This window comes from Patiria miniata, unplaced genomic scaffold, assembly GCF_015706575.1.
Source record: "Patiria miniata isolate m_02_andy unplaced genomic scaffold, ASM1570657v1 HiC_scaffold_27, whole genome shotgun sequence".
Classification (NCBI taxonomy): Eukaryota; Metazoa; Echinodermata; class Asteroidea; order Valvatida; family Asterinidae; genus Patiria; species Patiria miniata.
The window spans coordinates 369,529-441,617 of NW_024037066.1; the positions used below are offsets into that span (position 1 = coordinate 369,529).

The window sequence follows — 72,089 nt, forward strand, 5'->3', positions numbered from 1 at the left end:
ATGGGAAAAACCTCAGCGTAACCCCTTTTTGCAGCAGAAACCACAAAAATCCCTGCCACGTAAACTAAATTCGTGCTTGTCATTTTAAACAGAAATTAAGTTGAAAAACAAATATCACCTTGTGACACGTGACCAGCGGTTTCATTGGATGATTCATTAAAACCAACAATTGTGTTGTCAGTCAGCCAGGAGCACAATAACGTTTTCCAATAACGAATTTATACCAAGGGGTAAATAAGCATTATTACTTAAAGTAGATGAACAGGGTTTATCATCCCCACCCCAAACTAGAATGAGTAAGTTCTTGAAAGTTATGAACTTAGGCATTGTCAGTAAGGTTGGATCACTGCAATTGCGCCCACGCCGTCATTTATTACTAAGAATCATTAATTTCCAAACAAAGACTAAAATTATATATTTTCGTTGTTCCGATTCATTGGTAAAATGAGTCGTCAAGTGTCGTCGTGTTGACGTCATCATATGTTAGGCGACACCATCCTAAAGATCAATTTCTCAAAGTCGTATATCTACAAAACCACAAGCAACCAACTTTGTTGGTGAATAGTCGGGCACGAGTTCAAAATGAACAGTGGAGTGACGTCATGATGACGTCTTCAAGTGGTTTTAAACGGATTTCCAATCTTTTTATAATTTTTATGAGTTTAAACAACTAAAGGAAAATACTTTAGAGGCCCGAATCAGACAAAGGAAACATATTTTGTGACCGAAAAGAGGATCCGACTAAAAAATAGCAAAAAAAAAATGAATCGTAATTGCCAAACCGGGATTCGAACTCCGGACCGTTCGTACGCCAAGCGAGAGCCTTAGCAAACGCAGCTTGCATGACCGCGCGCAATGAAAAATGACGTACGTAATAATACACGTACACCGCATGTTTGCATGAACATGCCCATCTATGAGTAACACGCATGCGCGAGGGTCTGGATACGCCTATTCATGATAATTGCCCCTAACCCTCCTAGGAAAAAAAATTACGCTGCCCATCTTATCATTAGTCAAGCCACCCAAACATACTTTACATCAGATGTCAGATACCTGCATACATACATTAATTGACCTATCGCGGTAGAATCGCGTCAACGCAGCTTGTGAAATATTGTCCAATTACATGATATACAAATTGACGCAGAACGCACAAAATCCTAGACAAACAAAACTCAACTTACAAAAGTTCCATAGGGCTGTCTAAGGGGCGTGGCTAACTCGCAAACGACGATAGGTCTGTGTCCACTTAAAAAAATATATATCAGGGCAAATACTCCCGACTCTTTAAGTGCGTCCAAAATCCCATCGCCTTTTAAAAAATACCGTATTCATACGCCCCAAGTAGCTCAGTCCGATTCTTTCCAAATTTGACAACGGTAGGCCTACCACATCACACAACGCACGGCAGCCAACCTTACGTTTCTTAAACCCTCCATTTGTTGGCCTCCAAAATGCTCAAATAACAGAAAATTTCATTTTTGTGAGTAAAAATAAAATCAATAAATCATCCAGAGCCACGAATCAAACGAAGACAAAAGATTTTTGTGACCGGAACGAAGATCCGGCGACAGAAAAAAATAATAGATAAAAGGAACACAAAATCGTAACTGCAAACCCGACATTCGAACTTGGGACCTTTCGCATCACCTTCCTGTTCAATGCACCTTGAATTGAAGTATATAGACTCCAAGAACGATATTTTAAGGCATGGTCATAAATTTTGGCTTTTGATTTATATTTTGAGTTATTACACAGACAATTTATATGCAGGTGTAAAATCTTGGCGGTTGCGTCCCGGATGAAAAAAAATAGAAAAACATTTGAGTGGCCATATCATCTCATCCCCTCCTTAGGGATCGCTGCCCACGTAGATTAAACAAATTGAATGGAAGTAAATTGAGTGAGGCTTTTTCATCAATTTTTTTCAAACAAAATTTAATGATAATAAATGCAGCGGTATTAGGTAACAACGATTTTGCAGATGACGCCATAGATAATGTTACACAGCGCGCACTGTCCAAGAGTGATGATTGAGAACGCACCTGCAGTGCTGCAGCAGTCCACGCCGTTGGTATAGGTTCACGTTTTGGACCCTGTTTGTTTTTGGATTCAGCTCGTATAAACTCGAGGTCATTCAAGGGCGGATCCGGAACTTTTTTTTGGGGGGGGGAGGGCAAACAAAGCTTTATTCCCCCAAAAATGGGTCCAAACCTCACGAAGAGGCACTAGGAATCTTCATGGCATTGGTGCATGGTCGCGCAATTTTAATGCTACCCTCCGAGAATCTCATTTTCTCATTACTCAGTCTTTGCGGGTGTCAGTTGTTTCTGCGACTTACCCCCAAAAAATAAACTAAAGAACAACAACAACAAACAAACAAACTAAACAGAACAAAACAAAACAAGCGAAAAATCACGCTGCGCTATATCGGCCAGTGGCAAAAAGTGGCAACATTCTCGATCTCGATATATATGAATATCTCTCTTTCTTATTAAAAAAAAAAAAAACAATAAACAAAACAAAATATTTCATTTTTCAAAACACATACAAGCCAAAGTCGGATCGACACGAAACTCGGCAGACACTCAGAGGTTATTGTAATGCAAAATCTGAAGTTACGTCATGATGGCTGATTTTTAACGATTTTTTTAATTTTACATTTTTTTTCTGCTTCGGAAATTTCGCACTACTTTTTATCGGATCAAGTCTAAACTTGAACACAAACCAAGAAAGCATTATACGTGTGATCCTGTTTAAGTGTCGTCGTGATGACGTAATTATATGTCGAGCGACGCCATGCTAAAGGTCAATTTCTCAAAGTCGTATATCTACAGTACGTACTTGGAGAGTCGGGAGTATTGTAGTAATGTATTTTGTTTAAGGTGGACACAATTATCACAGGGATCTATGACAGTTAATGTATATCGCGCAGGCATCTGGGGTAAAGAATGTTTGGGCGGCTTGACTAATGATAAGATGGACATGTTTATGTTAACATGCAGGTGTACGTGTATCATTACGTACGTCATTTTTCAGTGCGCGCGGCCGCGCAAGCTGCGTTGGCTTGTGGTTAAGGCTCTCGCTTGGCATACGAACGGTCCGGAGTTCGAATTCCGGGTTTGCAATTACAATGAAATGAAGTATATAGACTCCAAGAACGATATTAAGCAAATTAGGTTTTGCCCTTCACCGACGTTTTTTAAACACTGTATACTCAGTGTGTTACCTCCCGAGTGAAAGTTGGAAAAAATCACTCGGGTGGGACTCGAACCCACGACCTCCTGTGTTCTTATTATAAGAACGATATTCAAAGGCATGTTCATATATTTGGCGTGTGATTTGTATTTTGGGTTATTACACAGAACATTTATGTGCAGGTGTAAAATCTTGCCGGTTGCCTCCCCGAATGAATAAATGAACATTGGAGTGGCCATATCATCTCATCCCTCCTAAGGGATCGCTGCCCACGTAGATTAAACAAATTGAATGGAAGTAAATTGATTGAGGCTTGTCCATAAATTAAACTTTTCAAACAAATGATAATAAATGCAGCTGTATTAGGTAACAACGATTTTGCAGATCACGCCATAGATAATGTTACACAGCGCAAACTGTCCCAGAGTGATGATTGAGAACGCACCTGTAGTGCTGCAGCAGTCCACGCCGTTACGTAGTAAGGTTCACGTTTTGGACCCCGTTGTTTTTGGATTCAGCTCATTCGGACTTGAGCTCCTTTGTACTTTAGCATGCAGGGACTTTAGCCAGCTAGTACAAACTGGAGGTCATTCAAGGGCTGATCCAGAACACTTTTTGGGGGGCAAACAAAAGTTTGTTCCCCTTAAAAGTGGGTCCAAATAATAATTCTCCCCCTATTTATTATAAAAAGCAAGGGGGGGGGAGGCACTAGGACTCTTCGTGGCATTGGTGCATGTTGGTGCAATTTTAATGTTGCCCCTCCCAGAATCTTATGTACTCAATCATCGCGGTTGTCAGTGTTTCTGCGACTTAGGCCTATAAAAGAAATAAACCAACAAAACAACAACAAACAAACTAAACAGAACAAAACAAAAATAGTTCGTAGGAAAAGCGTTCGCGGAAAAATTGACATTGAATTTTAAAGGGTGTCAATCGCGTTTTCAAAAAATAGTGGGGGACATACCTTGATCAAAAGTAGTGCGAGCGCGAAGCCCTTACGGCGTGGGGTCTGGGGCCTGCTTATGATCATCATTTAAACATCATTTTCGAGTTTGGAGTAATTAATCAGCTACTGAGCTAATAATTATAGGGGGACATGTCTTCCCCCCCCCCCCCCCGTCCCCACCGATTGACGCCCACCGATTGACGCCCATGTCGTTTTACATTTTGGACATTACAGTAATCCTCACTCGAGAACCAACAATAATGATGTGGCAGTTGCGGCAGGTGATGCAAAATATTCTTGAATTATATCCAGTTAACTCGGACTTGGGCTCGTTAGTACTTGAGCACGCCTGGATTAAGATAAAGTCGAGGTCATTCGGACTTCAACTCGGACTTGGGTTCGTTAGTACTTGAGCACGCTTGGATTAAGATAAAGTCGAGGTCATTCGGACTATAACTCGGACTTGGGCTCGTTAGTTCTTGAGCGCGCCTGGAATAAGATAAAGTCGAGGTCATTCGGACTATAACTCGGACTTGGGCTCGTTAGTTCTTGAGCACGCCTGGATTAAGATAAAGTCGAAGTCATTCGGACTTCAACTCGGACTTGGGCTCGTTAGTACTTGAGCACGCTTGGATTAAGATAAAGTCGAGGTCATTCGGACTATAACTCGGACTTTGGCTCGTTAGAACTTGAGCGCGCCTGGATTCAGATAAAGTCGAGGTCATTCGGACTTCAACTCGGACTTTGGCTCGTTAGTACATGAGCGCGCCTGGAATAAGATAAAGTCGAGGTCATTCGGACTATAACTCGGACTTGGGCTCGTTAGTTCTTGAGCACGCCTGGATTAAGATAAAGTCGAAGTCATTCGGACTTCAACTCGGACTTGGGCTCGTTAGTACTTGAGCGCGCCTGGAATAAGATAAAGTCGAGGTCATTCGGACTTCAACTCGGACTTGGGCTCGTTAGTTCTTGAGCACGCCTGGATTAAGATAAAGTCGAGGTCATTCGGACTTCAACTCGGACTTGGGCTCGTTAGTACTTGAGCGCGCCTGGAATAAGATAAAGTCGAGGTCATTCGGACTTCAACTCGGACTTGGGGTCGTTAGTACTTGAGCACGCTTAGATTCAGATAAAGTTGAGGTCATTCGGATTTCAACTCGTCCTGAGCTGAGGTATTTTGGAGTTCGCTTTAGGGGACAACTCAATTGACAATAACGAATATTCAACTTTTATACAGCATTACCACGAACAACTGCAACCCTCATGATAACATGATTTTGTTTTAATTTTTGAGTAAGATTTGAGGCTTTGCATGGTGGAGATACTAATAAATGAAAAGTTTGCGGAAACACCATGGGCGAATAATTCTCTTAGTTAGGTAATTATTCGCACATGGTCTTTCCGCAAACCTTTCATGTATTTTGATTTTTGTTTTCAAACACGTTCTCCCTGCGAATACACTGGCATTATCGAGTCCGATGGGAGCGGGAACCATTCTACCCTGCGAGAACTGAATGATTCTCGGGCCCCAAGTAATTTAAACTGTGTAAAGGGATTGTTTATAAAGATTGAAGAAATATTTAAGCGATGCCACATACTAAGGTCCAAGAATTCGGTATATGCTTCAAAACATGACCAAACAAAATTCAACCTTCAAATGTTTGCATAAAAAGTATAACAACGCCACCAAATAGACATTTTCAGTGATTAATTATTATTTATGCAAACATTGGTTTGAGGCAAGAAGCGATTGCCGCTGACCGACATAAATATAGCAGCGTGATTGTTCATGTGGCTCCCGCCGGGCTTGTACGCTGAGTGTCCGGTCAATGTGACTGTCCATGCACGGTAACATCGTTTGTGGCCCGCAGCCCGTAATTCAGCCCGCGGTTCAGCCCGGCGCGATTCATCACCGCGTTCAGAACGAAATTTGGAGATGGAACACCGAAGTGCACAGTTACTAATTTTCACTCGTTACTAATTCTTCGCCCTCGTGTGCTCAGGACGAGGGCAATTTTTTAAGTCTTCAATTTTTGCATCAAGACAAAAGCGAGAAATCCTTGGAGAAATTGCGAAAAAAAATTACCCGAAAGTTTGTACCCCTGTACCTTTTCGATGGACCGTTTTCGCTTCTTGCCTCAAGACCATTAATGCGCATGCGCATTATCTTTGACATCCCAAATGGAGCAGACCACACATTCTTAGGCGGTTCAATACTTTGAACAAAAAAATGTTTGGGCGTGGCAGCCCCAAGAAAATAAAATTTTGTTTCTCAACTGCTAGACGTGTGTTCAGCAAAAACCACAAAAATCCCTGCCACAAACTAAATTCGTGTTTGTCATTTAAACAGTAATTTCGGAAAGAAATATATCACCTTGTGACACGTGACCAGCGGTTTCATTGGATGATTCAGTAAAACCAACAATTGTGTTGTCAGTCAGTCAGGAGCAGAATAACGTTTTCCAATACCGACTTTATACCTTGAAGGTAATTAAATATGCATACATAAAGTAGATGTTCAGGGTTTATAAAACAAAATATCATCTCCACCCCCAACTAACAATGAGTCAGTTCTTGAAATTGATGAAGGTGAGCAATTTCAGTAAGGTTGGATCACCGCAAATGCGTCCACGCCGTCATTTTATGACTAAAAATAATTTATTTCAAAACAAAGACTAAAGTCCTTTATTCACGTTGTTCCGAGTCATTGGTAAAATGAGTTGTCCACTCGGACATAAACAAATCGATTTTGACCAAGAAAATTAAATGAGTATTTTTCCTTGCCAAAATCCATATACGGCCTCAGCATACACCTTCCTTTCTTTGGCAATGTGTTAACTATCTATTAATGGTCAATAGAAAATGTCTTAAATAAAGTACTTATTCATAAAAAGCAGAACGGATACATTGTGTGCACTAGCATACTCCTATTCAACACACAGTGCACAGTTTCAAGGCATTGTAGGTATCCATCTCGCCACTGCGAACTTCATTTTTGTTTAAAATCAATTTGGTTTCGGGCATCCATAAAAGTTAAAACCATGTTTAAGTTGAAACCATGCTAACAGAGCATACCACCGAATTATTTTTGGATTCTCTTGCTGGTTCGTTTCTTTTTGGCGGGGGGGGGGGGGGGGGGGGGAGGGAGGGAGGGCCGAGGGCCGGGTTGCAGCTGAAAAGGGCTAGTATTGTTTCCTTTTTTTAGCCAGGTTCAACCCTTTTGAATTTCTGATTTGAAAAAAAAGTTGCAGAAAATTTGAAGAAAAAAAAAGCTACATGTTAAATTGACTCATTAAACGCGCATCAGATTTATTTCAAACTCATTTGCAATCCCCTTGTTCAACCAAGTTTACCGATGTAATGTAAAAGGTCGTATTTGAAGAAGGAAACTTTTTTTTCACTTGTAGTGATTGACGACACAGCTTCAGCACTTCTACGATGGGTTGGGGTTGTTCATCGTTGTCCCTGCTGGCCACCATCGCATTCATGCTGTGTGCCATCTCGTCTGCGCAGAGAGGTAGGCATCTTCCATAAAGTGATAAAATCTTACTCTCTCCGAAAATGACACCGTTTATTATAGATTTCCCAGAAGTTCACGATTCGTTTGCTCCAACTCGACACAATTTGTAGGATCTATCCTTTTGTATTTTCACAATTTGTGGATTCATTTTACATCCCCTGATAACGATAATGAAATTATCATCTGTCTGCTCCTCTCGGATGGACTATCAATTCATCAGAAACCATGGGCGAAGACGAAAATCTTGTTGATATTAGAAGTTCGCCGGTGAATGATTAAATTTGGGCAATTACATTCATTTTGAAACTTCACTCCGTTCTAAGTACACTGTAAAAACTCCCTGGTCAAAATTGACCCAGAATCTGCGTCTATATCCGCACAACCATTTTCTGGGTCAAAATTTACCCTTTTCTGGTCAAAATGTACTTTTTTCGGGTCAAAAATGAAATTTCTCTGGATCATTTTGACTTAGAAAAGCGTCATTTTATGACCCTGAAACGGACTGTTCAGATATAGACTCATATCGGGGTCAATTTGACCCCAGAGTTTTTAGATTGTATGATACTGTACACCAGTGTTGTAGTTGAGTCACTTGAGTCGAGTCCGTCTCGGGTCGTTTGGTTCAAGTCCGAGTCACGAGTCATTTGAGTACGAGTCATTTGAGTCAACTCCGAGTCCAGATAAATATATCTTGGTCCAAGGATTGGAATGGATACACTGGAGAATAACCACAGCTATATAAGAGAAGTGCCAACCTAATCAAAACACACCAAAAAGCAGTTATATACAACAAATTATATCATGAAACCAAAAGTTTGTCAGTTTGCCTCTTTTTGGATCACTCGTTGGTATATTCCTCGAATGAAACTTTCATGCATGGACACTCAGTGGCGTACTAAGGGGAGGCCTCCGTATGCCATCCTTAATTTTTTTTTTTGGGGGGGGGGGAAGCAAGCATGAGCTTTTAATCGTTCAAACTCATTGAGTATACCCCCTCCCTAAACCCCACACCTCTGGCAAATTAAATAAGCTCTCCATGATGAGTTGGAAATAATAATATAAATCATGCTTGTATTTTTTACTCTAACATATTCAATAGACATGAGACACAATGATGTCACGCTTTGTTTACAAAGTCATGTGCGCTTTCCATTGAAGCTTGGTGGATCTCTTCCCCGTAGGAAAGCGCAAAGCATGACGTCATTACGTCTTAGGTCTATTTTCTTGAAATCAGCAAGTTTTAAGACAATATTAAAGATGTACTGTCCGAGCTGTTTAACAAATTCCCTTTTTTATCTTAATGTATAGTCATCTTGAACCTTCTGTTCTAACGATTAAAATTTTCCCTTATTTTTGACAACTGCAACCCCCTTGAGAAAAGGTTTTTGGATCGTTTTTGCGCACAAACAGATCCGCCCTGCGAGCAGACTGGTTGCCTGTCCCCAGAATTATGATCGTTTCTGATATAGAGGCGGGAACCAGTCGACGAGTGTCGGGGCCGCAAATAATTCAAAAGTGTGAAGTAAATATTCCAAAACTATTTGGTGTTTTCTCGTGTTGATGCTCGAAAATGGCCCGGACAGAACATCTTTAAAAAAAAATCTTGGTTTATAGACAATTATTTTGCTTATATCTTGGGGCATAGGTCGAGCCGGGTTGCAATGGAAGTTGGTGCATGATGTCACACTGATCACTGAAGGCCGTGTAAAATATCAGTCTGACTTGGGACACAATGACACCGGTCACAAAAAGAAGAACATTCCAATCATTCAAAGATTGACCTCAGAGGAAGTTTCATTTTGTGTAACGAGATGGAAACCATTTCTCACCTTGAGATTCTACAATCCAATCAACGATGACAATAAGTTGGTTCTTTTCATTTTTGTGCCGTAACAGATTTTCCCCCTCATGGCTGTGAGCAATCGTTATATTCCGCTTTCTGTGATGGCGATTGGAATCTTGAAAGCATCCAAAGGATCGACCATAGAATCTTCGAGCTGTAAGAAACAAGCCTACAGTTTACATGTTAGATGAAACATTTCGCACATTTAAACTGTTTAAAAAATTCAAACTGCTAAAGTGAACTCTTATTTTCTTTATTCTGTCATTGGTTCTTCTCATATATAAATAACAATGAGAAGAATCGAAATTAATTGGTAAAATTAATTTCCTCTGCAACACAATAACGGAAGACAGTAATACCAGGATTTTCAATGAGAACCAAGAACCGTCGTGTGCCTGTCAGAAGGGCGTATGCGCCCTCACGTGCGAACGCGAAATCACCCAAATCTAGTAGACTGGTTGCAGAACATTGCGTCAATTTTAATAAAATTTCAACATTTTCATAAGAAATTGACTCAATTTTTTCCAAAAATTATGCTTCACACGTGTGATCAATTTAAAATGTTATAATACGCGCGGGAGAACATTGGATTTATAATTTGCGAGGAGCTTGGGAACCGTTGGAGCTTTTCAATGCAATGTTAAAAGTGGTGTTTTTTTTTTAGGTCAGAACGTTCGTATGCTTTTCTGCCGGGCACACGATGTACCCAATTTGACGGATTGAGATAAATTGTGTGCATTACAATTAAAGTATACATTAAATTCGCGTTTAAAAATCATGGTCATCAATGTTCGAAATTGAAATACTAGGTTTATCCGAAGCTGTGGCCAAGATATTATGGTCTCCTTGCGCTGTTTGCAAAGTCGGACAATGTCCAGCGGTTAGACTCTCGTGAACTTTTTCCAGCCAGTGCAGGTACATGAGTCGCTGTCGTCTCCTGCTCGTTTACCCTCGATCTTTCCATTGAGGGCCAAATCTTTGAATTTTCCTTTTTGAATGACTCGTCCCAGGAAGTGTATAAGTGTCGGTTCAAAATGGTTGCCATCAGCTACCAAGATCAGACGTTCCAGTGCGTTGCAGAACCGCCCGGTTGGACACTCTGTCGACCCATGTAGTTCGCAGCATCTCCGCAAAAGCCAGGGAAAATATGTCTGGTGATAAAACGCATAATACTTGCCTCACAGCGCTCTTTATCTTCACATACTTCACTCAAGACGCCATTCGGTCTTACTGTCTGTTAGGAGACTTCCTTTTATCATGTTCTTAATCAGCTCTATGCACCTGTCTGTCAATGCAATATCGAGTGCGTCGATAAGCATTTCGACCATGGGTTCATGGCGCACTCAGTCGAATGAAGATTGCGTTTCGCGTGTCTTTATCCGGTGTGAAGCCGTACCGCTCTTCTACGGTTCTTCGTTCTCGCAATCTGTCCAGCATGATACGAAGGACTAGTTTCAAGAAATGACTCATTAAGCTGATCGTTCGATGTCGTTTGCATCCCGTTACTCGCGGTTTTTCTTCGGAAAAATGATGTACACAGATTTGCAAATCTCATGGGGAAACCGACCTTCGTCGTAGATTCTGTTTGCAAGCCGCGTTAACCGATCGACACCGATGTCACCCAGTACGACGAGCATCATCTACGACGACTCCATCTTAACCAGCTGCCTTGCCAGTCTCCAGCGCCTTCACTACCTCGTCCGTGCACCCTTCCGAACCGTCGGTCTCTCTCCCCTGTTATCTGCGAATAGATCATCGACTTTTGCCACCTCATCAGGATCCCCTTCTGTTCCACAACGATGATGCCGTCCTTCGCCTCGAACAGCTTCGCCTTTTCTTCGCCCGTCACCTGCAGAATCGTATCGTGCATCTTCTGTGGGTCTACTCGTTCAAGCGCTTCGATGTCTGCACACCGGCTGTTGTAAAACTCTTCTTTCGCTTCTCAGCAGAGAGCACGGATTTACGATTCCGGCGCCGTTTTACTTTTCTCTGTTCGTCCATCAGCTCCAATATCCGATGGGACGTCATTCAGTTGTGATTTGCCGCCCTGATAGTTCGCAGTAGCACCTGATCATCGACTTCTGTAAACCGGTTGAGTGAGCTTCAGGAAATCTTCTTCTAGCTCGATGGTGTTGGCATCACTCTCCTTAGATTCCATCCTGTCTCGGACTTTAAAGCCCGAGTCCATCATTTGCAGCTATCAAAAAAAGTAACTGGCGTAATTACTGTTGAAAAACATACTGGTTGAAAGATAGTAAGGGGACTAAACTCCCTGCGAAATTTTTCTTTCTGGCAAGCTCTCATTTTGAAGAAATCAACGAAAGAAGGCCTGTCCAACGGTGCATCTTAAGAAGCATCGTAGGAACATTTAAATTAGTAGTTCGTTTTGTTACTCGGCGCAGCGCGCACAAGCATTGGAACGACGCACAGGCGCGCGCGGTTGCTATAATTCGTCGGATCAGTGTGCGACATCGCGTAAAGCTGCAATTCAAACAATTCGAAACATGATTTAGCAACTTTTGATTTGAAATTGAGATCCTAGAATGCTGTTTTTCTCGGAAAATAAAGTTGAAGCTGAGCTGAAACTTCATCAAGTAAGTTGTTGTAAGTTGCACTAATTACAAATGATGGACTATTATAAATAGCTTTAAGTTATAGTCCATCATTTGTAATTTGTGCATTTTGTTCGTTTGCAGCAACAAGTGTTCAAAATCTAATGAAGGATACTGAACAACTAACCTGATGAAGTTTCAGCTCAGCTTCAGCTGTGTATTCCGAGAAAACAGCATTCTAGGATCTCAATTTCAAATCAAAAGTTGCTGAATCATGTTTTGAATTGTTTTGAATTGCAGCCATACGCGATGTCGCGCACTGATCCGACGAATTATAGCAACCGCGCGCGCCTGTGCGTCGTGCCAATGCTTGCGCGCGCTGCGCCGAATAACAAAACGAACTACTAATTTAAATTTTCCTACGGTGCGTCTTAAGACGCACCGTTGGACAGGCCTTCTTTCGTTGATTACCTCAAAATGATAGCTTGCCAGAAAGATTAATTTCACAGGGAGTTTAGTCCACTTACTATCTTTCAACCAAGTATGTTTTTCAACAATAATACGCCACTTACTTTTTCGGATGGCTGCAAAATTAGTAGTTCATTTTGTTATTCGGCGAAGCGCGCGCAAGTATTGGCATGACGCACAAGCGCGCACTGTTGCTATATTTCGTCGGATCAGTGCGCGACATCGCGTAGCTGCAATCGGCTCAGTGAGAATGCGTCTCGGACGCTGAATTCAGCCGCAATTCAAAACATGATTCGGCAACTTTTGATTTGAATTTGAGATCCTAGAATGCCGTTTTTCTCGGAATATACAGCTGAAGCTGAGCTGAAACTTCATCAGGTTAGTTGTTCAGTATCCTTCATTAGATTTTGAACACTTTTGTTGCTTCAAACGAACAAAATGCCTAATTACAAATGATGGACTATATCTTTAAATCAATTATTTCAATTTGTTGTTTACTAATTACTCATTAAAATAATAGCTACCTAATGCAAAAATGTACTCAAAACTTTAGCTTGGGCGTTATAATCCAACTTGGCATGGCTTTGGCTATGCTCATTGCAAGCTATGTTTTAAAGATTTGAAATTTCATTGCTACAGTTAGTGATGAAAAATCTTTGGAATGACTAATTATTAATGGACAACCTAAGGTACCATTAATTGGCATACCTCCTTTTACCGCACTGTCCACAGCTGCGACAGCACATTCCTCGACAGCTTTACTCACCACTTATTCAGCAAACTTGGAAAAAGAGGTTTTTTGGTCTTTGTTTTGCAATCAATGGTGTTCAATTTTTGCACAGCAGCCCGTTGTTTTTGGATTACCTTTTTTTTCATACACCCTGAACATCGATACGCGGTAGTCCGATTATGTCAAGGATGTCCTGCGTGACCAGCAAATCCCTACCGGGTGAGGCACCCACACCCCCGATGAAGCGGCCTGGCTTCCCTTTACGCCGTTGTGTCTGCTGTTCGAATAGGACGTCGTGGTCATGTTCTTGGGGAGAATACAGAGGTAGAAACCCCAGCTCCTTTCCTCCGAGTGTTTTGAAGACGAGTCACTACCTCGACCCTGGACCGTACTTATAGCAATGTCCGCTAACTGGACCGTTGAGTGCTGCTGTTGGTTTTGCCACGTTGACGTATGACCCATCCGCCAGCACCCTCATCGAGGTGTGGTTGGCACATCAAGTTCTCATCCATCTGCCTCATGCTGCTGCCCGTGGTGGTTGCTTTTAACCCCTAGCTGGGGCGGGGGGGATGGTTTGGGGCTTATACTTTACTGTCGCACACCTGATCGCCATGAGCCTCTGTGCTTAATCGAAACCAGGGGCCCCCGGGCTCACACCTCAGCCACGTCCGTGTAGATTACTCTTATATTGATCTCCCCCCCCCCCCCCCCCCGCCCCCACCTCCCCCCCCCCCCCCCCCCCAGTGTTGGGATATATGGAATGCAATAATGAACGCATGAGTGTTATAAATTGCACTGTAAATGCAAGTGTAATACGTGTGTATCGGAATGGGACAATTATCTGAATCAATAATTACTAGTTCTGTCCAACCCACCAATGCATTTTGTTATCGTTCCACGCTTGTCTACAGGCGGCTATATGGTGGCAATATAGTACATCTGGAGCCAGGCATATTCAACGGATTTTCTCGTCTCCTAGGGCTGTAAGTGTTTAGTACCTATTATGGGCGTTTGAGTTTGTGGCTTAAAAGACCCGCCCTGTGAGTAGCCTGGTTCCCGATCCCTACGTTATGTATCCTGTTATGGATGTTTCTAGATTAATAGGTCTTAATGGGTTTTGCATAGATATTCTGAGCCAAGTGGCACATGAAAAAAAAGCAAATGAAAGGCCCAATGGGTCCCTACGTTATGGATCCTGAGAGGAGCAGGAACCAGTCTACACTGCAAGAAATGAAATACCGACAGGCGTATTTGTGAAACTAAACGAACTAAGGCCGACTTTTATAGAAAATAATTTTGTATTGCACGGGAAAAGGCAATGGCAAATGACATTTTATTCAGGGCTCTATTCGAAAAAAAAAAGCCACTTCAATCTGTAATGAATTATGTAAGAGTAACTTTCACCACGTTATGGCATGAATCGGAATGATAAAAGATGCGTTCCTTATGCTATTTTCGAGTTTCCCCACGACAAATATTTGTTATTTTTTCAATCAATACTTTTCTAGCAATATCAATAGTTACTCACTTTTGAAAGAGATATCGAACAACGAAATCCACCCATGATTAGTTATTCAATTATTTCTTCACATGATTCGAATTATTTTCGGATCTCGCAGGGCGGGCTCATTACTTTTTGCGCAAAATGAAAACCCAGAATTCCTTCACCCAAACCGGATTTTTTTTCCGCTCGAACTAATTATGCACATTGAAAATTCGTCTTGAGGAAAGAAAAAAACTTCTCTTGGTGCACGGGTATGATGCAACTTTAATTTTACCAAGTAATATTAAGAGTGTTTTTCCCTATTGTAATATAACTATTTGGTACAATATTTCAACTTTGCTGTTCTTCATTTGATTCGACAGTGGCTTGGTGGATCTTCCCCTTGAGTCGATTTCCGCAGGTACATGGAATGGACTCTCCAATCTCAACATCCTGTAAGTTTGGATATGGTTCGGATATATCCAACATTAAACTTTATTGTCGTTGTTGATGAATAACTGATGCAACGAATATGGTTGTAAATTGATTTAAACTCGTTAAGATATGTTAGCGGTTTAATCAGAATCACACAAGACCCTGTCCAATGGCATTTCATTCCCTGTATAGTCTTTCGTGTTATTTTTTCTTGTGCTATTCCCCTCAACACGTTTTCAGAGTCACGGCAAATATATAAACAACAAAACACACACACAAAAACCCAGTTCAATACGATTGGTTTTTAATAATCAGGTATTCATGTAATTTATCCGATTTTTGTCTTTATTGCGCATGTTCTCTTTAGTGCCAGCACTGATATGCTTGAGTTTATTTTGGGGTAATTAACTTCTTCCGCATAATCTTTGTTTATGTATTTATTACTTACTTTGCAACACTTCCTTTGATGTAGAATATTCTAATTCAAATGTTGATTTTTCACGAATTAATCGTAACGCCCTATTTTGTGGGAGAAATGAATAAATCTAAATCTGTCCAATGTTTCAAAAAAAATGAATGGGAAATCTACGTTCATACCGTACAGGCAATTTAACTGAATTGCAAGCTATTTGAATTGTATTCAATCTCACACTAAAACATATCAATCTCACAATAAAAAGCTGTTTCAGCAACAACAATATTGGATCACGGGCAATGTCTTTACGGCTCCTTTTTTAAGTATAGTTTGCAGAATTGCAGTTGTCGCTAAATTACCTTTACTGATGTTTCTACATACATGTATTGCATATGAACCAAACGTCTTAATCGGTTTTGTATAGACATTCTAAGCCAAAGGGCACATGATAAAAAAAAAGCAAATGAAAGGCTCCGATGGATCCCTACGTTATGGATCCTGAGAGGAGCAGGAACCAGTCTACACAGCAAGAAATGAAATACTGACAGGCGTGTTTGTGAAAACTAAACTAACGAAGGCCGATTTTTATAGGAAATAATTCTGTATTGCGTGGAAAAAAGGCAATGACAAATGGCTATTTTATTCAGGGTTCTATTTGAAGAAAAAAAAGCCACATCAATCTATAATGGATTATGTATAGAAACTTTCACCACGGCGTGGCGTGATTCAGAATGATAAAAGATACGTTCCCCATGCTATTTTGGAGTTTCACCACAAAAAATAATTATTTTTTCAATTGCTACTTTTCCAGCATCGTTACTCGCTTTTGAAAGAGACATCGAACAACAAAATCCACCGATGATTAGTTATTGAATTATTTGTTCACATACTTTGGCTCTCGCAGGGCGAGCTCATTACTTTTTGCACAAAATGAAAACCCGGAATTCCGTCACCCAAATCGGATGGTTTTTTTTCGAGCAAACAAATTATACACATTGAAAATTCGTTTTGAGAAATAAACCTTCTTTAAGAGAACAAGTTTGATGCAACTTTAATTTTGCCAAATAATATTAAGAGTGTTCTTCCCTATTGTAATTATAACTAATTGGCAGAATATTTCAACTTTGCTGTTCTTCATTTGATTTGACAGTTACTTAAAGAATCTTCCCCTTGAGTCGATTCCCGCAGGTACATTTTCTGAACTGTCCAATCTCCAATATCTGTAAGTTTAGATATGGTTCGGATGTATTCAAACTCTTGTTGTTGATAAATAGTTGATGTAACGAATATGCTTGTAAATTGACTTTAAGCTTGTTAAGATATCTTAGCGGTTTAATCAGAATCACACAAAGATTACCCTGTCCGATGGATGTTCAATCCTTGTAGTCATTCATATAATATATTTTGCTAAGCCCCTCAAAGCGTTTTCAGAGTCACGGCAGATACTATGCAATAAAACACACCCAAAAAACCCAGCTCATAACCATTCGTTTTTAATAATCAGGTATTCATTTTAATTATCCGATTTTTGTCTTTATTGCCCATTTTTTTTTTATTGCCGGCACTAATGTGCATTTAATTATTTTTCGGGGGCAATTAAATTCTTCCACGTAATCTTTGTTCATGTATTTTTATTTGACTTTGCAGAATATTCTAATTTAATTGCTGATTTTCCACGAATTAATCTTAACGGCCCTCTTCATGGGAGAAATAAAGTAATCTAAATCTGCCCAATGTTTCAATAAAAATGAGGAGGAAATTTACGTTCATACCGTACAGGCAATTAAACTGAATAGAAAACAAATAATTTCAATTAGAAACAGTGCGTTTAACACAAAGAAACCTTTACATATTTTGCAGTGTATTTCAGCTTTGTTTATAGGCCTATTCTCCTTTTGATTCGACAGTTATTTGGAAAATCTTCCCCTCGTGTCGATCCAGGCTGGCTTTCTTGATGGACTCTTCAATCTCACACAGCTGTAAGTTTTGATAGAATTTCTGATGTCACAAAAGATACTCAAATGTTTATTAGCATTGCAAGCTATTTTAATGGGAATCAATCTCACACTGAAAAAGCTGTTTCAGCAATTCTTTTTTTCATTTTCGATCATGGGCAATGTCTTTACGACCTCATTTTTAAGTATAGTTTGCAGCAGCATTGCAGTTGTTGCTAAAATTACTCTTCCTGCATGACTTAACTACAGCGCGTCCCAAAATATCCGCAACTTATTTTTGCAAGGTTAGCGTCTGCGCGGAAACACGTACCACCGATATACCATTGTCATTTTAAAGCTGAGAATTTTAACTTTATCCCTGACGAGTATTGGTTTGATTTTTAAAAGAGTTTTAAAATTATTTACGTTCATAATAAAGGCATTTCGAAAACAACTGATTTCAAGGAAAATCAATGATGCGGTACATCAGATGCAAACTCGAGTCAACAAGCTGTTGAAATAACAAAAAAACAATTGATTTATACTAAAAACACATTGAACTTGAAACGACGAGCAATATTGTGAATTATTTAAGGTAAAGCACAGGCGTGGATCGAAAAGAAAAGGAAACACAGAACGTAAAAGGCAACGAGATCGTCACATCATGAACATGATGAAGCATTTCCACATTTGAAAAAAATGCGCATGATTGATTTTCCTTGAAATCGGTTGAGTCTGTTTTGACGTGCCTTTATGTGAACACGAATAATTTCAAAACCCTTTGGAAAATCAAACAATACCTACCAGGGATAAAGTTAAGATTCCAAGTTTTAATATGATATAAAAAATAATGGCGGTACGTGTTTCCGCGGCGACGCTAGAGCCTCGCAAAAAAATGTTGCGGGTGTTTTGGGACGCGCTGTAGATACACGTATTGCACAAGAACCACAGGTCGTAGTGGTTTTGTATACACATTCTGAACCAAGCGGCACATGCTAAAAATTTTTTAAAAAATTACAGGCCCCAATGGATAGAATTGGAAATTTGGATTTTACGTCCGTTTTGTTATCAGTAAGCTTTACTTCAACCCTCACAATATGTGCAAGGCACTTAGTATGGCCTACAAATATTTGAACCTATTTAAAAATTATTGCTATCATATACAAAAATAACATTGATCCCAATTCCAGAAAATTGGTGAAAAAAAAGATGTCCAAAAAGATTTCGCAAAAGTTATATCTCAAAGTTAAGATAAATACCTTTTATTAAATTTTTATAACGAGGCAAAGTCTCGATGGATCCATAGTTAAACAGATGAAATATTTAAAAGAGAATTAATGCCCCAGACAACTGGTTGCTTAGAATATGGGTTTGGAGTATGCCTGTTTTAAGTGTCACATCAAGACCATGTTTCATTTCTGATCTTTTTCAGTGTACTGTTTAACATATCAGGCACTTTGACTAAGCTCGATAAGTTCGCCTCTGACGAGTTACCAGCCTTGCAAAAAGCGTAAGTCATAAAATCGATTTCAATAGTTTTATGAAACATAGATGAAGCTGCCTGGGGAAGTGATGTTCATCCCATACCAAATTCTTATCCAATTCACGACAGCGTTAGGCTAAATGCTATGTGCAGTTCTGTCCAAAAATGTCTTAATACATTGTGTGTAGTCTTCAATAAACTTTTTTTTAAATTACATTTTCAGATACGTTGATGACTACCGTCTTTGTTGTGCCTTATCCAAGTTGCAGCATTTTTCTATCGAGCAAGATTGTTTAACTACAAAGCCTAAACCAGCTTTGAATCTGTGCGACAGCCTTATGCCAAATAACATACTGCGAGCGGCGTTGTGGGTTTTGGGAATGAGCGCGCTTATTGGTAATTTCTCTGTCCTGATTTGGAGGCTTATGCAGAAAGGGGACGGAGGGGGTAAAAAGACACTCTCATTTATGGTAGGAAATCTGGCTATCGCGGACTTCATGATGGGTGTGTACATGTTAATCATAGCTGGTGCAGATCTTACATTTGGCGAGGACTACTTTCTTGTGGCTCCTGAGTGGCGCACCAGCGCATTGTGCAAACTTGCTGGAGTTCTGTCAGTTCTGTCCAGCGAGGCTTCGGTGTTTTTTGTGACACTCATCAGCGTAGACTGCTTCTTAGGCATTGTGTTTCCGTTGAAAAGATTCTCTCTGGGAGGAAAATCAACAACAATCATCATTGGTATCTTATGGTTTCTGGCACTTTGTCTGAGTATCGTGCCGACACTTTCATTTGGGTCTGATTCTGATATATATGGACTTTCGGATGTTTGTATCGGCCTGCCCCTTACCACTAAGGCATCTGATGTGATATTGAGAAGGTCGACGGAGTCTTTGTTTTGGGTTCACGGCTTTGAAAGTGCCCACGCCACAGGTGAGAAACCATCTTGGATCCTGTCAATCGTTCTCTTCCTTGGGGTCAATCTAGTTTCTTTTCTTCTTGTCCTGTGTTGCTACGTCGCCATCTTCATCAGTGTCAAGCACACAAGAAGTACTGTCGGAGTGAATGCCCACAGGGAGCGTGATTTTAAAATGGCGGCCAAGATGGCGCTGATCGTGATGACGGATTTCTGCTGCTGGATGCCTATAATCATCCTGGGGATTCTGTCTCAGACGGGAACAGTCACTCTATCCACCGAGGTGTATGCATGGGTTGTGGTTCTGGCTCTACCAATCAACTCGTCCCTGAATCCTGTCCTTTACACTTTCCTCACAGTTTGTTGCGCGACTAAACCAAAAGTAAAACACCGAAAGTGAATCAAACAAACCAAAATCGCAACAAAGTTCAACAAAGTGCAGTGGCGGATCTACGGAGGGAGGGGTGGAGTAGGCGGTCTCTCTCCTCCTCCTCCCCCCCCCCCTCCCACCGCAAAAAAGGGAAAATTATGCACAAAATGTACATGCTAGGGCCCCCCCCCCTCCGACAGCTACACACCCCTCCCCTTGAGCCAGAGCTGAATCTGTCCCAGCAAACATACACATTGCAAAGGTTTGCTCGAAGCATATAATGTGTTATTACCAAAGTGACTCATACCTGGGGAAAATAATGAAAAATAGCCGTGGCTTTGAGCTGTGAAAAGCCAAGGCGAAACCGTACCTTGGTATCAAGGCCCCAGGTACGGTTTTTTTTAATCCACATTTCATTAATGTTTATGACATTAAGACGTCCGGTTTCACGAAATCATCAATTTTGTAAAAGCTGGGTGCTGTAAAATTTCAATTTCTTTCATTGACTAAGGATATAGCAAACTGCTCATTCATACTCACTGTGAATGCTTACAGCTAAATAAAGCCGATAATTAAAAAAGGATTCTGCCGATTTACTTGACCACAAGCTTACAGATATGACGTGTGCTGTTTATGCATGATTGCGCAATCTTTCCATTTTATGCTACACGTACGTGTGATTGTTGGACGAGTTTGTTCAGTTTGGAGGTATTTTCTGTCAATTTTTGCTGAAATGGGACGATCAAAGGTGTCTTCAGAAAACATTCAATGCGGGCGACTACACGTGAAATCAACAGCCTACCTCGTTCCCATGTGTCGCGAGCAGTACGCTCCCACCACTCCTTCCTCTCTCATGTCACCTGGTATTACATCAAGATGTTCAAAAACCTTGCACATTTATGCAAATTAGGAAAAGTCTGGTGCCTTGGCTGTGCTTTAAATCAGTCTTTGTTTTTGTGTGCGGTGCATGGGGTAAAAACAGAATCAATATTCGTCGCGGCGTGAGATCCGAGAGCATAACTTTCAAGTTCAAAGTTAAAATGTTACAATCTCATCTGATAGCCATATATGCAGTCATGATTGACTCATTGTGACCCTTTTGATGATGGAGTTCCAACTCTGCCTGTCCAAAGTTGACCGGTAGGCTGAGGGCAGAGACATGCCTGTCAGCTCCTTTAATCCATCGGTACAGCGGAGTTTCTTAGCTGTCTGCCGCATGAATGACTGCTTTCAACATTTCCTTGAACAATAATCTTCTCCAGATTATCTCCTTCTCATCTTGAAACATGGCCCAAATACTACAGTTTTGTTTGTCAATCCTCTGGCCCACGGTGGTCGTATCGTCCCCAATCAACTTTCTGACGTAATCATTTCTCTTCCGCTCCTTCCGTGACAATATTCTCAACATCTTCCGCTAGCACCACATCTCGAAAGCATTCATTCTGTTTCTGCCTGCCTTTTCAACTGCCCATGTTTCAGACCCATAGGTGGCAATCGGGACAATATGAGCATTCAAGACTTGGATTGGTGTGGTTCTAGAAATTCCTCTGTCCTTCCATTATGTCGGTGAGGGCGAAGGCTGCTGACCTTGCCTTCGCGAGACGTCTTTTGATTTCTTGAGAGCTTCCGCCATCACTGACAATTAGGGAACGCAGGAAGTTGAAAGTCTTGACAACTTCAATGTCCTCGCCATCATCTTGTAATTGCTGGTCTGTCACTCCTCCACTCATCGTAACGTTTGTCTTCCTAACGTCGAGGCACAGTCCGTATTCCTCACTGGTCCGTTTGATTCGGTCAATCTGGTCTTGGAGTTCTGCTGCTGTTTTAGCAATCAAGGTGGTGTCGTCTGCATATGTGAAGTTTGTTTCTCTGACGATCCGATTGATACCTGTCCCACAAAACCATCTAGAGCTTTCCTCGTCATGTATTCTGCATCCCTATAATGCATCCCTGACGCACTCCTTGCCCAATTGAGAACCACTCGCTGTCTCCGAACTCTGTTCTTTCGGTGGCTTCCTGACCTTGGTTTAATGCTCTGATCAGTGTGATCACAATGTGCAGAGAAACCCATTTCCTTCATGATAATCCACAGCTTCGGATGTTGAACACATTCAAATGCCTAAGAATAGTCAGTAAAGCAGAGGAACAAGGGTTGTCGAAATTCCTGATGTTTTTCCATTCGATTCTTCAAATTTTCCCATCTGATTCCTTGTCCCTCTTCCTTTCCTACATCCAGCTTCTTCGGATGGTAACTCAGTATTATTATAAGCAAAATGGAAAAGGGGGAGTGATTTTTCAGTTGGAGTGCACATTAATTCAAATTGAACGTTAAAATACTGAATGTACGTTGAAATAAAACATACACGATATAAATCCATTACTTGCTATTGATGTGTCGAATCAGGATACAGGAAGCAAGTTTCCCACAGGGTTTAATATTGGATGCGTAGCTGAAAATAAAGTAATCCCTGGGGAAGAGGTTGATCAACTCCGCCATTGCATCACTCGATGATGTAAGTTCCTTTTTCCTAATTCTAACAAGCCATCAATTTTCAAACGGCAGAAGTTACCAATGAGCCATTATGCGATGAATTTTACCCCAAAGCATGCATTATTTGGCGAATTTCAATAGTTTATACTCTTAATTAATGTATGGTGATAATTTAAATTATCACAATTTCAAACGGTCATGTAGGTCTACGTCCTACAACAACTTAGCGCGCTGCTGCTGTGATATCACGTCAGGCAAACACTTTACAGTTTTAAGGATTATGAATCCAAAATGTGGCTCTATACTCATTAATTTAAAAAAAAAAGAGGTTGTGCTTAAAGATAGTTCACTGACTTGTCGGATACTGAATCAATTAACGAAGGATTGACGCAAAACTGAACCGAAATACCAGTCAGTTTCAAATGCTAAGAAAGCTGTAACACTGTATATATGTACATACATGCACTACCCATATACTTATTGCACTAACCACTACTTATTTTGCTTATGTAAATTCACATATGCCAAAAAGAAAAAGAAAAAAATCCATGTGCCTAAAAAATAGACCTTCATAATTTTTTACATTTTTGTGAGAATTATTTCTTTTTTTCATTCTTTGCATGAAGATTGACATTGCGAGAAGCTTGTGATTGTTAGATTTGAAATAAAGGGCCAATTTTTTTTATATCGTGGGCCTATGAAGTGTAATTTCAATATGACCGTCAACTAATTAATGCAATATTTTGAAACGAATGGTATAGGAAGTTTCGCATTGCTTACGCCTTTTGCTGTATAAAATGCTGTGGTTATGAAGTCGATATAAATAATTTGTTGATGTACTGTGGCTTAAAAGTACTGAAAACGGAGAATGTAATCTCATGTGTTCTTTATACATTTATTGAAAATTATAATCAGTGTTAATACATGGTGAGTAAAAAAAAAAGCGGAGCCCAAAACCCCCAAAATCTGATATTTCATATTTAAAAAACTATGTAGCCTAAAAAATTATAACGACTGGAAAGCCGATTCATAAGCTACTTTTAGATGACAAAAATTACTGAAATTGCTCAATCGGTTTAGAGAATATTATCACCGTTTAAACGCAATGACCCTAAAACCTGTTTCGTCCAAAAATAAAGCAATTTATTGTGTATTCTGATTGTTGGGAACAACAAAGAAGATGACACAGAATACTTGTCTCAACACCTGTCAACAACTGTAGTATACTGATCTTGATTAACAACTTGTTAGGCAAAGAGTGTGATACATAAAATCCACTTTTGTTTTAAAGACGGGCCTACAAAAGGACTTTGTTGAATATTGTTAACTTTTAAACTGAGACTTTATCGCTGGTGATGTTTGAAGACAATTGACGACGATTCTTGAAATCGCATCTTAGAACGAAAGAGGTTTTAGGGTCATTGTGTTTAAAGGGTGATATTCTTCGAAGGGATTGATCAATTTCAGTATTTTTTTCATCTAAAAGTAGATTGTGAAATTTGCTTTCCAGTCGCTATTATGTTTGGTGCTACATATTTTTTTAAATATGAAGTATAATTTTTGGGGTTTGGGGTTCCGGGTTTTTTTTACTCGCCCTGTATCGATTCATTTGAGCATGGAAAGAAAAAGGAAAGCACTGCAGGTGATTGATTAAAGAGAAGTTTAACACTTGCTAAGAAAAATAATTCTGTCCATGACTGTGTGAGCTTCACATGGATGAGAAATCATTGTTAGAAAAAAAAATGCTTAAGGAACAAGTTTATTCTGCTAGGTTAGTGATGTTAAAAAAATGTGGCTCTCAGAAATAAAAGCTGTATAAATGTAAAAAGATGTGTAAGATTCATGAATTGAGTGTCCCTCCGCATGTCTGTCTAAGCTCGTTTAGATTAAGAAAGTGAGGACTACATCTGTGCAATGAAACACAATGGATGCTTATACTCCCAAATGGCAGTCTAGCTGAAAGCTCCCAGAAAACACAATGAGATTATTAAAAAGGATAACCAATGGATGTAGATGAGCACTTTAACGGGAAAACTATTTTGGAAAATAATGTAACCGATAGCGTAATTTTTATTCCTAGGAGGGTTAGGGGCAATGTCATGAATAATTCATGTTTATCCATGAGAACGGACAATGACATCAACAGTATTGTTGTTAGTTACTCAACTAGTTAAAATACATTAAAGCATTTTAAAGAACGGTTGTCGTCGAGCTACCACACAGTAGCCTAGTGGATAGCGAGATGAGCTATGGATACAAAGATCCCTGCTTCGAATCCACGTCGTCGCTGCTCATTTTCATCAGCTATTTTTCTTCTCCAAATTTATCACTGAGATAATTTTAAATTAAGGGGAAAATAGAATGAGAACCTAAGTCTTGCTTAGCATATTTTTTTGTGCTTAGCAACGCCATGAAATTGGCCCCGGTCTCAAACTTCACAGATTTTATACTCCTATATGGAGACAATTGTAGTAAAGTGTCTTGCCCAAGAACACAAGCACCATGTTCCCCGACAGGATTCGAACCCACGTACCACGGCACACGAGTCGAACACCGTTACCATTGGACCACAGTGCTCCGTTTACGCAGGGCAGTTCCCAAAGAGGCAAAAAATTAATTCTTCTGTGCACAAAGTTTACAAAAAACATCCTAACGAGTGCCCAAAAAATCACTAACCACGCTTCCTGAGGCCGACAGGCTAAAGAAAACACACACAGTCACCGTTTTGTTTCTTAAAAATATAGCACATAATATTCTTTAATTTTTCATGTATACAACAGTTTGCAGAAAACAAAAACAAGTTTACGTCACACGACAAAGTGTCATGCAGTACATGTCAGTAAAAACACAGGGGAAAAAAAGCTCATAAAAGCAACGTAAAGAAATTATGTATATATCTACAAGTATAAAGACTTAATTGAATCCGACACAATATTCAGCATGGAGAGGTGAAAACTGCTTTGACACTTTGAGGGAAGTCGATGAAGGAATCTTTGTCCACTGATGCTTGATGTTTTTATTGTAAATTTTGAAAGGAAGAGCTTTGCTAAGTACAAGACCAGATCAAATTAGCCTTTAGTCAAGGCCCACGCGGCTACCCGGTCACGTGGCACTCCCCGGAGCCAGCACGTAGAAAGACTAGCCCTTTCATGTGCCAGCATCCGGGGTGCGTGTCCAGGTAGCCGCGTGGGCCTTGACTTAAGGCTAAGATCAAATACACTCGGATGTTGAAACGTGGCAGTACTGTTTTTCAACACATCAAATCTCAATCATTTACTCGGGTTTGGATTTTGTTCTGGAAATATTCAGTTTTTGGAGCTTTTCACCAATACTAAACACAGCAAAAAATACCGGGTGAGATTTTCAAAGCAGTTTGTCGAGTCAAGCCAATTTTGATCAAAAGCGGTTTCGGTCTTTCAAAATGATCAATGCCACATGGAATTGTTGACAGCATGAATATTACGCATTGTACCAGCACTCACAAAAGGCCTAAGACATAATGACGTCACGCTTTGTTTACATATGTGCGCTTTCCTATGTAGTAGACGGTCCTCACTTTGTCTGGCGTCCCGACTTCACTTCCATCGGAAAGTGCATATGTAAACAAAGCCATTACGTCATTATGTCTCAATGAATTGAATTTTGGATGTAGGAGTTTTTCAGCTCACTTCCCACAATATCAATAACACCTTTATGTGTACGCACTGTTAGCAGGTTTCCGAGTTGGATATGATGTACTTCTCAGACTTTCCACCATTTGGAATATACATGTATTATTCATATTTTTTTTATTCTTTAGGTTTTATCATCAGTAAGTCTTACTAAGTGATATTTATCAAAGAAAACCCACGGCGTAATTTCTGTCATTAATTCCCCAGAAAAATTGACATTTTGAACAATTTTGTCCAAGTTTGCGGAAATGGAAGGAATTGTCCAGTGTTCAATGAGTTTAGGCCGAAATGGCATCCAAGCTAATAAAGACATGAAACCTGCACTAGAAAGTGAATTTTTGTTATTTGAATTCCCTGTTTGGGTGTTATGTATATTTGATCAAATTTACCAATTGGACAAATTTATTCGAGCCGAATACACTGGGCTTAGATTACAGAGTTGCTCCACAAAAATACCAGACCAAATTTGTTCCATGTAGAAATTGGCCGATTTTGAAAACATCCCAGTCATTTCGCCCAAAGTTGAGCCTGTTCGTTTTTCCAGACAACACATTTTATGATTTTACAGAACAGATGAGATAAGGGTTTGGAACGAAACATAACCGGGGAAGCATGGAAGAGTACAGAGTCAACTTTCAGATCACTGCCCGGCTGGATATGCCAAGACGCGCCATTTTCAGTTGCTCGCAGTCTCAGGCATTCAACGCGCTCACCGCACATCTGAACACGCTAACTGCAAGCAGACAACCTTGCGTCTCCCGACAACCAACAAAACGTTCATCGTAACAAGCTTAATAATACTTTACAATGTTTCTTTTTAAAGTTATATCTATAAAAAAACAACAACAGACTTTTCAAAAGGAAGTCTAGTCGTTTATCTGTACAAATTGGCAGTTGAATATAAGACTTTGTATCAAATATACACGAATGGGCAAACAAGCAGCCTAAACTTCCACAGGTCCTGGCTGCCTAAAAGAAATGCCTCCTGATGTTTAAATTACTCTCATCTCAGATTTTAAATTTTTACAGAGGCTTTGTAAGTTTAACTATTAAGTACGCATAAATTACAGGGGGGACAAAGCTCGTAATAAAAACAGCTAAGGAGGGTGTGGTTAAAAGCTCAATGGGACATGATCTGGAAGTATAGACCACAAGCATGCTCCTAATGACGAAGGGGTGTTACACGTGGCCAGCGGTTTCATTGGAGGATTCATTAAAAAAAGACAGTTGTGTTGTCATTCAGTCAGGACCACAATAACGTTTTCCAATAACGACTTTATATCAAGGTAATTAAATAAGCATTATTACTTAAGGCCAAAAAAAAAAGTTTCCGGTTTCTGGTATGGAGCTTGCCCAAAAAGTGGTGCGGCCGACGCGGCTTTTTTTTTTTTTTTACCTGATTTTTTTGCTTCAAATGTCGGCTGATGACTGAAAATGGTGCCTGACTAAACTTAGTGCAAATATATGGGAGTCCAGAGAGGCCACACAAAGCTTATTCTCGACCATAACCCAATCTAAAAACACGTTAAAATTGTTCAGCAGCAGGATTCCAGTCAAACCAGTGAGTTTGGCGGTTTTGAGACATCATCTTTCATTGAAAAAAATACTTTTTCATGTTGCCGACGCACATGGCTACGGCGACCCGCGCGTATACCAGAAACCGGAGACTTTTTTTGGCCTAAAGTAGATGTACAGGGTTTATCATCCCCACCCAAAACTAGAATGAGTTAGTACTTGAAAGTTATGAACTTAGGCATTGTCAGTAAGGTTGGATCACCGCAATTGCGCCCACGCCGTCATTTATGACTAAGAATCATTTATTTCAAAACAAAGACTAAAATTCTTTATTAACGTTGTTCCGATTCATTGGTAAAATGAGTTGTCAAGTGTCGTCGTGTTGACGTCATCATCTGTTAGGCGCCACCATCCTAAAGGTCAATTTCTCAAAGTCGTATATCTACAGAACCACAAGCCGCATTAGCTTACAACTTTGTTGGTGAATAGTCGGGCACGAGTTCAAAATGAACAGTGGAGAGACGTCATGATGACGTCTTCAAGTGATTTTAAACGGATTTCCAATCTTTTTATAATTTTTATGAGTTTAAACAAATAAAGGAAAATACTTTGGAGGCCCGAATCAGACAAAGGAAACATATTTTGTGACCGAAAAGAAGATCCGACTGAAAATAGCAAAAAAGAATCGTAATTGCCAACCTGGGATTCGAACTCCGGACCGTTCGTATGCCAAGCGAGAGCCTTAACCACAAGCCAACGCAGATTTCACGACCGCGCACACTGAAAAAAATGACGTCCGTAAAATGAACATGCTCATCTTATCATTAATCAAGCCGCCCAAACATTCTTTACCCCCAGATACCTGCGCGATATACATTAACTGTCAAAAATCCCTGTGATAATTACAAATATGGCCACTTAAAAAATATATATATATCAGGCCAAATACTCCCGACTCTTTAGGTGCGTGCGTGTTTCGTGCACACATCAAAGTAAAGTTATTTTAAAAGCCTGTCATTATGTTCAATTCTTAGACGTTTATTGGTCACTTTCGAAAATGAAATATCCATCCAGAAATGATCACCTCTACAAGTAGTCCGAAATCCCATCGCCGTTAAAAAAAACTCGTATTCCTACGCCCCAAGTAGCTCAGTTTAAGGGTCCGATTCTTTCACAACGGTAGGCCTACGACATCACACAACGCACGGCAGCCAACCTTACGTTTCTTAAACCCTCCAATTGTTGGCCTGCAAAATGCTCAAATAACAGAAAATTTCATTGTTGTGAGTAAAAATAAAACCAGCAAATCATCCGGAGCCATGAATCAAACGAAGACATAAGATTTTTGTGACAGAAACGAAGATCCGACAGAAAAAAAATAGATAAAAGGAACACATAATCGTATCTGCAAACCCGATATTCGAACTTGGGACCTTTCGCATCACCTTCCTGTTCAATGCACCTTGAATTGAAGTATAAAGACTCCAAGAACGATATTGTGAGGCATGTTGATATATTTTGGCGTGTGATTTATATTTTGAGGTATTACACAAAACATTTATGTGCATGTGTAAAATCTTGCCGGTTGCGTCTCGGATGAAAAAAAATATTTAAAAAATGAATCAATAAAAATTTGCTCCTCCTAAGGGATCGCTGCCCACGTAGATAAGACAAATTGAAAGGAAATTTGGAAGTAAATTGATTGAGGCGGCTTTTTCATCAATCAAAATTTTCAAACAAATGATAACAAATGCAGGTGTATTAGGTAACAACGATTTTGCAGATCACGCCATAGATAATGTTACACAGCGCACACTGTACAAGAGTGATAATTGAGAACGCGCGAAGTGTTCAGCAGCGACGCCGTTACATAGTAAGGTTCATGTTTTTGACCCAGCTTGTCTTTGAATTCAGCTCATTCGGATTTGAGATCGTTTGTGCATGAGCATGTCTGGATATTAGCTAGTATAAACTTCAGGTCATTGGGACTTCAACTCGGACCTGAGCTCGTTTGTACCTGATCGAGCACGCCTAGACTTTAGCTAGTAAACTCGAGGTCATTCGGACTTCAACTCGGACTTGAGCTCGTTTGTACCTGATCAAGCACGCCTAGACTATAGCTAGTAAACTCGAGGTCATTCGGACTTCAACTCGGACTTGAGCTCGTCTGTACCTGAGCACGCCTTGACTTTAGCTCGTTAAACTCGAGGTCATTCGGACTCATCCGGACCTGAGGTCTTTTGGAGTTCGTTTGTCGGGACATCTGAGATTTTGAGGAAGGCTTGGTCATATCATCCCCATTTTGAAAAGTAGACCTTCGTTTTAACATTTCATATTTAGTCATAGCTAAGTGCAGGTTATCACGTTGACAATAACGAATATGAAACTTTTATCCAGCATAACAACGAAAAACTGCAACCCTCATAAAAACTGGATTTTATTTAGATTTTTGTCTTGCCCCAAACAAATCCTCCCTGTCGGTATACTGGCATTATCGAGTCCGATGGGGAACGGGGCCTTTCTACCCTGCAAGAACTGAATTATTGTCGGGCACCAAATAAATTGACCTCTGTAAAGTGATTGTTTGAAAACTAAACGTGGTCAGCGGTCTCATTCGATGTTTCATTCGATGTCACATCGGTTGGATAGGCCCAACCCGAAAGTTTGACCCTTGGTATATATTCACGCCTAAAAGATGAACTGACCAACACTCAGAATAAAGCTAATGTGAAGCATTTCTTGATGTGATACAATATTTGTTCATATTTCAACGCAAATTGTTGTTTTTGTTTCCTCAACCAAATTCCTCAACCCTCATTCACAATTGATAAAATATACATAATACTCTAGCGATCTTGGGGTAGCTTCCTGATCCCGTGACTAGTAGTGCTTGTGACGGTCCGTAGGTCCGCCAATGCGGGGCAATTTCTTAAAAGTTTAACAAATGGTTTTTAAATTTAAAAAGTCAATCTCTATTTGATGTGCCACTAAAGGGTGCCCTTTCCGGTGATATCGCCATCATTTTTTCTTGGTGTTTGGCATTTCCCACTAAACACTCAATTTCACAAATTACTTGTCTGTACTAAAATGCTTCCATTTTCGAGTTAAATTCAATTTTCATTGCACTTCCAATAGCACCGGAAGTGAAGGTCAAGTGGTTTTGTGCCCGGGAAGAAATGTTGCTGAAGGCACCGTCTACCACCTCACGAAAAACGATAACGACACTAAATGATAGAGTTAAGAGTATTTTGTCAAAGCCTGCCCTTAAATCGCTTGTGAGTTGATACCTGATGACGTCATGACGACGTCACAAAATCTATAACATCTTTGGACCGATGCCCAAGTTCGTACCAGGCTTTATTATCACCACGTCAACCGTTTGGAAGAAATCGTGGTTTGTTTTGACTGGGGCTCATTTCTGTATTTTGGATCCACCTAACTTGGACCTTCCGGTCACACCAAAAATTTGTTCAGGAGAAAACCCGCCGAATTATAGACATTTTGTGCTAAGACATTCATAATTATGCACGCATGCGCATAAATGTATCTGGCGACAAAAAGTGAAAGCAGCCCACTGAAATGTACAGGGGTCAAAATTGTTTGTCATTTGCTTTCAATTTCTCCAGGATTTGTCCCTTTTTTAATTGAGGAAAGGCTCTAAAATCGTCATAGGCATTGCTTTCTGGTCTCAGTGGGTTGGGGCGGGGGGAGGCACAAAATAAAATCTTTAAAAATTGCTTTCGTCCCGTGCGCACGATGGCGAAGGATACTAGCAGGGTTCCTTTCCGCACTCGTGCCAAAAATAAACATGCTTCGAGAATTCCCTGTTCAACTACAAAACAAACTAGCGATCATCTTTAAAAATGTCGGGTTTTGAAATACCATCGAGAGCCAAACGTAGTGATTGACGAGAATGTTGCAACTTTTTGCCGCTGACCGATATAGTGCAGCGTGATTTTCTCGTGGCAGGCACCCGGGCCTGTTCACCCGATGCCCGGTCAACGTGACCGTCAGTGCACGGTGAAATCATTTTTTGCCGGCGTATCCCGTAATTCAGCCACGGTGAAGCCTGGCGCTACTCTGCACCGAGATTCGGCCCGAAATTTGGTGGATGGTACCCCAAAGCAAACGGTTATTTTCTGGCACTCGTGCAGACAGGAGCCCGGCTGTTTTCCTCGCCCTCGTGCGCACGAGACGAAAGCAATTTTTTAAGTTTTTATTTTGTGCCCCCAAAAACCACTAAAGCCAGAAAATAATGCCTATATCTATTTTAGGGATTTTTCATGTAACAAGTACAAATTTCCTTGAAATTTGCTTTCATAAACAAAACGACTATTCGGATTTTAAATTCCAGCAAAGTATAATCAAATTGCTTTCTTTCTTTACATAAATAATGTACAAATTTCCACTGTAACTCTTCGTTTAAATTAAAGAAATAATGCAATAAACGTACAATAGCTCAAGCATTAAAATTCACTAAAGTAGCAGTCTGGCTGAGCCCTCTCCTTTGGCTTCTCTATATCGATAAATTCACACCAATTATTTCTCAAAATCATCGAGGCTGGTCTTTGCCCTCTCCTCGGAATCTCATCTCAGAATCTGCTCCATTCCAAACTCGTCTTGCTTATAAACCCCGGGAGAAATATTAAAGCGATGCCACATGGTCCAAGAATTCGATATGCATTCAAAAACAAACTAAGTATTCGACAATCAAAATGATGGAAAGTATAAACACGCTACTCAATAAACCTTTTCACTGTGAAATAATTATTTATGCCCTAAAAAATGGTTTTGAGGCAAGAAGCGAAATCGGTCCATTACAAATGTACAGCGATACAAACAAACAGAAAAGGCCCTGAAATCGTCATGGGCATTACTTTCTGGCCAAAATTGGCTTTTTGCAGTGGCGTAGCCAGGAATTTTTTAGTGGGGGGGGGGGGGGAGGGGGGCGCTGGCGGGGCTGGAACATTTCATGGGGGGGGGGGGCGTCATGTAGGGGCGTCAATCGCTTCTCAAAAGTGGGGGGGGGGACATACCTTGATCAGAACTGTTGCGAGCGCGTAGCGCGAAGCCCTTACGGCGTGGGGGTTCGGGGCCCGCTTAAGGGCCCCGAAAAAAAATGGATTCTAGATGTTCTGTGGTGTGATCTGAAGCAATTTCTTACCACTTTCCTCAATGCTTTAACTAATATTTTCTTAGCAAAAGATAGTTATTTGAACATCGTTTTCGAGGTTGGAGTCATTGAATATCGGTATTCTGAGCTATAGGCGTGGGGTTCGGGGCCCACTTAAGGGCCCCGAAAAAAATTGGATTCTCGATGCTCTGTGGTGTGATCTGAGGCAATTTCTTACCACTTTAACCAATAATTATCTTAGCAAAAGATACATTGTAGTACATAATAGGGCCCTGTAAATGAGACACGAGTTCAAAAATCGGGGGGGGGGGGACATTTGCCCCCCCCCCCACGCCCCGCCGTGGCTACGCCAATGATAATAATTTAAACATAATTTTCGAGGTTTTCTCAGCTAAAGGAATATGAAAAATTTTTGAACATTGTTTTCGAGGTTGGAGTCATTGAATCAGCTACCAGAATTCTGATCTATAGGCGTGGGGTTCGGGGCCCGCTTAAGGGCCCCGAAAAATTTTGGATTCTCAATGCTCTGTGGTGCTCTCTGAGGCAATTTCTGACCACTTTAACCAGTATTTTCTAAGCAAAAGATACATTGTAGTACATAATAGGGCCCTGTAAATGAGACACGAGTTCAAAAATCTGGGGGGGGGGGGACATTTGCCCCCCCCCCCCACGCCCCGCCGTGGCTACGCCAATGATTTCAAGGAATTTTTATTGGTCTATTATTATTATTTAGCTTATATGAATGGAGGAAAAAGTTTGTGCGTGGCCGATTCGAGTGATATCGCTGACTGAAACTGTGTGACCCACGGACCACCTGTCTATAATACGTGTTCCGTGGTGTGAGCGAGCAGTACAGTGGGTGACTCAGTGTTGTAGTCGAGACCGGATAGTCCGAAACCGAGACCAAGACCGATACCTGAAGTTGCGAGACCGAGACCGAGACCAAGACCAGCCCCTCAAGGCGTACCGAGACCGAGACCGAGACCGAGACCGCGGATAATAAATAACAATAATCTAAATAAACAAGTCTGTCCTTGAGATGTTGATGTTCATGGGGATGTGAAGGAAGTGATTGAAAGTTAGGAATCACGTGTACCTGCTTAATTGTGTCATGCGAGTGCTCTTCGTATTTGCTTCATGCCATAAATTACAACATGGCAACAGAATTTGTTATTGTCACAATCAATTAAAAACATTGGAAACAACCTAATTTAAAGAAGGGAAAAACCTTATTTGATGAACTTCTATATTTTTGCCACTTTTTAAAAAATATTTTTTTTTAAACATTGTTTAACTACTATAAAGTGTAAATCTGATGAAGAAACTCTGACTTAGGAGTACGACAATTTGTACTAGTTTTTGCAAAACTTGAACATGTTGAAACTTGACAAAAGTAAAAAGTTAAAGGTGGATGTTTCATCTGTTATAGGAACTCGGACCCTAAACTCCACAGCCACCCCTTGGTTTCAGCAATGACCACTAACGGATATTTAAATGCAACTTTGATTTTACATTGGACCTCCTTGTAAACCTGATTCGAAAAAAAATTCGGAGCAAGAAAATATTGATTTGTTTTTAAAAATTTCAGTCATGGAATATAGATTTTTACATGTAGACCAAAAAATTGAGAGATGGTAGCCAGATATGGATTGGTCTGCCCCCCCCCCCCATCCCTCTTTGTGATTCTCCTTCCAACCCTGCATGTTTGTGTGTCCCCTACATGTTTGTTTCTTGTTCCTCTGTCATTTACCTCTGAAGAAGGCCTGGGTAAGGCTGAAATGTAATGCCACTTTATTTTTGTTTAATGTCAATAACGTTACATATACTATAGAAGATTGATGAACCACATTTGCCTGATCTATCTTCTGTCAATTGCCCGCCGTCATCATCGTCATTAGCCTATTTGAGAATATGGCCGACACAATAGAATGGCGCTGTCACAAACTGAATGTGGTGGGCGAGGTGTACTTTTAGGATTCATGGCTCAGTGCCCACGCCTCTGTGTTTTGTACCGTGCCATCGTATCACCCGCATCGGCTACTTTGCCGGGCAATTTACTTGAATATTTTAGTGATTAACAAGTACGACATATTGCCAATATATTAATAGTTTATTGTGATGGCCGTAAACAGCATATAGCGATTAATGGAACACAATTCTTCTCGACTCATGCAAATGCAATTGACATTTAGGAAGAAGACGAGGTAGGCAATTAGACTCTATTTTTGTGTGACTATGGCAGTAGCTCAATTTGTGTTTATCACAGATGTAAAGATGAATACATGGCGAGTCAAAAAGAAAGTTACCGTATGATCCAAAAAAAATGGCACGCTCCATTTTGTAAAAAATATAATTGGGATAAAGACCATGTTATTGAGTAGTAACTGTGAACATTTCACGTTATTTGCATACTCTATTCCCAAGTCGTGTCTATTTTAATAAAGAGATCACAAAATTCAGCTGTCCACCACTAATACCAATTTAACGGTCTACGAAAAGATGAAAATCCATTAATAAATATAATTTTAAAAAGAACGTTTTCCCGCCTCCACGAATAAAGGAAAAATTGAAAAGGAAAATAGAAAAAAAATCACCAATATTTCTAGGGGAAAAGAGTTGAATTGTTCCCCATATTCAAAATACAAAATCTGACTGTAAAAATAATGTTTCAGTCTTGATGCATAAGATTTAAATCTCAGTTGTATTTGGAATCAATGAGGATGGCTATAAAGTGTTTGTTTCAACAGATCATCCCACAATAAAAACGAGAAAGAAGAAGAGGAACAATGGTTATTGGACTATGCCTCACTCACTAGAAAGTGAAGAGAGACATGTCCATTAGCATCACACTGCAGTCACATTTGCCCTAAACTGATTCTTTACTTAACCCTAAAAGGGCCGGGGATAGAATCCGCCCCCTCCCTTTTTGGCTGCATGGTCTCGACTCGAGACCAGCCAAAATATCGAGACCAAAGGGGACCGAGACCGAGACCAAATCCGAGACCACAGCTCCCGAGACCGAGACCGAGACCGAGACCGAGACCGAGACCGGTCTCGAGACCTACAGCACTGGTGGGTGTTAATACGCATTTTAGATTACCATTATGCGCTATGTCACGCCGGTTGTCAGCTTACTGGTCCGCGGTCGCCGGTCGAAGGGTCGTTTCTCAGTGGTCATCATGTGGATCATTCGCGACTATTTAGATTTAGATCAATGATAATTTTTTTTGAAACTCAAAATCTCAGTGGGGAGGCGAATGGGGGGCGACAAGATTTCATGGGGGGCGGACGCCCCCCAACGCCCCCACGCCCCCCGGTGGCTACGCCACTGGCTTTTTGGGGGTCAAAAAAAAATCACAACTAAAAAAAATGCTTTGTTCTCGAGCGACTTTAAGTGGGCGAAGGGAATCAGCAGGGCTCCTTTCAGCACGAGTGATAATAAGTAACTGTGCACTTAACGGTACCATCCACCAAAATAACGGGACGAATCGCGCTGCTGAATCGCGTCGGGCTGAACCGCAGGCTGAATCACGGGCTGCGCCGGCACAAATAACGATGTCGATGTCACCGTGCACGAACCGTCACGTTGACCGGGCACTGGGCGTACAGGCCACGCCAAAAATCACGCTGCGCTATATCGGTCATTATTATGAAAAAAACAATAAACAAAACGAAGCCTATACAATTAAAAAAGAATTTCAAAAATATTTTCCAAAGTTAATTGTCAAATTGTATCTTTCGATAGTGATTGGCGACACTGTTGCAACTTTTTCCGCTGACCAATATATTTATAGCGCAGCGTGTTTTTTTTTCGTGTGGCTCACGCCGGGCCTGTACGCCCAGTGCCCGGTCAATGTGGCTGTCCATGCACGGTGGTGACATCGTTTGTGGCCCGCAGCCCGTAATTTAGCCCGCGGTTCAGCCCGGCGCGATTCATCACCGCGTTCAGCCCGTAATTTGGAGATGGAACACCGAAGTGCACAGTTACTCATTGTCACTCGTGCGGAAAGGAGCCCTGCTGATTGCCTTCGCCCTCGTGTGCTCGGGACGAAGGCAATTATGTAAGTCTTCATTTTGTGCATCAAGAGAAAAACGAGGAATCCTTGGAGAAATTGAGAAAAAAAATTCCCGAATGATTGTACCCCTGTTCATTTTCGATGGACCATTTTTCGCTTCTTGCCTCAAGACCATTTATGCGCATGCGCATTATTTATATTTATCATTTATTATAAGTAACAGGTCTATGACATCCCCACTGGAGCCGACCACACATTCTTAGGCGGCTCAATACTTCGACAAAAAAATGTTTGGGCGTGGCAGCCCCAAGAAAATATAATTTTGTATCTCAACTGCTAGACGTGTGTTCAGCAGAAACCACAAAAATCCCTGCCACGTAAACTAACTTCGTGTTTGTCATTTTAAACAGTAATTTCGTTCCAAAAAAATTATCACCGTGTTACACGTGGCCAGCGGTTTCATTGGATGATTCATTAAAACCAACAATTGTGTTGTCAGTCAGTCAGGAGCACAATAACGTTTTCCAATACCGAATTGATACCAAGGGGTAAATAAGCATTATTACTTAAAGTAGATGTACAGGGTTTATTACGGCGCTCCATGAGTGAAATAAATGATTCTTAGTCATAAATGACGGCATGGACGCAATTGCCGTGATCCAACCTTACTGACAATGCCTAAGTTCATAACTTTCAAGCATGGGCGTCGCGAGGGGGGGGGCAAGGGGGGGCACTTGCCCCCCCCTGGAAAAGCAAAAAAAAAAAAAAAAAAAAAAAAGAAAAAAAAAAAAAGAAAAAAAAAAAAAGAAAAAGAGGCGCGAAGACAAAGTGGTGTAAATTTAATGAGTTGGGGGGGGGGCAAAATGTCCCTGCCCCCCTCTAAAACTGATAAATCGAGAATGTGTTGAAAAATACAAGCATTTTTTGGCAAAAAAAATTTTTGCCCCCCTCTAGAAAAAATCCTGGCGACGCCCATGCTTTCAAGTACTAACTCATTCTAGTTTTGGGTGGGGATGATAAACTACGGCGCTCCATGAGTGCCATCCACTTCTTTATTTAATCAGATAATTTATCACGTCATGTTGACATATCGCCGAGAGTAAGGCGACTTAATCACATAATTGTATCGCTAAGTCGTCTTCCATAAGTCGACATGACGACTTGTCCAGAGGCATTATCTCTCCAAGTCGTCTTCCATAAGTCGAGATGACGACTTGTCCAGATGTATTATCTCGCCAAGTTGACTTCCGTAAGTCGAGATGACGACTTGTCCACATGAAATATCTCGCTAAGTCGACTGCCTGAAGTCGAGATGACAACTTGTGGAGATAAATTATCTCGCCAAGTCGACTTACGATGTGGAGATGATGAAGCACTGTCGTGGATTCTTTCTTGTTCGTCTGTGCATTTGAGGTTTTCCCCACCCGTTCTTATATGAACAATAAACTGGCAGAGGAACAAGAGATAAACTGTAGGGTATTGATTTGATCTGGGTCGAAGTTAATTTGTGTTTTTTTTTATTTTCAACTTGTTTTCAATAACCCCCAAGCTTCGTAGGAAATCACACCTCTACCTTGTTTTCCCCTATTTATCCCGTTGAAAAGTAATTCACTTCACGTTAAACATTAACAATCATAAATTCCCAAAAAAGTCTTTATTGACAGGTTGCATGAAACTTGTATCTTAAATGACACTAACAAATTCAAGATTTGCTTTTAATCATATTGAGATCATATTTAAGATAAAACGACTCTCATGGCTAAAAATGGAATATCGGAAATTTAGCAAAACTCTTGTCTGATATATAACGAGAAATAATTTGATAAAGATATCACTATAAAAACTCTTATTGTCAGCACTAAGTCAATGTTTTAAAAAGGACATTAGCTAGCCTTAGCACACTAAAATCACACTGTGATCATCACATTATAATAAAGTTCTGTTCCTAGCAATATAGAAGTTGTTCTCTTTTGAATGAGACATCGGCCTCAATATTACTGTGACGTTATTCTGATGTCATGAAGTATGAAATTACAAGCGATTTTAGATCACAAATCGACCTAAATCGTTAAGGCTGAGAAAATCCCTCGGGAAGAATGAAATTTTGTCAAACATGTTATTCAAATTCCCAAGAACCTAAACAATTTCCCTATTAATAAGTTAATGATACTTTCCTCCTTGACGAAAGACACCAGGTGGAAGACGTTAAAAGAGAGTACTTTTTTGTTCATAGGTATTAACAGTCAGTGGCGTGAGGTTTAATTCCGATGGGTGGGTGGAGGGAAGGGGGGTGGCACATGGGTGCGCACAATTTTTAATGGGGCACTGAAGGCAAATGACAAATTTTTGTTCATTTCAAGATTTTAAACGGGGAGCGCCGGGCGGGGGGGGGGGGGGGTATGGCACGGGCATTCGTTGTGGGGGGGGGGGGCACAACCCAGTTACGCCACTGATAGTACCAGTATGTTTTACCTTTTTTTTCAAGAAATGAAAAAGAAATATAACTGTAAATATATGTCAGCATGTTTTTTAATATCCTTCCTTTATTACCATGCAAACGCCGGTCATATTTTACAGCATAACCGGCTAATTCGACAATATTATACTTTTATCACATCTGCCTGTGAGTTGCGCAAAAGGAACGTTTTCCCTTTGGAATGTTGTTGTCAGTCTCTCTTTTTGGAAAAGCCGAATATATTGGCTAATAGGACATGATGCAAACCGCCATGCGAGTGGTCGGTTTCAGAGTACAGGTTACTGATGAGGCTACTGTGTATACAACCATGCATGCGGTGCTCAGCCGATACCGATTCGCAAGGATTTCTACCGGCTTCTCCTTGCAGGGGAGTCAAAAAAAGAAAATGACTGAATTGGAAATATTTAAAAATATTCGGCTTGCTCAATTTCATTATGAAAAAAAATGATAAAGTACATCTTATTGACTTTTAACTGTGAAAATTTCACGTCATTAGCATACTTTATTCCCGCGTTATGTCTAAAACAAGATAAGTTTGCGGTAGCACCATGTGAATAAATCTCTTTTTTGAGTATTTGTGGTTCTGAAAAGAACCGAGGGACTCAACGTTTCGAACAGTATGCTCTGCCCGTCGTCAGGAGAATGTTATTCACATGGTGCTACCGCAAACTTTTCTTGTCTTAGTATCTTTCCACCATGCAAACCTTCAAATCTCACGTTATATCTATTTGAATAAAAAGATCACAAAAGCTCGGCTGTCCACCTCTGATAATTCTACGAACTGGTTAATACACATTGAGTATTATGAAACATGGACGTTTTCCCACCTCGATGAATGAACGAGAACTTGCAAAGGATTTTTATATCGCTAACAACATTTCAGAAGAGAAAGAGTTGACTTGTTCCTCATATGCAAACCATTACAACTGACAGTAAAAACAATGGTCTTGATTTCAATTATTAATATCTCATTTTAATGAATGCTTGTGTGTAATTATCACTACGCTCAATGGCACTCCAAGGACAGCTATAAAAATGGTTTCTTTAAGTAAAACATGCATAACTTCTGTTGGCATAGATCAATATCAGTAACTGCTTTTTTCAGATGAGTGGATTAACATGCTCTTATTAGACATACTTCATTGTATCAAATTTGTGTATCAAATTTGATTGCATTTTGAATATGCACAACAACAATCGGGGGCGGAACCGGGGTGTCGGAGTAGGGGCGCTGGGCAGTACTATTGTACAGGATTACCCCGTAACGTCACACGAATGGGCTATTGTGTACACAGATGTAGCAAAGGCCTCAATTGAATAACCATTCGGCACCAGTTGAATATGATTTTTTTATGATTTGGGAAAAGCTTGGCTAGGCTTTACTTGTTTTTTTTTATTGCCACAAGAACATTTAATTTTACCTCAAAATAAGTCATCAACTATTATTTACATCATTATGATGTTATTAAAATATGAAACAACAAACCAAAAAATTCGACGAAATGTATTTCTTTGTAGATTGTGTTTATCCAGCTTACAAACTCATGGGGCATCGAAACGTGGACATCTGTGGTTTAGTCGAGTAAACACACACAAAGACATGTTAAATTAGAACTAAAGGAAAATTGAGTTTCAATACGTTTGTGGTACATTTTGAAACGTGTAAATTATTTTCGCAAACGGACTTGATATTACTTAATTATTAAATAGCATTCATAGAAACTAATACCCGACGACACCGAGACTGAAAATTTGATCAAAATGCAGCGTGCAGAGGCAACTAATGGTTGTGTCTCTTTTGTTGATGTTCATAAAAAATGCAAAACGTCTGCTCGTCTTTTTCCTTTCCATACATGAAGCGGCACAAAGACGAATGATTAATGATGTCATTAGAGTTGTTTTTATTGAAAAGGTATTGTTGCTTTGATGCAAAGCGTTTGGGTATTATCATCTATGGAGAAGCTGTTAAGTTTGACGAACATGCAACGCATGATTGTATAGTTTTGGGAATTTGAAAGGTTATTGTTGGTATAATTATATACGTGCTTTTTCAAAATTTCGATTTTTCTTTTCCGAACGAAATGTAAAAGAATATGATGTCCTGCAACAAATGCCCCCCCCCCCCCGGCGCTCCCCATTTAAAATCTTGAAATTAACACAAATTGTCTTTGTCTGCAGTGCCCCAGATTTAATGTTGGCAATAAGAGCTTTTATCAAATCATTTCTCGTAATATATCAGACAAGAGTTTTGCTAATTTTCCAATATTCCAATTAAAGCCGTGAGAGTCGTTTTATCTTAAATATGATCTCAATATGATTTAAAGCAAATCTTGAATTTGTAAGTGTCATTTTTATGCAACCTGTCAATAAAGACATTTTTTGTGAAGTTACGATTGTTAATGTTTAACGTGAAGTGAATTACTTTTCAACGGGATAAATAGGGGAAAACAAGGTAGAGGTGTGATTTCCTACGAAGCTTGGGGAAGTAATTTAAAACAAGTTGAAAATAAAAAAAACACAAATTAACTTCGACCCAGATCAAATCAATACCCTACAGTTTATCTCATGTTCCTCTGCCAGTTTATTGTTCATATAAAAACGGGTGGGGAAAACCTCAAATGCACCGACGAACAAGAAAGAATCCACGACAGTGCTTCAACAACGGGATATCCATGCAGAACGAGATTTTTGCATGTCATCATCTCCTCATCGTAAGTCGACTTGGCGAGATAATTTATCTCGACAAGTTGTCATCTCGACTTCAGGAAGTCGACTTAGCGAGATAATACATCTGGACAAGTCGTCATTTCGACTTCGGAAAGTCGACTTGACGAAATAATACATCTGGACAAGTCGTCATGTCGACTTATGGAAGTCGACTTGGTGAGATAATACATCTGGACAAGTCGTCAAGTCGACTTCGGTAAGTCGACTTAGCGATACAATTATGTGATTTAGTCGCCTTACTCTCGGCGATATGTCAGCATGACGTGATAAATTATCTGATTAAATAAAGAAGTGGATGGCACTTATGGAGCGCCGTAGTTACACATGCAGCGCACACTGTACAAGAGTGATAATTGAGAACGCACAAAGCGTTCAGCAGCGACGCCGTTACGTAGGTAAGGTTCATGTTTTTGACCCAGCTTGTCTTTGAATTCAGCTCATTCGGATTTGAGATCGTTTGTACATGAGCACGTCTGGACCTTAGCTAGTATAAACTTCAGGTCATTGGGACTTCAAGTCGGACTTGAGCTCGTTTGTACCTGATTGAGCACGCCTAGACTTTAGCTAGTAAACTCGAGGTCATTCGGACTTCAACTCGGACTTGAGCTCGTTTGTACCTGATCGAGCACGCCTAGACTTTAGCTAGTAAACTCGAGGTGATTCGGACTTCAACTCGGACTTGAGCTCGTTTGTACTTGAGCACGCCTAGACTTTAGCTAGTAAACTCGAGGTCATTCGGACTTCAACTCGGACTTGAGCTTGTCTGTACCTGAGCACGCCTTGACTTTAGCTCGTTAAACTCGAGGTCATTCGGACTCATCCAGACCTGAGGTCTTTTGGAGTTCGTTTGTCGGGACATCTGAGATTTTGAGGAAGGCTTGGTCATATCATCCCCATTTTGAAAGGTAGGCCTTCATTTTAACATTTCATATTTAGTCATAGCTAAGTGCAGGTTATCACGTTGACAATAACGAATATTTAACTTTTATGCAGCATAACAACGAAAAACTGCAACCCTCATCAAAACTGGATTTTATTTAGTCTTGCCCCCAAACAAATCCTCCCTGTCTGTATACTGGCATTATCGAGTCCGATGGGGAACGGGGCCATTCTACCCTGCAAAAACTGAATTATTGTCGGGCACCAAATAATTTGACCTCTGTAAAGTGATCGTTAAAAAAACTAAACGTGGTCAGCGGTCTCAATCGATGTTTCATTCGATGTCACATCGGTTGGATAGGCCCATCCCGAAAGTTTGACCCTCGGTAGTCACCCTAATAGATGAACTGACCAACACTCAGAATAAAGCTAATGTGAAGCATTTCTTGATGTGATACAATGTTAATTTTTGTTCATATTTCAACGCAAATGTTTGTCTTTGTTTCCTCAATCAAACTCCTCAACCCTCATTTGCAATTGATATAATATACATAATACTCCAACGACTGCGTGCCGGTGTTTCTTGATCTAGCGATCTTGGGGTAGCTTGGTCCCGTGACTAGTAGTGCTTGTGACGGTCCGTAGATCTGCAAATGCGGGGCAATTTCTTAAAATTTAACAAATGGTTTTTAAATTAAAAAGTCAATCTCTATTTGATGTGCCACTAAAGGGCGCCCTTTCCGGTGATATCGCCATCATTTTTTTCTTGGTGTTTGGCATTTCTCACTAAAAACTCAATTTCTAAAATTACTTGTCTGTACTAAAATGCTGCCATTTTCGAGTTAATTTCAATTTTCATTGCACTTCCAATAACACCGGAAGTGAAGGTCAAGCGGTTTTGTGCCCGGGAAGAAAATGTGGCTGAAGGCACCGTCTACCACCTCGCGACAAACGATAACGACCCTCAGATTCAGTTTGTGAGAGAGAGAGTTAAAAGTATTTTGTCTAAGTCTGCCCTTAAATCGCTTGTAATTTAATATCTGATGACGTCATGACGACGTCACAAAATCCATTACAGCTTCGAACCCATGTCCAAGTTCTACCAGGTTTAATTATGACCACGTCAACCGTTCGGAAGAAATCTTGGTTGTTTTGACTGAGGCTCATTTCTGTATTTTTAAATCAACTTACTTTGACTTTTCGGTCATACCAAAAACTGTTTATGAGGAGAAAACCTGCCGAATATAGACTTTTTACTGATAAATTCATAATAATGCACGCATGCGCATCAATGGGCCTGGCGACATAAAGTGAAAGTAGCCCACTATAATGTACAGGGGTCAAATTTTTGTCATCTGCTCTCAATTTCGCCAGGATTTGTTATTTTTTTAATTTAGAAAAGGCCCTAAAATCGTAAAAGGCATAACTTTCTGGTCTCATTGGGGTTTTTTTTTGGGGGGGGGGCCACGAAAAATAATCTTTAAAAATTGTTTTTGTCCCGTGCGCACAAGGACGACTATCAGCAGGGTTCCTTTCTGCACCGGTGCGAAAAATATACATTCTTTTCAAATGTCGGGTTTTGAAATACCATCGAGAGTCAAAGGTAGTGATTGACGAGAATGTTGCAAATTTTCGCCGCTGACCGATAGAGTGCAGCGTGATTTCCGCGTGGCAGGCGCCCGGGCCTGTACACCCAATGCCCGGTCAACGTGACCGTCAGTGCACGGTGAAATCATTTTGTGCCGGCGTATCCCGTAATTCAGCCACGGTGACGCCTGGCGCAACTCTGAACCGAGATTCGGCCCGAAATTTGGTGGAATGTACCCCAAAGCAAACGGTTATTTCTGGCACTCGTGCAGACAGGAGCCCTGCTGTTTTCTCGCCCTCGTGCTCACGAGACGAAAGCAATTTTTAAAGTTTTTATTTTGTGCCCCCAAAAACCATTACAGCCAGAAAATAATGCATATGAAGATTTTAGGGATTTTTTCATGCAACAAGTACAAATTTCCTCCTTGAAATTTGCGTTCATTAACAAAACGACTATTCGGATTTTAAATTCCAGCAAAGTATAATCAAATTGTTACAAGACGGAATTTTTGCGCCGGGGTGATATAAATCAAATTAGGTTTTGCCCTTCACTGACGTTTTAAACACTGTATACCCAGTGTGTTACCTCCCGAGTGAAAGTTGGAAAAAATCACTCGGGTGGGACTCGAACCCACGACCTCCTGCTTTCTAGTGCAGATGTCTTACCACTCGACCACCGAGCTAACGGGATCGGTTGGCCGGTTCGAATCTGATGTACATAGCAGCGGGTACCGCATAAACTATTACAAGATGGAATTTTTGCGCCGGGGTGATATAAAACAAATTAGGTTTTGCCCTTCACCGACGTTTTAAACACTGTATACCCAGTGTGTTACCTCCCGAGTGAAAGTTTGAAAAAAATCACTCGGGTGGGACTCGAACCCACGACCTCCTGCTTTCTAGTGCAGATGTCTTACCACTCGACCACCGAGCTAACGGGATCGGTTGGCCGGTTCGAATCTGATGTACATAGCAGCGGGTACCGCATAAACTATTACAAGATGGAATTTTTGCGCCGGGGTGATATAAATCAAATTAGGTTTTGTCCTTCACCGACGTTTTAAACACTGTATACCCAGTGTGTTACCTCCCGAGTGAAAGTTGGAAAAAATCACTCGGGTGGGACTCGAACCCACGACCTCCTGATTTCTAGTGCAGATGTCTTACCACTCGACCACCGAGCTAACGGGATCGGTTGGCCGGTTCGAATCTGATGTACATAGCAGCGGGTACCGCATAAACTATTACAAGATGGAATTTTTGCGCCGGGGTGATATAAATCAAATTAGGTTTTGTCCTTCACCGACGTTTTAAACACTGTATACCCAGTGTGTTACCTCCCGAGTGAAAGTTTGAAAAAAATCACTCGGGTGGGACTCGAACCCACGACCTCCTGATTTCTAGTGCAGATGTCTTACCACTCGACCACCGAGCTAACGGGATCGGTTGGCCGGTTCGAATCTGATGTACATAGCAGCGGGTACCGCATAAACTATTACAAGATGGAATTTTTGCGCCGGGGTGATATAAATCAAATTAGGTTTTGTCCTTCACCGACGTTTTAAACACTGTATACCCAGTGTGTTACCTCCCAAGTGAAAGTTGGAAAAAAATCACTCGGGTGGGACTCGAACCCACGACCTCCTGATTTCTAGTGCAGATGTCTTACCACTCGACCACCGAGCTAACGGGATCGGCTGGCCGGTTCGAATCTGATGTACATAGCAGCGGGTACCGCATAAACTATTACAAGATGGAATTTTTGCGCCGGGGTGATATAAATCCATAAAAAATTCCATCTTGTAATAGTTTTTGCGGTACCCGCTGCTATGTACATCAGATTCGAACCGGCCAACCGATCCCGTTAGCTCGGTGGTCGAGTGGTAAGACATCTGCACTAGAAAGCAGGAGGTCGTGGGTTCGAGTCCCACCCGAGTGATTTTTTCCAACTTTCACTCGGGAGGTAACACACTGGGTATACAGTGTTTAAAACGTCGGTGAAGGGCAAAACCTAATTTGATTTATAATCAAATTGCTTTTTTTCTTTACATTCAAAATGTACAAATTTCCACTGTAACTTTTCGTAAATAAAACAAATAATGCAATAAACGTACAATAGCTCAAGCATTAAAATTAACGAAAATAGCAGTTTGGCTGAGCCCTCTCCTTTGGCTTCTCTATATCGGTAACTTCACACCAATTATTTCTCAAATCATCGAGGCTGGTCTCTGCCCTCTCCTCGGAATCTCATCTCAGAATCTGCTCCATTCCAAACTCGTCTTGCTTATAAACCCGCGAGAAATATTAAAGCGAGCCACATGGTCCAAGAATTCGGTATGCATTCAAAAACAAACTAAGTATTCGACAATCAAAATGATGCAAAGTAAAAACACGCTACTCAATAAACCTTTTCACTGTGAAATAATAACTTATGCCCTACAAAAATGGTTTGAGGCAAGAAGCGAAATCGGTCCATTACAAATGTACAGCGGTACAAACAAACAGAAAAGGCCCTGAAATCGTCATGGGCATTACTTTCTGGCCAAAGTGGGCTTTTTTGTGGTAAAAAAAAAATCACAACTTAAAAAAATGCTTTGTTCCCGAGCGACTATGAAGGCGAAGGGAATCAGCAGGGCTCCTTTCAGCGCGAGTGAAAATTAGTAACTGTGCAATTCGCGGTACCATCCACCAAATAACGGGACGAATCGCGCTGCTAAATCGCGCCGGGCTGAACGGCCGGCTGAATCACGGGCTGCGCCGGCACAAACGATGTCGATGTCACCGTGGACGAACAGTCACGTTGACCGGGCACTGGGCGTACAGGCCCGGTGGGCGCCACGCGAACAATCTCACTGCGCTATATCGGTCATTATTATAAAAAAAAAATAAAGCAATAAACAAAACAAAGTTCATACAATTAAAAAAGAATTTCAAAATATTTTCCAAAGTTAATTGTCAAATTGTATCTTTCGATAGTGATTGACGACACTGTTGCAACTCAATGTGACCGTTCATTACACGGTGACATCGTTTGTGGCCCGCAGCCCGTAATTCAGCCCGGCGCGATTCATCACCGCGTTCAGTCCAAAATTTGGAGATAGAACACCGAAGTGCACAGTTACTCATTGTCACTCGTGCGGAAAGGAGCCCTGCTGATCGGCCTTCGCCCTCTTGTGCTCGGGACGAAGGCAATTATTTAAGTCTTCATTTTGTGTATCAAGACAAAAGCGAGAAATCCTTGGAAAAATTGCGAAAAAATGACCCGAATGTTTGTACCCCTGTACATTTTCGATGGACCTTTTTCGCTTCTTGCCTCAAAACCATTTATGCGAATGCGCATTATTTATATTGAACATTGTTATAAAGTGCAACTTCAATGAAATCTGAAAGAGCTGCAGAAAGATAACCTGCTGCAGCAAGAGGGCGTATTCTTAATTCGTATTGGTTGTGTAATGCGCGCGCACCTGTTTGGTATAATATATGCAGTGTGCAATTCAAAAAATTCATAGTACATGTAGTTCCGAAGCCAACTCTCAAATTTCTTAAAGTACAATAAAAGATGCAGCAAGACGTCACTGATGTGCAAAGATGTGCAACGTCACTGGTCAGCTCCTTTGCTGTGAGTAGTATGTGTGGGACTGAAAATGGACCGTAATTGCCTGCACAAGTCGGGCATGCCCAATAGTTTCCCCCATTTTTCTGGGGGAGATTTCAGGAGGGATATTGGTTGGTCGTGATAGCGCCTACTCGCGGTGGCAGGTTATTGTGGCGGCGAGTTATCGCGTATCAAACCATGCAACATCTAGCCCCACTAATCCGACACAGCAGCGGGTACCGCAACCAATGAACTAAAGATGAATGAAGCTAAAATACAACTGACCTTGCCTCCTTTGAGTTGGACCTGGGCCCCATGACCCAGTAATGTCTGTACAACCAGAGGTTTGCAATGCTGTACTGCTATGTGTAACGCTGTGTAGTTATCCTACAAGAAAAAAGCACACATGAAAAAGGTTTAAAGATTAGTCACATTAAAGGCCCATGACATGAATTGTACTTAGGAACATATTTTGTGCAATTATCTCCTCTTTTTTGCATGAAAACTACTTCACATCCCTTTTTAGTTAATCCTATTTTTTAAAAATCCATGCTTTTCCTGACCAATAAGCACGGAAAACACTGTTCAGTTTAGGAGTTTTCAATTCAAAGTGTGAACCCAAAATTTGGTCATTGAAAACATTTGTGAGAAAACTTTGCTCACTGGCTTACTCACGGACCCTACACACAAGGATTAACGACTCGCCCAACTCCTGGTTAGACGGGTGATAACGGCCTGTACTGGTGGCAAATACCACGAATACTTTTCAACAAAGACCACTGCGCGCGGTGGCTTTCAGATTTGCAAGGCTCTAACCCGATCTGGTCTCGAAGTCTGTCAAGCCAGCTAATTATTTTTTTTTTGGAATATTCATGAGTCTACGCTTTTGGTCTTTATTATTGAATTCTGATAAGTGATAACTACATAACCATGGTAATGCCGAGCACAATATCTGTAGCCTTAAAATGAACAATGAAATGTTGTTTTTGTTTCATCGGTTCGACACCACATTTCTCTAAAACTTTTTAATAAAAACCTAATTTAAAATGAAATTCGGGTAAACGGTGTTCTCCTCGAAATTTTACGTTTATTTCCTGGGTAAATACTTCATCTACCGTATGCCAACAAAAACTGCACAATACCATCTTCTGTATCCTGAAGTATTTATTTTTTAACAATTTTGGAACAATTAAATCTTAAATAAGGAGTAGTTTTGCTTACAGTTTTATGAATATTTCCGTTTTAGATGTCATGCAAAAACCCAACACAAAGGCACACCTGGAAAATTCGCGATTACAAGCCAACGGTCATTAATGTCCGTTACGACGCGTCTAGACAAGTCCGCTCAGTGCATTTTGTACTAGAGCTCAGAACAGTCATTTATCCTCGGTCTAGGACCCGTGGCCTACTGCCAACGATTCGCCAAAGAAAAGAAAATTTACGATAGCCAAGTATCCAAAATTCTGGCAAGTTTTAGTGCAACTCTTGCTCATGAGTGTGGAAACTGCAATAGCATAAAAACCAAAAAGGCACAAAAATGCCCTTAAAAATGGCAAAAAGAAAATTGAAAATTAGGTTAAAGAGGACACAAATACAAGAAACGTATACAAATTTTTTTTTTACATTTTTATGGATCCTTTAATTGTGGTACACACTGCATTATTTTTGAATATTTCTATATATTTGAAGCGATCTCCAACATCCAAAATTAAATCATGGGAGTTTCAGCCATTAAAAAAAATACAACTTAAACCTATTAAAGACAATACTAGAAGGGAGACCTCGGATAAATATTCACACCTTTGTCTTGGTGTCGACCAGTGCTCCCTTCTGCAGTAATGACTTGACTACAGCCACGTGACCACGCTTCGCTGCTGCATGGAGACACACAGCACCAGCCTGGCAATTAACAGACACAATAATGGCTCATCACATTGTAATTCAGAGACAATACATGATAGTTACTGCTCATATTAACGGTTCAAGGACGTCTTCGGCACAAACAGAGTGTGCCAAAAAAGCGCAAGATTCAGAAAACAAATAATGAAAACTGTTTTCATTACATAAAGGGAAAAGGGAATGTACAACATTTTTTTTGGCTGCAATTTTCAGAAATAAATGGATTTGGAGGATTAGTATGTTATAGCAAATATTGTTAAATTGACTTGTTTCATGTTTTGGGCTTGTAGATGCTGGAAAAACCAAGAAAACCTGTCATGTTCTTGTAGTCTGGATCCCTGACCCCACTTAAGATGGATCAGAGCAATTTATAGACTTTGGGGAATTGTGAGGTCAGAGAATCAGTCTAGCAGGCTTGTACCCCTTCACAAATGTGTAATCAATTTGCAAAGAAAACGCGGAAAACTAAAACTACTTATGAAAAATTAGGCGCAGTTTTTGAAAAAAGCCAGTTTTCTCCAACGCTGGTCAGCCGACCAGCGTTGGAAAAAGACCCTTTTTTTTTTTAAATGTCAGCACACCAGGAGCCAAGATTTTACAGGATGATTTAGACTGTCATTCCCAACAATCCAGTAAGGTATTTTGTGATAATTTGATCATTTCGTTTTGTGATGTTTGCAAAAATGAAATTATATATGACTTTTTCTCAATCCACTCTTTTTTACCCCATTCCATTTGGGGTAAATTCATTAAGTGAAAGAGCATACATTTTACTTGGGCCACTCTCACCTCGACATGCTGAATCTGGGTTAAGCATTGAATAGCCATTGAAGTTGGTGATATCACAGGTGAGAGTGGCCCAAGTAAGATTTACACCCTTTCACTTTTAATTGATTGTATTTCTGGATCTAGGGATCCAAATGGAATGGGGTAAAACGGAGTGGATTGAGAAATACCTGTAGTCAGGCTTTAATGTAATATTTAATTTCACTGAAGAAAAAAAAAGAAAGTTTTAATTGTTTGTTTTCTGAATGTTGCATTATTTTTGGCACACTCTGTATTAACGGTTCAAGGACACACATACTGAAATTTGTTTCCTTCTGGAGACATTTCTTTGTTCTCGTGTAGTAAAGTCTTCGAGTTGGAAAGTGTAGTTTCAAAATGCTCTTATTTTAACCAGAATTAACTTCCTTGGCTGAAATTCGGACTTAATGTTCCTTTTCTAAAACTCTTCCATTTGCGACGGATCAACATGCCTTGGATATTCCTAGTTTTTGAGTGAAATCCATAGATCTATTTCGTGGAAACCTTGTGGAGACGTATTCATCTATAGAAATCGCCGTGTGGAGACGTATACCAACTTTTGTTCCCAATTGTGTGCATTTCTCCAGAGGGCACGGTGTATCAGATCATTGTTACCGGTACATACAGTGTACATGCTCTCCCCATGCTTCATGTTTCACCCTCAAAAGCTTTTGTTTTTAAACTGCAAATTTGTCTAGCAACAAAAAATTAATCTGATTAAAATTAATTTGAATGAGACATCAAACAAAATAAACATCCACCCATGTTTAGTTACGCAATAATTACCTTACAAATGGTGAATTATTTGCTACCCAACAATAATTCAGATGTATATCTTTTTGTGCATTATGGGTGCAAAATTGACCCCAAACTAAAGTGTGTTTTTTTAGAGGGTTGAAGACATCCTAAATAGAAACAAAAGTGTTTTTCCATTTAAACAAAATTTACAAATTGAAAATTCGTTAAGAGACAAAAAAATTTGAACAGCTGGGAGTGGGCAACAAAGCTTTGTATTCAAAAAATTAAAAACCACATAGCAATAATAAATTGGTAAAAAAATAAAAAATACAATAATAAATTGGTAAAAAAATAAAAAAAATAAAAATAAAAACCCCAGAGAAAATGAATATAATTTTGTACATGTACACTTATAGTGGAATCCGGTGACCAGAATGAGAAGCTTCTACTGTGGTGGTGTCACACTCACGCGCATGTGCATGAGCCCGGAGTGCGTGTGTACGAACTGAGCGTGACTTGCACGAGCCTTGCGCCACCGCAGGGAATCGCTGCCGCCGGATTTGTCTATGTAATAACATTTGTAATTAACCCCTATTAAGAGCAAGTTTGAAGTTTCCAGTTGCAAAATATTGATGACTTTGAGACAAACTACAGTTTGAAGAGAAAGCGATCTGGCTTTCCGGTAGATCTTTGAAATGGGAGATGCAACTCTTAAATATTTGATCATTTAATTCGTAATGGATGCAACACACACCAATTTAATTCCTTTGCTGTCGCCTGGCGGATGTATTAATCTTTGTTCAATAATATAGGTTTTCAAGGAAACAAATTACGTTATGTTCATTTATGGGGCAATACTTTACAAAGGGAACACAATTGAACAAAAAAAGAACGGACAAAAAAAATTATAAGCCGATCATTACCTCCTGAAATATTATGACCTGTCGTCATGGAACCGTAATTAATATCATGCACAATTGATGCCCGCTATTCAGGTGGAGAGAGATAATTGAGTAACTGTATTAATCTCCAATAAGCTACTGTCAATTTGTCATTATCACAATGGGCTGTTCATAAAGCCACAACGAGGGCTAATCACATCTGGCCATGGCCTAAAAAATTCATTCTTTGTCTATACGTTTTCATATAAGCCCCTGTCACACTTCTGCGTAACCCAATTCCTTATGAGTTCCTTATCAAAATTTTTCAATACGCAGCCGTACGCTCAATTAACGTCGAAATTGTTTGATTACTTTGACTTATGTGCGACGCACATCTATCGTACATGTAACGAATTCAGCGCATCCATTGCGTACGAGTTGCGTATGAGTTGCGTATGCAGGGCACAACATTATTTTTTGGGCTGCGAATAGGTCAGTATGCAGTGCGCATGCCGAACGTATTCCGGACGCACCCCACTTATGCCGACCGCATGCTTGACGCACTTCTGAGCGTATTCCCGCCGCATTTCCGCCGCTCGCCGTTCAGCGTGCGTTGCATCTGCGCTGCAAGTACGCTATGTATACGTCCAATACAGGCGGTTCATATGCTGACGGGGTGCGTCACGACCACATTACGTACTCGTAACGCACTCGACCGATGCGGGACCGATGCGCTGCGTATTTATAACTTATGACCTGCGTAACAGCGTACGCAGCGTAGTTTTGTGCATCCCCAAAACTATCCTGCGTACTGGGCCGTACCATGTGTATATCTGCGTACATAAAACCTACACAAAACGATAGAGATGCATATGAGGTGCGTATTGTGCGTACGACTGCGTATGAAAAAAATATCAATGCGCAACTCATAAGGAATTAGGATACGCAGAAGTGTGACAGGGCCCATAAGTGTGCACCAACTGCTGCATCTGAGCATTGGAATAATGTACATTTACATGTACATGTGCATTTACATGTAAATTGAAACTTAGTGTCCTGCCTAAGGACATGAGATGTACATGTACATACACAATGCATCTACATGTATGCAATGTTTCTTGCAGGATAAAGGAACAGACCGAGATTATGGACTACAGACCTGTAGAATGCCATGGTCCAGGAACATGGTGTTTGTGCCCTTGGGCAAGACACTTAACTATAATTGCCTCTCTCCACCCATGAGTATAAATGGGTACCTGTGAGGGTCGAGGACCGATTGAGCGCTGATATCGGCTGCCGCGTGGTCCCATGGCCTGATGAATGGGGTAATAATTGTAAAGCGCTTTGAGATTGTTGATATGATGGAAAGCGCTACTTATTAGCACAATTATTATTATTATTAATATTAAATGTCTGTCTTATAGAAATTTAGACGCTCCAGAAGGAAAAACGCTATGCAGTTTGAAATTTCAATAGAAAAATAGGAAAACGAAGGAAAGGAAGTTAACATGTATGTGTGTTTGCAGTGACTGACGTGTGGGGAACTTTTAGTGTTAGGGAAATAAGGACTTGTACTGTCACTCAGTATCTTCGGTCCCAGTTTATTAGGTGTGAGGTACCCAGAACTACGAACATCAGCGCAGTTTCTGGGTGATCACAACAATTGCAGTACAGTGTCTTGCTTATTGGACACAGCCATACATTTTATGAGGGAGGCCAAATGCATGTACATGTACCGTGTTTAGCATGTGTAGATTCACTCCTTTCTTAAGGAACATCAGCGCAGTCTTTAGGTCATAACAACAATTGCAGTAAAGTGTCTTGCCCAAGAACACAGCCACACATTTTAAGGGGGAGGCCGATTACCTTATTTTGGCATGTGTAGAGGCACACTCTTTTTTAGGAACATCAGCGCAGTCTCTGGGTTATAACAACAATTGCAGTAAAATGTCTTGCCCAAGAACACAGCCACACATTTTAAGGGGGAGGCCGATTACCTTATTTGGCATGTGTAGAGGCACACTCTTTTTTAGGAACATCAGCGCAGTCTCTGGGTTATAACAACAATTGTAGTAAAGTGTCTTGCCCAAGAACACAGCCACACATATTAAGGGGGAGGCCGATTACCTTATTTGGCATGTGTAGAGGCACTCCCTTTTTATCAGCGCAGTCTCTGGGTTATAACAACAATTGCAGTAAAGTGTCTTGCCTAAGAACACAGCCATACATTTTATGAGGGAGGCCAAATGCATGTACATGTACCGTATTTGGCATACATGTAGATTCACTTTATTCACTCTATGTCTTGAGGAACATTGGCGCAGTCTCTGGGTAACAACAATTGCAGTAAAGTGTCTTGCCTAAGAACACAGCCACACGTTTTATGGGGGAGGCCAATTACCTTATTTGGCATGTGTAGAGGCACTCCCTTTTTGAGGAACATCAGCGCAGTCTCAGGGTGGCCGCATTGGGAGGCGACGTGCATCAGCGTACTTCCGTCCTTGGTTCTCGCTGATACGTTAGCCTTGAACTTGTCGACGAGTAACTCCACGATAGAGGTGTGGCCATTCTCGGCAGCGATGTGGACCGGGGACCGATCCAGCTGTCATGGAAATGGGGGAGGGTAGGGGGCGGGGTTAAGAAATGTGAGTTCATACATTCTTAAACTTAAACTAGCTCAGCTAAAGCAAATATTAAAATGAAATGGAGGGAAAGATTTAAATAATTGCAAGTTCACAACTAAACATCAATTTAACCCGAAGCCACCCTCCTGTTTCCTCAATGTAACACCCAAACATACAATGTAGATGGTTTTATGGATTCTTCTGGGAACACAATGTAATACAATGTAGTACAATGCAATACCATTTAATGGGTTAGCAAGATTTTTGCACACTGATTTAATATCATCCTTAAATTGTTAAAGTAATCACTACAAATCTCTATTTTGTAAAGTCTGTGATGAAAATAGCCTGAGTATTGGATCATCCGCCCAATATCTGAGTAACGTATTAGAATACTTGAAATATGTGAGCCTTTTTAAAAAAGATGAAAAAATGGTTAGAGCTTGGTGGGATTTCACTCACTGTGAAAGTCGAGGTAAAAGTTTTGCTTTAGGCACTAGAGGCAAAAAATCAAAGTGCGCCACGTCTGGTGCCGCACCACGTTAGGGTACATCAACAATACCGGTACATGTTCATGATATTCATAATTGTGTTTATTTCAATTTCAATGTTTCAATATTCAATCAAATCCAACTTCTATTAACCAAATACTAAATTATTCAAAAATGTCTGAAACTGTCTGATTGTTAAGCTACAAGGTGAGTAAAAAAAAAAAGGCAGCCCAAATGCAGTGGCGTAGCCAGGAATTTTTCAGTGGGGGGGGGGGGGCCGCTGGGGGGGGGGTGGCTGGAACATTTCATGGGGGGCGTCATGCAGGGGCGTCAATCGCTTCTCAAAAGTGGGGGGGGGGCGGACATACCTTGATCAGAACTGATGCGAGCGCGAAGCGCGAAGCCCTTACGGCGTGGGGTTCGGGGCCCGCTTAAGGGCCCCGAAAAAACATTGATTCTAGATGTTCTGTGGTGTGACCTGAAGCAATTTCTTACCTCTTTCCTCCATGCTTTAACTAATATTTTCTTAGCAAAAGATAATTATTTGAACATCGTTTTCGAGGTTGGAGTCATTGAATATCGGTATTCTGAGCTATAGGCGTGGGGTTCGGGGCCCGCAAGGGCCCCGAAAAAAATTGGATTCTCGATGCTCTGTGGTGTGATCTGAGGCAATTTCTTACCACTTTAACCAATAATTATCTTAGCACAAAAGATAATAATTTAAACATAATTTTCGAGGTTTTCTCAGCTAAAGGCATAAGACAATTTTTTGAACATTGTTTTCCAGGTTGGAGTCATTCAATCAGCTACCAGAATTCTGAGCTTTAGGCGTGGGGTTCGGGGCCCGCTTAAATTTTGGATTCTAAATGCTCTGTGGTGCTATCTGAGGCAATTTCTGACCACTTTAACCAATATTTCCTAAGCAAAAGATACATTGTAGTACATAATAGGGCCCTGTAAACGAGACACGAGTTCAAAAATCTGGGGGGACATTTGATATTGTGTCCCCCACCCTTCAAAAAGTCCCCCCAGGATTGACGCCCATGGCGTCATGTAGATCAATGATAATTTTTTTAGAAACTCAAAATCTCAGTGGGGGGGGGGGGGGCGACTGGGGGGCGCCACTGCCCAAATGGCAGGACCAATTTTTGAATGAAGTTTTGCCTGTATCACTTTCAAAATCTAGGATACGAAAGTCCAATTAATAAGCTTTCTTTTAGTATAAGAATCATTCAAATCACGCATGCACTTTTCAACTTCCGGCATTTTGAACACAAATACCGTTTTAAAGTTCTGTCCACGGACCATAAAAAAGATACATGTAAGTGTTCTTTCAGCAAAACGAAAACAATTCACATGCATCCCTATGAGAATTGTTTTCGTTTTGATGAAAGAACACTTACGTTTTGTATGATCCGTGGACAGAACTTAAAAACGATGTTTGTGTTCAAAATTCTGTAACTTAAAAAGTACATAAGTGATTTGAATAATTCTTACACTACAAGGAAGCTCATTAAATGGCCTTTCAAAATCTGAGCTTTTGAAAGTGCTACAGGCAAAACTTCACTCAAAAATTGGTCCTGCAATTTGGGCTGCGTTTTTTTTACTCAGCCTGTAGATAAAGTCTACAAGCTTTTGAAAAAGGCCGTAGCTTGAAATGTATAAGTATGTGAAACCCCTCTTTCAACATACATGTACCGAAAACCCACATGCATAAATGTACGGTCCATGTACATGTACCGGTACAGTATACAGCTTGCCAGCTTTGGCAGTAAAATCAATTATTAAGTTTTACAATGTACCTCCTCCCGTAATCGTTTTGGGAATGAACAGAGATAAAGCAGTTACCATGGCAACGTGTACGGCAACAGGATGAATACCACTTTGCGGTACAATGTACAACACAACATACACTGATATCTGAGTGATGTTTTATGAATGACTTTCAGTTGCGTTTCCATGGTGAAATGACTGGAATCGTGTAAACAAATAAAATGAACCTCATCCTGCTCCATCTGATGTTTCAAAGCCAATGTGTGTGGCTTTTGTTTTTACAAAATGGGTTTCAATTCACAGTTTTTTGTAACTTAATTCCGTTCGTTGTGGGTTACGTTTCTGGGCAGACATGTGGGCAAAAATGTCTAGACTTTGGAAAAATTCTTCTGGGATAGTATTTATTATATAACTGACATACAGATCCTAGTCATTTGATTGGTGGAACTCACATCACCTGGCATTCGTTATTGCTCCCATTCATGCCATGGCTCAAAAAGTACTATCCGCCCATGGGGAACGGGAAATACTATAGACCGCTTGCAGACGCGTTCGATAATCGACGCGCGAAGGCGCGCGACGCCATGTTGTGGGACAGGCGTATCTATCCACGCACATTTTGTCCCATAACATGGCGTCGCTTGCCTTAGCGCGTCAATTATCGAACGCGTCTGCAAGCGGTCTATTCAACAGTTAGGATCATGACGCGGTATTTGTGTGCAAATGCATGCTGGTGTGCGCGTTCAGCGTTGCGCGTAGCGCGTATTGTTCCAAAGAGCCAGCGCTACAGCGTTGGGTTCAAACATTTTCGTGAAGGGGTGGTTTGGAAGAGACAAATACATTTTCCTCCAGGTTTGTATTGAAATAAAAGTTCAAATATATCAAATGACAAGGATCTTTATGTCAGTTATATAAAACAAATATTGAGTGGCTTTAAATTGTGAAATGGGAGGAATATTATCGCTCGGTAATATCTGGACTTTACCTTGCGATAATATTCCTCCCATTCCACGCTGAGCCACTTAATATTTGTATAACAATATACAAATATAACATGGTTAGAGAGTGGACAGTCGATATTCGCTTCCCGAGGAATTGGAAGTTGACAAACTAGTTCCCGAGGCGAAGCCGAGGGAACTAGTTTGTCAACTTCCAATACCGAGGGGAGCTAATATCGACTGTCCACCCGAAATAAACCATGTTATATTTGTTTTACTATACCTCATACATATTCAGTTGCCGAATTTTGTTTGATTATAATGCACCTAAAACAAAATTCGGGGAAACTTGTACAGCTCACCAAAAAATTCAACTTCAATTACTAGTTCGATCCGTTTGCAATATAATACAGTTACTACAGTTGTAAATACAAATGTTTGCAATGTGTACAACTTTCTTTTGTACAGGAGACATCTTTACACGTTCTATAAATTTTCTCCAGTACGGCATCATTGAGCTCTGGAAATTAACATTTACGCGAACCATGCAACCATGAATCTCTCCTGGGCTATGTTCGCGCGTGCGTACTGCACCCGTGCGACAGTTCCTCGATTGCTCTGTAAAGCGCATGCGTAGTAGACTGTCGCACGGTGTCACGGTCTAACTTCTCCGGCGTGCTAGCTTCTCCGGGTGGATTTGGCGGGTAATTGAGCACGTTACAGTGCACGTTACATGAGCACAATTCATGCTCATGTGTCCGCTGTGCTAACTTTTCCTCGGCCTGTGAGGGACACCCAAGAATGCGTTATGTAACACTTCTTGTGGGTCAAGTCATATTGCAAGCATTCTAAGTTGTGTTCCCATCGTCATTGCGTGTGCGTTGAGGAATAATTAAGAACCGTGTTCCTTGCTTGGTCGCGGTCCATCACATGCATGTCCAATTTGTAACCACGTTCAACCACGGTTTAAAATAAATGCGCATCCTTCAAGTCTTTTTGGTTATTATTAGGATATTGGTTTATAGTTAATTGCGCGCTAGGTCTGGATTCGATGGTACCCTGTGACGTATACAAAAGTGCACCAGTACAACCCCAAAGAACTCAGCACACAAATAAAGTTGGCGAAAGTGAGCACTATACTGCGCAATTTTGTGCATGCGTGTTGAAGCAAAATGTCCAACTTGGAGAATCTAGCACGCCGGAGAAGTGAGACCGTGACAACGGGTAACCTATGCGACAGTCTACTACGCATGCGTATTTACAATGTGCGTGAATCCTCGCGCGCGCGTTTGGTAAACAGCAAGAATAACATCTGGCACGTGATGGTGAATTGACCAGTGAACGTTCGGTTCTCGATCATGAATATGTATGAGGTATAGTAATGTACGTGTAAACTCCAGAGTATGGTATGGTCACGTCTAGACCTTAGCTAGTATAAACTTCAGGTCATTGGGACTTCAACTCGGACTTGAGCTCGTTTGTACCTGATTGAGCACGCCTAGACTTTAGCTAGTAAACTCGAGGTCATTCGGACTTCAACTCGGACTTGAGCTTGTCTGTACCTGAGCACGCCTTGACTTTAGCTCGTTAAACTCGAGGTCATTCGGACTCATCCGGACCTGAGGTCTTTTGGAGTTCGTTTGTCGGGACATCTGAGATTTTGAGGAAGGCTTGGTCATATCATCCCCAATTTGAAAGGTAGGCCTTCGTTTTAACATTTCATATTTAGTCATAGCTAACTGCAGGTTATCACGTTGACAATAACAAATATTTAACTTTTATGCAGCATAACAACGAAAAACTGCAACCCTCATCAAAACAGGATTTTATTTCGATTTTTGTCTTGCCCCCAAACAAATCCTCCCTGTCGGTATACTGGCATTATCGAGTCCGATGGGGAACGGGGCCATTCTACCCTGCAAGAACTGAATTATTGTCGGGCACCAAATAATTTGACCTCTGTAAAGTGATTGTTTGAAAACTAAACGTGGTCAGCGGTCTCATTCGATGTTTCATTCGATGTCACATCGGTTGGATAGGCCCACCCCGAAAGTTTGACCCTTGTATATATTCACGCCTAATGGATGAACTGACCAACACTCAGAATAAAGCTAAGGCGAAGCATTTCTTGATGTGATACAATATTTGTTCATATTTCAACGCAAATTGTTGTCTTTGTTTCCTCAATCAAACTCCTCAACCCTCATTCACAATTGATATAATATACATAATACTCCAACGACTGCGTGCCGGTATTTCTTGATCTAGCGATCTTGGGGTAGCTTCCTGGTCCCGTGACTAGTAGTGCTTGTGACGGTCCGTAGGTCCGCAAATGCGGGGCAATTCCTTAAAAGTTTAACAAAATGGTTTTTAAATTTAAAAAGTCAATCTCTATTTTATGTGCCACTAAAGGGTGCCCTTTCCGGTGAAATCGCCATCATTTTTTTCTTGGTGTTTGGCATTTCCCACTAAACACTGAATTTCACAAATTACTTGTCTGTACTAAAATGCTTCCATTTTTGAGTTAAATTCAATTTTCATTGCACTTCCAATAACACCGAAAGTGAAGGTCAAGCGGTTTTGTGCCCGGGAAGAAAATGTTGCTGAAGGCACCGTCTACCACCTCGCGACAAACGATAACGACACTCAGATTCAGTTTGTGTGAGAGAGTTAAAAGTATTTTGTCTAAGTCTGCCCTTAAATCGCTTGTAATTTGATATCTGATGACGTCATGATGACGTCACAAAATCCATTACATCTTCGAACCCATGTCCAAGTTCTACCAGGTTTTATTATGTCATCTGCTCTCAATTTCTCCAGGATTTGTCATTTTTTTAATTTAGAAAAGGCCCTAAAATCGTCATAGGCATAACTTTCTGGTCTCAGTTCTGGTCTCATTGGGGTTTTTTTTTTGGGGGGGGGGGGGGCACGAAAAATAATCTTCAAAAATTGTTTTTGTCCCGTGCGCACAAGGGCGACTATCAGCAGGGTTCCTTTCCGCAACGGTGCGAAAAATATACATGCTTGGAAGATTCCCGGTTCAACTACAAAACAATAGCGATCATCTTTTCAGATGTCGGGTTTTGAAATACCATCGAGAGTCAAAGGTTGTGATTGACGAGAATGTTGCAACTTTTTGCCGCTGACCGATATAGTGCAGCGTGATTTTCTCGTGGCCTGTGCCCGGGCCTGTACACACGATGCCCGGTCAACGTGACCGTCAGTGCACGGTGAAATCATTTTGTGCCGGCGTATCCCGTAATTCAGCTTTTGTGACGCCTGGCGCAATTCTGCACTGAGTATGAGGTTCGGCCCAAAATTTGGTGGATGGTACCCCAAAGCAAACGGTTATTTCTGGCACTCGTGCAGACAGGAGCCCTGCTGTTTTCTCGACCTCGTGCGCACGAGACGAAAGCAATTTTTAAAGTTTTTTTTTGTGACCCCAAAAACCATTAAAGCCAGAAAATAACGCCTATGACGATTTTAGGGATATTTCATGCAACAAGTACAAATTTCATTGAAATTTGCGTTCATAAACAAAACGATTATTCGGATTTTTAATTCCAGCAAAGTATAATCAAATTGCTTTCTATCTTTACATACAAAATGTACAAATTTCCACTGTAACTTTTCGTAAATAAAACAAATAATGCAATAAACGTACAATAGCTCAAGCATTAAAATTCACTAAAGTAGCAGTCTGGCTGAGCCCTCTCCTTTGGCTTCTCTATATCGGTAACTTCACACGAATTATTTCTCAAAATCATCGAGGCTGGTCTCTGCCTTCTCCTCGGAATCTCATCTCAGAATCTGCTCAATTCCAATCTCATCTTGCTTATAAACCCCAAGAGAAATATTAAAGCGAGCCACATGGTCCAAGAATTCGGTATATGCATTCAAAATGACGAAGTAATTATTCAACAATTAAATGTATGCAAAGTATAAACAAGCTACCCAATCAACATTTTCACTGTTAAATAATAATTTAGGCCCTAAAAAAAAATGGTTTTGAGGCAAAAAGCAAAATTGGTCAATTACAAAATGTACAGGGTAACAAACATTTGGGTCATTTTCCCTCAATTTCTCCAGGATTCTTCGTTTTTCTCTTTAGAAAAGCCCCTGAAATCGTCATAGTCATTAATTTCTGGCCAAAATGGGTTTTGTTAAAATTGGTTCTTTAAATTATTGGCGAAGGAAACCAGCAGGGCTCCTTTCCGCACGTGTGAAAATTAGTAACTGCACTTCGCGGTACCATCCACCAAACTACGGGACAAATCGCTGCTGAATCGCGCCGGGCTGAACGGCGGGCTGAATCATGGGCTGCGCCGGCACAAACGATGTCGATGTCACCGTGCACGAACCGTCACGTTGACCGGGCACTGGGCGTACAGGCCCGGCGGGCGCCACGCGAAAAATCACGTTGCGCTATATCGGTCAGTGGCAAAAAGTGGCAGCATTCCCGATCCCGATATTTACAATTATCTCTTTCTTATCATATAAATAAATGTAGTGGTCGGCCCTGCTGTCTTAATAAGAGGGGGGGGGGGGACTCGTCCACCAGTTAAGGAGGATGGGAGGCAATCGCTAAGCATGGACAATCATCAGACACTTCTCATCGGTTTCTGTCATTAGTTAATTTGGTTGATTTATTGATGAGTGATGAAGCTCAGTTGAGATACAATATTTCAATAGAAATACAAAAAAAAAACCCGACGTCTTCAAATCTTTGCTTAAATGACTTCAAAAGCAGCTATGTAGCACTTCACTCCAGTTGCTGGGCTGTTCAGGTACGGGCCTTCAGGTTTTTAGTTTGCAAAAGAAGGTTTTTGACGTGAATCTGGCTCACATCATGCAACGGCATTGTCCGAAGAAAAGGAAAAAAGGACGTGCAAATCCTGCACGTAGGCCACTTACTTCCGGAAAAACCCGAAGAAGTCCGAAGCACAAAAACCAGATTTACTTTAGTAAAAGATCACATTTCTGGAATGATTTAACATTATGAGAAAACTATTAATGTATTCTGCAAACTTATACATGCCCAATAAAGTAGTAGGAATAAAGTTTGAGAAATTATAAGAACGTTTTTGATGTTACTATGTAGTTTCCGAACGCACTTAGCAACCACGAGTCAATGACGTCATTAAACTTATGGCGCCTACGTAAGTTTTTAAAGGGGAATTCCCAGATCCCTACATAAAGAAAAAACAAAACAAAGCCCATTAAATGAAAAAAAAAATGTAACAAATATTTTCCAAGGTTAATTATCAAATTGTATCTTTCGATGGTGATTGACGACACTGATGCCACTTTTTGGCGCATTGTAAGGGTTTTGGGGCTTGGTTTTCATATTCCTCGTTCATATCAGAACTCTCTATACCATTTTGGGAAATGGTTAGGGATAACAAATTATCAGAAACTTTATGGCCAGTTTTGTTTTCATCTCGAGGGGGCACATTAATGCTCGAGGGCCACGAGGGGGCACATTTATGTCCGCAAAAGGGGCACTTGGGTAAATCTGGGTGGGGGAAGTCCCCCAGCCCCCCCCCCTCCCGGTTTCGCCGCCCCCGCGCTGACCGGTATATTTAGCGCAGCGTGATTTTTCGTGTGGCTCCCGCCGTGCCTGTAGGTCCAGTGCCCGGTCAATGTGACTGTCCATGCACGGTGACATCGTTTGTGGCCCGCAGCCCGTAATTCAGCCCGCGGTTCAGCCCGGCGCGATTCATCACCGTGTTCAGCCCGTAATTTGGAGATGGAACACCGAAGTGCACAGTTACTCATTGTCACTCGTGCGGAAAGGAGCCCTGCTGATTGCCTTCGCCCTCGTGTGCTCGGGACGAAGGCAATTATTTAAGTCTTCATTTTGTGCATCAAGAGAAAAACGAGAAATCCTTGGAGAAATTGAGAAAAAAAAATTCCCGAATGTTTGTGCCCCTGTAAAATTTCGATGGACCATTTTCGCTTCTTGCCTCAAGACCATTTATGCGCATGTGCATCATTTATATTTATCATTGATAAGTAACAGGTCTAGGACATCCCAACTGGAGCCGACCACACATTCTTAGACGGTTCAATACTTTGACAGAAAATGTTTTGGCGTGGCAGCCCCAATATAATTTTGTATCTCAACGGCTACATTTTGTGTGTTCAGCAGAAACCACAAAAATCCCTGCCACGTAAACTAAATTCGTGTTTGTCATTTTAACAGTAATTTCGTTCAAAAAAAAAAATTACCTGGTGACACGTGACCAGCGGTTTCATTGTATGATTCATAAAAAAAACCAGGTGTGTTGTCAGTCAGTCAGGAGCACAATAACGTTGTCCAATAACTACTTTATACCAAGGGGTAATTAAGCATTATTCCTTAAAGTAGATGTACATGGTTTATCATCCCCACCCCAAACTAGAATGAGTTAGTACTTGAAAGTTATGAACTTGGGCATTGTCAGTAAGGTTGGATCACCGCAATTGCGTCCATGACTAAGAATCATTCATTTCAAAACAAAGACTAAAATTCTTTATTTACGTTGCTCCGATTCATTGGCAAAATGAGTTGTCAAGTGTCGTCGTGTTGACGTCATCACATGTTTAATAGGCGACACCATCCTAAAGGTCAATTTCTCAAAGTCGTATATCTACAGAACCACAAGCCGCATTGGCTTACAACTTTGTTGGTGAATACTCGGGCACGAGTTCAAAATGAACAGTGGAGAGACGTCATGATGGCGTCTTCAAGTGATTTTAAACGGATTTCCAATCTTTTTATAATTTTTATGAGTTTAAACAAATAAAGAAAAATACTTTGGAGGCCCGAATCAGACAAAGGAAACTTATTTTGTGACCGAAAAGAGGATCCACCTAAAAACAAGAAAAAAGAATCGCAATTGCCAACCCGGGAATCGCACTCCGGACCGTTCGTATGCCAAGCGAGAGCCTTAACCACAAGCCAACGCAGCTTGCACGACCGCGCACACTGAAAAAATGACGTCCGTAAAATCAACGTGTCTATCTTATCATTAATCAAGCCGCCCAAACATTTTTTACCCCCAGATACCTGCGCGATATACATTAACTGTCGAAAATCCCTGCAATAATTACAAATATGGCCACTTAAATAAAAAAAAAATGTCAGGCCAAATACTCCCGACTCGTTAGGTACGTGCGTGTTTCGTGTACACATCAAAGTATAAGTTATTTTAAAAGCCTGTCATTATGTTCAATTCTTAGACGTTTATTGGTCACTTTCAGGAATGAAATATCAATCCAGAAATGATCACCTCTACAAGTAATCCAATATCCCACCGCCGTTAAAAAAAACCTGTATTCCTACGCCCCAAGTAGCTCAGTTTAAGGGTCCGATTCTTTCACAACGGTAGGCCTATACGACATCACACAACGCACGGCAGCCAACCTTCTGTTTCTTAAACCCTCCAATTGTTGGCCTCCAAAATGCTCAAATAACAGAAAATTTCATTTTTGTGAGTAAAATTAAACCAACAAATCATCCGGAGCCACGAATCACACGAAGACACGAAGTAAATCGCCCGGCAAAGTAGCCGATCCAGGCGATACGCTGGCACGGTACAAAACACAGAGAGGCGTGCGAACTGAGCCATGAATCCCAAAAGTACATCTCGCCCACCACATTCAGTTTGTGACAGCGCCATTCTATTGTGTCGGCCATATTCTCAAATAGGCTAATGACGATGATGACGGCGGGCTGAATAACAGAAGATAGATCAGGCAAATATGGTTCATCAATCTTCTATATTATGTAGCGTTATTGACATTAAACAAAAATAAAGTGGCATTACATTTCAGCCTTAGCCAGGCCTTCTTCAGAGGTAAATGACAGATGAACAAGAAACAAACATGTAGGGGACACACAAACATGCAGGGTTGGAAGGAGAATCACAAAGAGGGATGGGGGGGGGGGGGGCCAGATCAATCCATATCCGGCCACCATCTCTCAATTTTTTGGTCTACATGTAAAAATCTATATTCCATGACTGAAATAAATCAAAATTTTCTTGCTCCAAATTGTTTTCGAATCAGGTTTACAAGGAGGTCCAATGTAAAATTAAAGTTGCATTTAAATATCCGTTAGTGGTCATTGCTGAAACCAAGGGGTGGCTGTGAAGTTTAGGGTCCGAGTTCCTATAACAGATGAAATATCCACCTTTAACTTTTTTACTTTTGTCAAGTTTACTCCTAAGTTAGAGTTTCTTCATCAGATTTACACTTTATAGTAGTTAAACAATATTTGTAAAAAAAAAAAAATTTAAAGTGGCAAAAATATATGGAGTTTTATATAAGGTTTTCCCCTTCTTTAAATCAGGTTGCTTCCAATTTTTTTAATTGATTGTGACAATAACAAATTCTGTTGCCATGTTGTAATTTTTGGCATGAAGCAAATACGAAGAGCACTCGCATGACACAAATAAGCAGGTACAAGTGATTCCTAACTTTCAATCACTTCCTTCAAATCCCCATGAACATCAACATCTCAAGGACAGACTGCTCAGCTATAATTAGTGTCTTGTTGTTTATTTAGATTATTGTTATTAATTATCCGCGGTCTCGGTCTCGGTCGCGGACCATTTCGGTCTCGGTCTCCGTCCGCCTTGAAGGGGCTGGTCTCGGTCTCGGTCTCAGTCTCGCAACTTCAGGTCTCAGTCTTGGTCTCTGTCTCGGACTATCCGGTCTCGACTACAACACTGTAGTTGCAGCAGTCCACGCTTTTGGTATAGGTTCACATTTTGGACCCTGTTTGTTTTTGGATTTAGCTCGTATAAACTCGAGGTCATTCAAGGGCAGATCCGGAACTTTTTGGGGGGGGGGGGGAGGGCAAACAAACCTTTATTCCCCGAAAAATGGGTCCAAACATCACGAAGAGGCACTAGGAATCTTCATGGCATTGGTGCATGGTCGCGCAATTTTAATGCTACCCTCCGAGAATCTCATTTTCTCATTACTCAGTCTTTGCGGGTGTCAGTTGTTTCTGCGACTTACCAAAAAATTAACTAAATAACAACAACAACAACAAACAAACTAAACAGAACAAAACAAAACACGCGAAAAATCACGCTGCGCTATATCGGCCAGTCACGTGGTAAAAAGTGGCAACATTTTCGACCTCGATATGATTATCTCTCTTTCTTATTTAAAAAATAAAAGCAATAAACAAAACAAAACCCATAAAATTAAAATAAATATATATATTAAAATATAGCTTTGTAAGGTCATAGGCCTACAAACTTCCCAAAAAAGTGATAAATTATGACGTTATGATGACGTCATCAAATATTTCATTTTTCACAACACATACAAGCCAAGGTCGAATCGACAAGAAACTCGGCAGACACTCAGAGGTTATTGTAATGCAAAATCTGAAGTTACGTCATGATGGCTGATTTTTAACATTAACATTTACATTTTTTTTCTGCTTCGGAAATTTCGCACTGCTTTTTATCGGATCAAGTCTAAACTTGAACACAAACCAAGAAAGCATTATACGTGTGATCGTGTTTAAAGTGTCGTCGTGATGACGTAATTATACACGTATGTCGGGCGACGCCATGCTAAAGGTCAATTTCTCAAAGTCGTATATCTACAGTACCAATCTTCGTCCCCAGTGCTTACTTTCTTTCCAACGTTGTTTCCAATAGTAAACCCTGGATAGGAAACTTCCTTCCTGCATCCTGATTCGATACCGCAATTGGCTAGAAATGGATTTATATCGTGTACTTGGTGTTGTTATTCACAAAGTGCAGTACGTGTTTTCGCGATCATTCGTCCACGCCTTCTCGAAAATATTCATTTTCTTTCCAGTTTGTTAATATTAATATGAAATGTGATACTGGATGTTGTCTAAGATCGTAACAGTTTAAATAAAATAAAATCATGTTTTCGTAACTCACGCCATGCTCGCTTTGCGACGAATTGATTCTGTTTTTTACCAGACACCGCATACAAAGACAAACGCAAATGTAACGCACAGGCAGGCACCAGACTACTCCTAATTTGCATACGTGTTCAAAAATCTTGCACATGCAAATGACTCAATACCAGGGTGAGAGAGCAGGTAATGGTGGGCGCGTACTGCTCGACACCCTGGAGACGAGGTTGCTACAGTACATACGTACTTGGATAGTCGGGAGTATTGTAGTAATGTATTTTGTTTAAGGTGGACACAATTATCACAGAGATCTATGGCAGTTAATGTTTATCACGCAGGCATCTGGGGTAAAGAATGTTTGGGTGGCTTGACTAATGATCAGATGTACATGTTTATGTTAACATGCAGGTGTACGTGTATCATTACGTACGTCATTTTTCAGTGCGCGCGGCCGCGCAAGCTGCGTTGGCTTGTGGTTTTAACCAGTCTTAAAAGACTCTCGCTTGGCATACGAACGGTCCGGAGTTCGAATCCCGGGTTTGCAATTACAATGAAATGAAGTATATAGACTCCAAGAACGATATTGTAAGGCATTTTCATATATTTTGGCGTGTGATTTGTATTTTGGGTTATTACATAGAACATTTATGTGCAGGTGTAAAATCTTGCCGGTTGCGTCCCCGATGAAAAAAATAAAAATAAAATGAATAAATGAACATTTGAGTGGCCATATCATCTCATCCCCTCCTTAGGGATCGCTGTCCACGTAGATTAAACAAATTGAAAGGAAGTAAATTGATTGAGGCTTGTCCATCAATTAAACTTTTCAAACAAATGATAATAAATGCAGGTGTATTAGGTAACAACGATTTTGCAGATCACGCCATAGATAATGTTACACAGCGCACACTGTCCAAGAGTGATGATTGAGAACGCACCTGTTGTGCTGCAGCAGTCCACGCCGTTACGTAGTAAGGTTCACGTTTAAGACCCCGTTGGTTTTGGATTCAGCTCATTCGGACTTGACTTCCTTTGTTCTTGAGCTAGCCAACTAGTACAAACTGGAGGTCATTCAAGGGCTGATCCAGAACACTTTTTCGGGGGCCAACAAAAGTTTGTTCCACTTAAAAGTGGGTCCAAAAATAATTCTCCCCCTATGGGTGGCATTGGTGCATGTTGGTGCAATTTTAATGTTGCCCCTCCCAGAATCTTATGTACTCAATCATCGCGGTTGTCAGTGTTCCGGCGACTAAGGCCTATAAAAGAAATAAACCAACAAAACAACAACAACAAACAAACTAAACGGACAAAACAAAAATAGTTCGTAGGAAAAGGGTGTCAATTGCGTTTCAAAAAATAGTGGGGGACATACCTTGATCAGAAATAGTAGCCCTTACGGCGTGGGGTCTGGGGCCTGCTTATGATCATCATTTAAACATCATTTTCGAGTTTGGAGTAATTAAACAGCTACTGAGCTAATATAGGGGACATGTTCCCCCCCCCCCCCCCGTCCCCACCGATTGACGCCCACCGATTGACGCCCATGTCGTTTTACATTTTGGACATTACAGTAATCCTGACTCGAGAACCAACAATAATGATGTGGCAGTTGCGGCAGGTGATGCAAAATATTCTTGAATTATATCCAGTTAACTCGGACTTGGGCTCGTTAGTACTTGAGCACGCCTGGATTAAGATAAAGTCGAGGTCATTCGGACTTCAACTCGGACTTGGGCTCGTTAGTACTTGAGATTGCCTGGATTAAGATAAAGTCGAGGTCATTCGGACTTCAACTCGGACTTGGGCTCGTTAGTACTTGAGCACGCCTGGATTAAGATAAAGTCGAGGTCATTCGGACTTCAACTCGGACTTGGGCTCGTTAGTACTTGAGCACGCTTGGATTAAGATAAAGTCGAGGTCATTCGGACTTCAACTCGGACTTGGGCTCGTTAGTACTTGAGCACGCCTGGATTAAGATAAAGTCGAGGTCATTCGAACTTCAACTCGGACTTGGGCTCGTTAGTTCTTGAGCACGCTTGGATAAAGATAAAGTCGAGGTCATTCGGACTTCAACTCGGACTTGGGCTCGTTAGTACTTGAGCGCGCCTGGAATAAGATAAAGTCGAGGTCATTCGAACTTCAACTCGGACTTGGGCTCGTTAGTACTTGAGCGCACCTGGATTAAGATAAAGTCGAGGTCATTCGGACTTCAACTCGGACTTGGGCTCGTTAGTTCTTGAGCACGCCTGGAATAAGATAAAGTCGAGGTCATTATCACCACTCCAAAATTTGGCTAATTCTAAAAATTGGGAATGGTAACCCCGGATCCTATAGGACACACCAACAGACACAATAAATGACAAGAAAGAACAAACTTCTAATATTTCCAAATATATTTACAACTCTCCAAGTTCTGAGCACTATAATTATGTACAGCAAAATCTTATAATCAAATTCTTCAATTTAAATCACACTCTTGATCTTGGAAGAAGATTCCCAATTCAACTTCAGATCAGGTGAATTACTTCCAACTTATATAATCAATCAATGACAAGATCATAAAAACACTTATATTCAATTAATCAGTTAAATCACTTCCAAATTATTACATCAATCGATGACAAGGATCATAAAAAGTACGTTCAATCAATTAATTACAAAATCCAAAAAAAAAAACACTGTTCAGTCAATCAGACACTTTCAATTTGTTTCCAATTGTAACTCCGTTACCAGACTTCTCTTAATTATGTATAGTTCGGCACTTCCCTTTTACCAGTTTCTACAAATTTTAATGCGTTGGAGTTCCCAGCGTCTGAGGGCTCGCAAGACCGAGGTGGGCACAAGTCATAGGACTCGGCCGGCTACGCCTCAGTAAAGACTCTACGTCTACAGTACCTCAGTGGTAGACTTCTTCTCCAGTCGGTGTTAGAGTCGACAGGGGAATACTCTCAACAAAAAGGCCATCTATAATCAATATAAATCCAAAACCTTCCTAGTTCTCAAATATCTACATAGATTCTGATCTAGTTTGTCATATCGTCAAATTCGATTTTCACAATTGCATATTATCAAAATTCTCACTCCAGTCTCCTCGGAATTGTTCAAACAAAATCGTTATTTCACAATGAACTTAATAATTCTTATCACCAATCTTTAAGGCTGTAACTCAGTTCATGACATACTTGAACTTAGATATAATAGCCAGGAAAATCACAAATTTAATATACTTACGGTAATTTGCTGTGCAGCTTTCTTGGGGAGGCGAACTGTTGCCAGGAAATGTCAAAGACGACCGGGACAGTTTTACGGCTGGAATTCGGCCTGAATTTACCAAATTCTAGATACGGACTGAATTTCCGTCTCTCTTCCCATAGGGATCAAACGGATCCACAAAGGCTATGATCTGCTGTTCTCAGATATCTGATGCAAGGGAAGTTACAACCGGTCTCTCAAGCACACGGTCGCTCTCCAAAAGTCTGTCTTTTCTCGAACGAGTCAAAATGTCTTCCGCCTCTCTCTATCTCTATCTCTCTCACAACAAAATAAACTCCAACAAACCACACACAAAAGGCCCTAAACGGCGTTTCCGAAAAGTACAAAACGATCTATTCTTTACTGACTGACGTGTTTGTTCAACAATTAGGGTGGGCGTTCTCTGACAA

The 72,089-nt window shown here is 40.7% G+C and overlaps 3 protein-coding genes and 3 non-coding genes across 6 annotated transcripts; 1 reads left to right on the forward strand and 5 right to left on the reverse strand.

Annotated features, from left to right (window-relative positions):
- The first annotated feature begins 13,448 nt into the window (after positions 1–13,448).
- On the forward strand, positions 13,449–20,323 carry LOC119734535 (G-protein coupled receptor GRL101-like). The gene is made up of 4 exons (XM_038208072.1): positions 13,449–13,648; positions 15,127–15,198; positions 18,960–19,037; positions 19,234–20,323. The coding sequence occupies exons 1-4, from the start codon at positions 13,449–13,451 to the stop codon at positions 20,321–20,323; spliced, it is 1,440 nt and encodes a 479-aa protein (XP_038064000.1).
- Positions 20,324–21,828: 1,505 nt separating this feature from the next.
- On the reverse strand, positions 21,829–22,790 carry LOC119734536. Its single transcript, XM_038208073.1, has 2 exons — positions 22,703–22,790; positions 21,829–22,181 (listed from the first exon to the last, which is right to left on the reverse strand). The coding sequence occupies exons 1-2, from the start codon at positions 22,788–22,790 to the stop codon at positions 21,829–21,831; spliced, it is 441 nt and encodes a 146-aa protein (XP_038064001.1).
- Positions 22,791–45,900: 23,110 nt separating this feature from the next.
- On the reverse strand, positions 45,901–45,973 carry Trnas-aga. Its single transcript has one exon. It is a non-coding gene; the product is annotated as a tRNA-Ser (tRNA).
- A 178-nt stretch (positions 45,974–46,151) lies between these two features.
- Positions 46,152–46,224, reverse strand: Trnas-aga. Its single transcript has one exon. It is a non-coding gene; the product is annotated as a tRNA-Ser (tRNA).
- Positions 46,225–46,402: 178 nt separating this feature from the next.
- Positions 46,403–46,475, reverse strand: Trnas-aga. The gene has a single exon. It is a non-coding gene; the product is annotated as a tRNA-Ser (tRNA).
- Positions 46,476–47,502: 1,027 nt separating this feature from the next.
- On the reverse strand, positions 47,503–71,880 carry LOC119734538 (ankyrin-3-like). Its single transcript, XM_038208074.1, has 5 exons — positions 71,659–71,880; positions 55,108–55,308; positions 50,185–50,283; positions 48,670–48,771; positions 47,503–47,646 (listed from the first exon to the last, which is right to left on the reverse strand). Exons 2-5 carry the CDS (start codon positions 55,189–55,191, stop codon positions 47,503–47,505), a joined length of 429 nt encoding a protein of 142 aa, XP_038064002.1. The 5' UTR covers positions 55,192–55,308; positions 71,659–71,880.
- Positions 71,881–72,089: the final 209 nt, after the last annotated feature.

Bases quoted from the DNA above. Each gene is read 5' to 3' on its own strand.
- LOC119734535 (XM_038208072.1), top strand. From the start codon at position 13,449: ATGTCCTGCGTGACCAGCAAATCCCTACCGGGTGAGGCACCCACACCC. The intron at 13,649-15,126 runs GTACTTATAGCA...TTGATTCGACAG, and splicing joins CACTACCTCGACCCTGGACC to TGGCTTGGTGGATCTTCCCC. The intron at 15,199-18,959 runs GTAAGTTTGGAT...GATCTTTTTCAG, and splicing joins CTCTCCAATCTCAACATCCT to TGTACTGTTTAACATATCAG.
- LOC119734536 (XM_038208073.1), bottom strand. From the start codon at position 22,790: ATGGCGGAGTTGATCAACCTCTTCCCCAGGGATTACTTTATTTTCAGC. The intron at 22,182-22,702 runs GTATCCTGATTC...TTTGTGGGACAG, and splicing joins CTGTGGGAAACTTGCTTCCT to GTATCAATCGGATCGTCAGA.
- LOC119734538 (XM_038208074.1), bottom strand. From the start codon at position 55,191: ATGCACGTCGCCTCCCAATGCGGCCACCCTGAGACTGCGCTGATGTTC. The intron at 50,284-55,107 runs GTAATTGGCCTC...GTTAATTGCCAG, and splicing joins CTCTACACATGCCAAATAAG to GCTGGTGCTGTGTGTCTCCA. The intron at 47,647-48,669 runs GTCAGTTGTATT...TGACCGATATAG, and splicing joins TCCAACTCAAAGGAGGCAAG to CGCAGTGAGATTGTTCGCGT.